The following is a 72,089-nucleotide window of genomic DNA, read 5'->3' as shown; positions in this document are numbered from 1 at the left end:
AGAGTTTTCATGACCAATTCTAGCTAGTACTTAACATTGAGTTTAAATGGTTTAAAATGTTTTCTAATTTGAACCTCAAAATAACTCTATGATAGAAACTATTTGGCCACCCCCATCCCATTTTACAAACGAGGAAACCACTCCTGAGAGATATTAAGTGACTGGCCCAAGTCACAAAGTATTAGAGGCAGGATTTGAACTCAGATCTTCCTCTCTCCTACTCTGCAAATTCCCCTTAGGGCTTTATTAATCATGACTATAGAATCAGTCTGAAGCAGGCTGCATTTCTACAAGCTAAAATTTTTCTACTCTTCCTACATTAGTAATCAAATTTAGAATTTAAGAGTTAAAAAAAAAAGAGCCATCAATGGATGGAATTGCTTGTTATATCTGGGAATGTGTTTCTCCCAGCCAAGTCACTTAAAGAACTTCCTGCTTCCATTTCTCCAATTGTAAACTGGATAATTATAGAACCTGTTTCAAACTGAGTGGTGGTGAAGATCCAATGAGATAATATATGTAAAGCATTTCGCATAGAACCTGGTATATAATTGGGGCTTAATAAATGCTCGTTTGATGTCTCTTCCTCATTAGGATATTCATGGAATCAAAATTGGAAAGTTGTACCATGAAAAAAGTCCAAATATAATCCCACTAGAGGGAGGAAGAAATAAGTGCAAGCATGGAGGTTATGGAAACACAGACCCCAAATACCTCTAGAGGGTCCTGTGGACCTTTGAAGGACTGAGTACCTCAGAAGTGTGCAGCATGTGATAATGTACAAGATTAGAGCAGGAACAGAGGTTAGAGATTCCTTCCCAATGCATGCTTGGGCAGCATGTGTCACCCCAGTCCTAAAGCCCACTGCTGTGGGACACTCTCTTCATCAATGGAGATGATGCAGTAGGGAACAGTGCTAGAGAGGGAGACAGATCTGGTCTTTTCAGTTTTCAAGCTCTCTGAATGGTGGAGGCTCTTCAGACTTAGGATGCCTCTAGCTACCAATTTCAAGAAAGAAGATGGAAAATGCTAACTCTACTTCATGTTGCTGAAGGCAGAATAAAACAGGGAAGAAGCCAATTTGATGGGAACTAGCAGTCTCCATAATGTCCTTATCCCTAGCTGGCTACACTAGAGATTCTGGGGAATCACCTCATTCCCAGCTAAAGTGAGAGCACCTTCACTCTGTATTGTCTGTTAATATATTTTCTCTAATTTCTGTTTTACTATTAACTAGGATTTCTGGTTGTTTTTTTTTTTTTGCTACTTATTATGTATGTTGATTGAGGAACTAGAATTTGGATGGAAAGGGGTGAATCCATGGATATAGAGCTTGGGGTCCTCCTCTTCCTCCCTCCCCACTATTGAACCAGAGATCAAAAGTTAGCTTGAACTCAAAACTCACATACCCTAGAGCATGACATTTAAGAATAATCAATACAATTAATAACAGAGCAATAACATTTAAGTCATAAGTAAGTCCAGAATAATATTTGAGTAATAATTATACAAGTAATAATATTTGAATAATAGTACAAGTAATAATAAAGTAATAATATTTAAGCAATAATAGTGAAATAATATTTAAGTCATAATTATACAAGTAAGATTAGAGTAATATTTGAGCAATAATTATACAAGTAATCATATTTGAATAATAATGAGTACAATTCATAATAGAGCAATAATTAAGTAAAAATCAATACAAGTAATAGTAGAGTAATAATATTTAAATCATAATTATGCAAGTAAGACTAGAGTAATATTTGAGTAATAATTATGCAAGTAATAATACTTGAATAATTAGTACAAGTAATAATAGAGAATAATATTTAAGCAATAATGCAAGCAATAATCGAGTAATAATATTTAAGTCATAATTATACAAATAAGACTAGAGTAATATTTGAGTAATGATTATACAAGTAATAATATTTGAATAATAATCAGTACAAGTAATAATGGAGTAATAATATTTAAGTCATACTTAATGTAAGTCATAATAGAGTAATAGCATCTTAATTATAATCAATACAAATAATAACAGTAATCATATTTAAGCAATAATGTGAGTAATAACAGAGTAATAATATTTAAGTCATAATTATACAAGTAAGACTAGAGAAATATTTGAGTAATAACTATACAAGTAATATTTGAATAATTATTAGTACAAATAATAAGAGAGTAATAATATTTAAGCCATAATTACACTAGTAAGAATAGAGTAAAACATTAGAGTAACAATTTTACGAGTAATAAAAGTGACAATATTTAAGTAATAATTAATATAAGTAATGACCAATTAATAATATTTCAGGAATAATTGATGTGATTAATAGTGATATTTAAATAATAATTAATAACATTTAATGACCATATTAAGATATCTTTTTAGCCCAGCACTCCTTCTCTCTGAAGAGAGAAGGGTGGCCAAAGTCCCGCTTTCCCCATGCCTTCTGCAAGTGTTTTCCCTCCAAGCTTCCCTTCAACATAACACTGTCTATGTGCTGTATGTAGTCATTTACCTATCCTTTCCCTAATTAGGATATAAACTCCTCAAGCATAGGAATTGCTTCATTGATTATCTTCATATTCCTAGCACCTAACACAGCAGATAACAAATATCTAATTAATCCGGGTTGGTCACTGGGGGCAGCTAGACAAGACGGCACAGTGGATAAAATGGATAGAGCCAGAAATCAGGAAGACTTATCTTCCTGAGTTCAAGTCTGGCCTCAGATGCTTACTGTGTGATCCTAGACAAGTCATTTAGCCCTGTAGGTTTCAGTTTTTTCACCAATAAAACAAGCTCAAGAAGGAAACGTCAACCATGCCAACATCTTTGCCGAGAAAACCTCAAATGAAGCAAAGAGTCAGACAACGGAAACAACTGATCAGGATGGCGCGGTGAGATGGATCGAACTAATTTCCCTCCAGGTCATGTGTTATAGCAAGCCTGGGCTCATTCTCCTTTCAATCAATGGACGTCTTCTCTTGGACTGTTTGAGGATCCAACATCCACCAAATTTGGGGGTGACGAGGTCCCTGTTGAACTCCAAACCTGGACACGTGCCTCTCAAGGGAGCTGTTCAGACGACTCTTTTTTATTTTTATCTTTCAAGACAAATAAACACAGAACAGAACAAGATAACCAGAGCTCTGAGATTCACTTTTTGGCTTGTTCAGGAAGGATCTGCACTCTTTGTTCACAGCTGTTGTGCAGCTGTGGTGGAGAATAGGCAAGCCAGATCGCTCCCATTCTTTATGTGAAGTCCATAGAGAGAGACAGGGGAAACATGTTTTAGAGGCAGGAAGGAAGAGAATTAGCTGGAAAGGATTTCTATTTTTTAAACTGAAGAATGCCCTCCTTTTCCATCACAGGATAAGGGGCTACCAAGAAGGGGGTTGCTTTGCTATGCCACAATGTTCATGCCATTCAAGCAGTAGGCCAGCAAAGCAGATTAACACAATTAACCAGAAACAGGCAGAGTAGTTCTAAATACCCTTTATAATCCCTATTACTTGTGTGTATGTTTGTGGGGGTGGGGAGAGAAAGACAAACATACAGACAGACAGAGAGGGAGAGAGAGAGACAGACAGACAGACAGAGACAGAGAGACAGAGAAACAGAGAGAGACAGAGACAGAGAGAGACACAGAGAGAGACAGAGAAAGAGAGGGAGAGAGACAGAGACAGAGAGAGAAAGAGAGAGACAGAGAGAGACATAGAGACAGAGAGAGAGACTGAGAGAAAGGAAAGGGGGAATGAGAGAGAGATGGAAAGAGAAAGATACACAGAGAGAGTTAGAGACAGAGAGAGAAAAAAAAGAGAGAGAGAGAAATAGAAAGACAGAGAGATAAGATTCAGAGACAAAGACCAGGGGAAAAATAAGACACAAAGAACAGAGACAGAGAAAGGCAGAGAGAGACAGAGAGAAAGAGAGAAAAATACAAAGAGAAAGAAACACAGAAAGATATAGAAAAAGTTAGAAGAGACAGTGACAAAAGAGAGAGATAGAGAGATAGAGACAGAGATAGAAAGACAGAAACAGAGAGAGGCAGAGTCAGAGGCAGCCTTCTTAATAGGATCCCACTGAAAACATTTTCTAAGTATTCCTCATCTAGAAACTAAAAGAGTTTAGTTTCCATCCCCTCTGAGGTCTCTCCCAGCTTTAAATCTACGATTCTCAGATTATTAACAGTTCTGTTTCTATTTTTCTTTAAAGACTTTGGTCATATGTCATTGTAAGGTTGAAGCCCTGATGTTCTGCTTTCTTTTTCTCTTGGTTCTCTTTCTATGCCACGTAAATGCTACTAATTTATGCAGCCTGTGTGCCAGATGTTTGGTGTGGCTGAGTGAAACCTGATGCAAACTCAGCATCATGACAATACACAGTGCGGTTGGACTGCAGAAACAACTTCTTTTTTTAATAGCAGGGCAGACACCTTGAATTCCCAATTGAAAAGTTACTTGGGCAATGTCCTATTTGATTTTTAGCTAAATTTTCCTAAAATCAGTCTACTGGCATTTTAGTCTGTATGTGTTATACTTTAATGATTGAATTTTAAAAAGCATTCATTAAACATTTACTGAGTGGTAAGCACTGTGCTAAGGAACAGAGATTCAACATATTTTTAAGAAGGAACCTATGCTTCTCTGTATTTATGAGAAGAAATTCAATCTGTTAAAACAAACTATTACCAAATTGCTAAAGTCCCAGGGAGCTTGTAAGCTTAATTCTTTTTTCACCATTGAGAAAGGGACTTTGATAATTCTAATTAATGCAAGTTGCTTTCAAAACACAAATTAAGACAGCATGAAAATCCACATAGTATGAATTTAGGGAGTAAAATATTATACAAAGCCATACAGTGTGTAATATAAGAGAGCACTGTCTGAGTCTACTTGGGAGCAATGACAAATAAGAGACTTGTCATATCAAATATTTTTCATCTTCCCTTTGCCAGACAGTAGCATCTCTTAGACTCTGCTCTATTTTCTATGTTTCCACATGTGAGAAAGGGGCTATGTTGTGTTTCACCTTTGTCCTTGGCTCTCCAGGCTATAAACTGTCATTTTTTTTAAACTAATAGTTTATTTGGAAGTCTTTTATAAAAGTACCTTCAGTCCTCACCTTCTCCTCTCACTCTCTTTTCCATCTATTCTTCCTTCAGGGTCTACCTCAGCTGTTTGCTAGAGATTTGGGCTATTCTAGCTATCCAAAATGAAACCAAAGAATGAGAATTTGGATAAGACATAAAATAGAGAAAGGAAAGACAAAATACAGTCTTAAAAAACGGATATTAAAAGATATCTCAAGTTGGAAACTCCAGATGAATATTTCATAGACAGAGGAAAAAATAAAGTCAGATCTTGTCTTGGGCAATGGATTTCAGGATGGAGCCAAAAATCTATTCACTAAAACCACATGGAAAAGTCAGGCTAAAAAAAATATCAGACTTCTTGCAAAGAAGAAAATGAATAGAACAAGTGATTTAATCACATTAGCCAATGTGAAACAAATTCAGTCAAGAGTACACTAGATATTAATTAGAGCAATATCAAGAAGCAAGAAAAGTAGAAAACTTTGGATTGAAATATGGGAATTTTTGCTATTTGTATGTACACATGAGACTCAAATTTAGGAGGCAGAAAATACTCTGGACTTTTGATATTGCACATCTGTCCTGTATTATTATCTCCTGTTTCTTGATTTAAACCATTTGGGTCTTCAAATACCTTCCCTTAGGAAAGATCTCCACAAGACAATGACATCTAAGATGGTCAATGGGTTGGAACTCAATGCAGCATTACTGAAGGGCTGAGTGGGAAGTGCTATTTAATAATGTGCACATTCCTTTTGTTGTTGTTGTTGTTGTTAAGTAATTTCAGTCATGTCTGACTCTTTATGACCCTGTTTGGTATTTTATTAGCAAAGATACTGTATGAGTTGCCATTTCCTTCTCCAGTTCATTTTTACAGATGAGGAACTAAAGCAAATAAGGTTAAATGATTTGGCTAAGATCACAGGTTTAATATCAAATTACCTTTCTAAAAATGAGCTAATAGACAAATTCAAATAATCTAGCATGCTGATAAACTAGGAAATGGAAAAGTAGGATATTCTCAGGTCTAAATACAGTTTTAAGTTATTTAAGCTTTAGGGACACTCTTATACAAAATAGATGTCACAAAATCAGGAATATAAGCTCATTACTGAGAGAGATTAAGTCCCTCAAATTACATCTAATTGCCTTTTATTCACATAAAAACTGAATGAAATTAACGATACATTTTATAAATCTACAGGAGTTTGTGGGTAGCAAGTTGGCCATGATGAATAGGTACAAGAAGAAATCAAGGGACCATAGAAATCTGAAGGTGAGAGAGAGAACAAATCAATTGAGTAGCCTCAGCTGCCACTGGCTAGCCTCAAGGTGATCTGGGTAAGGTAGAGTCTCAGAATCACTGTTATCTCAAACACAGGCTGGTTGATATTTACTATTATTGACCATCTATTCGGATAAGTATTCAAAACACAAACTTAGTGATTAGTTTATCCACATTGATGATGCAGACAGACAAACAGAATTTCACAAGTTTCTGGAGAATGATGATGGAGAGGAAGGCAGAATGGAGAGGGCTCAGTCTGAAATCATAAAAAGTGGGTTCAAATTCTAGATTTTTCCTTTTTCTGTCTACCCAAATGATCAAGAACTCCAAGAAGCCTTACATCAAGTCCAATACTGTCAATTTAAAAATGGAATAAATGGGGCCAAAAAAGTGAAAATGGCCAATAGCAGGCTCAAGCTGTGAATTCAAGGTGCTCTATCTTCAAATCCAATGGTTTTCCACTAATCTTATCCTCATCCTCACATTCAAACCCAATCAATCAAAAGTGTTAAAAGGAGTAAAGGCATAGAAGCTCAAATTGCTAACAGTAATTTTTTAAAGTAATAATCTGGGACTATTTAGACTACTAGACAAACAGAGATAAATATCACAACAGCCCTGTGAAACCTCAAATACTGTATTGTGCTGTTATTCAAAGATGTTCAATTTATATTATCAAGAAAAGGTCATACAGTGTTTAGTCTAGTCTGTTTAAGGAATTACACAATCCATTTTTCAACATGCTTTTTAAGTGGTTTGGTATTTAAAGAGATACTTTTAGAAGTCCAGAAAATTCACAGAAATGACTTGTCTTGGTTTTGAAAGCAAAGAGGTGCTAGCAACCAGCCCTCTGGGTGTGTTAGGGATATGTGTATGGGGAGAAGATATATCTAGGACATATTTTTTAGTTTAGTTTGTATTATTAAAGTTTTTTCTCTCTCTTTTTTTGGACAATCAACAAAGTAATCAACCAAGCCCTAATTTGTAATCATTTATTGATTTCTAAGGTTTACACTGAACACTTAGCAATTGGCTTTGGGAGCCAATTTGAACATCTTCAAACCTATCTCTGTTTGATGGAAACTTCAATATTGTCCAATATAACTCCTTTGTTTTCCAAATGGAAAATTGAAGGATGCTCAAAGTTGGTAAGTAAATCACATGGAAACACAGTCTGTTAGTGACAAAGAAAGGACTTGGAACTCAGTTTTTCTTAACTCATAGCCTCTGACTTTTCCTGTAAAATGGAAATAGTGAGAAAGTAGAGAGAAGGAAAGAGATAACCCACAATAGAATCAGGCAACCTCATAACCCCCAATTTGGCCTCAAAAATTTTTGACATTTTGAAGCAATGAAACTTTTGAATTCCTTCATCCATAAAACAGGAATAATAAACAACATCTCTAGAATTACATATTGATTCAAATTATACAATATTAAAAGCTGGAAAAGGACTTAGAGGTTATCTAACTCAACCATAGCAATTTACAGATGAGGATACTGAGGCAACTTACTCAATGTCACATGATTAGCAAAGGACAAAATCTTGTTTAAAAATAAAAAAGAAAGAATGAGCAGGTTAATTAATTTTTTAAACTATAGGAAGACCTATATGAAATAAGTAAACATGTGTAATGGCAGTATATTAAAATTAGCAAATATTTATTTTCACTTTTATTTCTATTCATGTAGGCTTTTAAAAACCATATTTGAAAAGTATAATACCAGGAGATGTTAAACAGGGACAGAAAAGGTAGGAGTAACTGATTAATCCTTCCTCTTCACTTAGCACTGAGAAGACCCTCATGAAAACTATCATTTTCTGTTTTTTCCTCCATATTTTAAAATGAATGTTGAGAAATTGGAGATCGTCTAGGGAAGACTGTCCAAAACGATTAGAGGAAAAGAAAGCAAACTCTTTTTGGAAGGATTAAAAGTGTTTGAGCTTGTTTATCCTGGAAAAGAGCAAGTTAAGTTGTGGGTGGACAGAATGGTATTTCTCTCTCTCTCTCTCTGAAAAGGACACAGCAAAAGGAAATAGAGTTGGAATCGAACAGAGGAGTATTTTCTTAGTCCTCTGAGAGGGGGGGAATAAAATCACTGGCTGTTAAGGTGGCACAAACACAAAAACAGCTTATGTAATGAGCTTCTGAAATCTCCATTCTTGGGGGGTTGCTTTTAAAAACCAATAGACATAAAAAATCTCAGTGATAAATAAAAGGCATTCTTCAACCCATAAATTGTCAAAGGATATGAGCAGGCAGTCTTCATATGAAGAAACCCAAACCATCGATAGTCACATAAAAATGCTCTAAGTTACTCTTGATTTGAGAAATGCAAATTAAAATAACTCTAAGGTACCACCTCGCACCTCTTAGATTGGCTAACATGACAGAAAAGGAAAGTGACCATTATTGGAGGGGAAATGGGAAAAACCAGACCCCTAATAAATACTCTGTTGTTGTGATCCAATCATTCTGGAAATCAATTTGGAACTATGGTCAAAGGACTCTAAAATCGTGTAAACTCTTTGACCCATCAATATCATCACTAGATCTATGCCAAAAAGATAAAAAGAAAAGGGAAAAGGATCTATTTGTACAAAAATATTTATTGTAGCTCTTTTTGTAATAGCAAAGAATTGAAAATTGAAGGGGGCAGCTGGGTGGCTCAGTGGATAGAAAGCCAAGCCCAGAGATGGTAGGTCCTAGCTTCAAATCTGGCCTCAAACTCCTCCCAGCTGGGTGACCCTGGGCAAGTCACATAACCTCCATTGCCTAGTGTGAATTTTAAAACTACTCCACCCTACTCAGACCTACTTTAGAAGATTTGATTTAGGTATCTCCTGATTGTAACAATGAAGACACTCTCTTAAACAGAATCAGGAATGTCTTGTAGTACTTTACATTACTCCAACCTACTTAGATATACTTAGGGGAAGATAAATTTGTAATCTCCTAATTGAACAATGAAGGTACTTAGTTCTCACTTTATAGTGAAGCTAGAACTTTAAGCTGTCTATTTTTAGACCTTTATACAAAAAAGATGTTAAGTAACTATAAAGGTTAAATTAATCAAAAAAAGGTCAATTAACTAATAAAAGGTGAACTTAACAAAAAAGTGTGAAGTAGTTCAAAAGATATAAACTAATCAAAGAAAGTGATAACTAAATGTGTGGGCAGTCCTGGAGAAAGCCTTTGATGTGATTGGTAGATGTGAAAATTTAGAGGTGGAGACACAAGGGTGAAAGGTCTATATATTTGGGTATTTTTTGTCTCTCAAGACCTCTTTCCCCGGAAAGTTGGATCTGGCTGATCACTTCCTGTGAGTAGCCTGGGTGCCAGTTCGATCCTGGAACTCAGCCTGGAGGAGCTCCCTCATACAGCTTCCTTGAGATGGTCTCCTGGTGAGTGATAACATGGACTTCCTTTTCCCTTGGACTCAGGGAGGCCCCTTTGGCCAAGGCTTTTAACTCCTGCATGGCTCAGCCTGAGCCAAAGCAGTTTAAATTAACTCTTTTTCCTCTCCCTCTCTCTTCTCCTTAAATTCTTCCCCTCTATATGAATTAAATTACTATAAATTTCCAGACTGATGTGGGGATTTTATTTGGTGACCATTTAAATCTAGATTTAAAGTCACAACTACAAATTCATCTTTACACTAGCCCTTATTGTTCTTCTGCCTTAGAACCAATACACAGTAATGATTCTAAGATGGAAAGGTCTGAGTTTAAAAAATAGAAAAGAAAAAGAAAAAAAAGAAAATTGAAGTGTTGTCCATCAACTGGGGAATTGCTGAACAAATTGTGGTATATTAGTGATGGTATACTAGTGTGATATAAGAAATGACAAGCAGGATGATTTCAGAAAAAATAGGGACAGATTTACATGAAGTTATGTGAAGTGAAGTGAGCAGAACCAAAAGAACATTGTATAGTAACTGCAATATTTGTTGATGAACAGTTTGTTCATGAATGATACAGTTATCAGTAGTGCAGTGATCCAAGAAAACTCATGATGAAAAATGTCATCTTCCTTCCAATAAAGAGCTGATGTGGAGTCTTAATAGGGACTTAATATTTCACCTTCTTTCTACTTCTTTTTTCCCTTTGAGATCTCTTCCAGAAGATAATTAATATGGTAAGATGCTTGTACATCTAATATATATGTATATATATATATATGTATATATATATATATATATATATATATATATATATATATATATGGGAAAGCGATGGATGGGAGGTAGTGAGGGAGAGAAGGTAGAAAAGAAGGAAAAGTTTTGGAACTCAAAACTTTAAAAAATGAATGATAAAAATTATTTTACACATAATTGGGAAACTATTTAAATTATTAAAAAAAAGGAAATCTAGGTGACTCAGTGGATAGAGTTCAGGGATTGGATATAGGAAGATCTAAATTCAAATTCAACATTGGATATGTAAAGCTATGTGAAACTGAATGAATCACTTAATCATTATGGGCTTCAATTTCCTCATCTGCAAAATGAAAGGTCAAGACTTGATGACCTCTGAGGTCCATTCCACCTTCTTTGATTCCAATATTTCTTTTAGATATTTGCTGGCTTGTGGACAGGGTAGTAGATCCAATAGATCAATTAGTCAGGTATGTTTCTCAGTCCATTTTCAGTAGAGCTCAAGGCTGGACAATGCAAGGAAATAAGAAGGAAATTCACCAGACTTTGCAGGACATTAATTTTTATTTCTTTTCTTTTTCTTTTGAACATGCGAGGAAATGATTACAAGAATCTTATATAATCCTGGTTTTGTGATATAGACAAATAATAAAGTTGGATGCTGTGAGTTGAACACATTTCACAGGATCCTAGCATTAGAAGGAATCTGAGATCCAGGGTTGGAGGTGGGAGGCCTTGGGTTCAAATATGGCTTCTGCCACTTCCTAGATATGTGACCCTGAGCAAGTCACTTATCCTTGATTGTCTGACCCCTACTGCTCTTCTGCCTTAGAACTAATACATGGTATTGATTTTAAGACAGAAGGTAAAATTAAAATTAAAAAATGGTATTGCAATAGTCCAGGTAAAAATGAAAGTGAGGAATGGAAGGAGGTGGGCTAGATTTAGTTTTAATCTGCAAAGGAACAGCCAACTTAAGTAAGCCTACATCAGAAGAAGGTATGGTCCTAAGAGACTCTGGTATATCTTCAGGTATTGCAAAAGTGTGATACTCTTTCCCCTCCTGGCTCTCTGAGAGAAGTATAGGGAGTAAATTTAAAGATTCCTCAGGTACTTCCAATGATAAGGAACCATCTGGGGAACAAGTTATTGTGGCTCTGAGTTTGCATAGAAGGTCTCTCCCCAGAAAATTTAAAGGGGAGTCAGGCATCAAGAGGAAGGAATGTTGTACTTCAAGGGGTTCTACAGAGACCATCCTAGGGGAAAGTTTTTTAACTCTTTGGGGTATGCCTGACACTCCCATTACATTCTCTGAGACAATGTAATTGCAATGTAAATCAGGTGTACTCTTTAATACAGAACTGGAAGCTCCAGTATCCAAAAGACAATCATAATAGATGTTATTCAACTTTAAAGTAACATGAGGCTCATTAGTATAGGGGGTCAGTGGATAGGGACAACTGGTAGTAAGACATCAGGGTCCCAAAAATCAAAGGTTGTATCCTCTGATTCCTGTGCCCCCCCCCGACACCTTCATAGTATTTGGGAAGTTCCTTGGGCACCCCCCTGAGGGGCATTAGCACCCCAAGTATTTTTTGGATGAGCTCCACTTAAGTTATATTGTTGTTGGGTTGAATTATCATTTCCCCAATTTCTATTCCTATTGTTATCATTCCTAAAATTGTGGTTTCTATTATCATTATTATAGTTATTTCTATAATTATTATTTCTGTAGTTGTTATTAAACTGCATATTATTTCTGATTAGCATTAATAAATTTCTACTCTCAATTTTTCCGTGGCCCTTCTTGTCACAGAAATTGAAGGTAATGGATCCATAGTTAGATTCTTGGAGAGGGGCAAGCGCCATTGATTATCATGCCGTTTTTCCTGTTTATCAACTTTATCTCTTAAATATTTCAATTCTTTTCTCATTGTTTTTATGTGATCATTAGTCTCTTCCTCTTTTTTTTGTTTCCTTTTGAAACATATACAGCAGTTTTTCTCAGATCATCAAGATCCATTTCAGGCCACCTTGGGCAATGAGTTCTAAAATAATCCCTGATCACTTTGCAAGTGTCATTGACAAAGTGTCTTCTAATTTATCTTATGTAATTTTCTTTAGAAAGGTCAAAATTTGAGTATCAACCCCCAAACTCAATTAGTCTATCCATGAATCTGAATGGTGTCTCATCATCATTTTGCTTAAGTTATTCAAATTCCATCCATCTGCTTTTCCTAGCTGGTCTCACCAGATTTTCTACTTTTCACTTAATTAAAAAAAAAAAAAAACTAGGGACATATGGGGGTTTGGGGGGGGGAAGGAAAGTAAACCTCCAGGAGCAGTACAAGACCAAACTTTCTCCAGGTTTTTCTCACAGCTAGTTAAGAGTAATCTAGCCAGCTAGTCTTGTCAGTGAGGGTCAGCCAATTGGGTTGTTTGTTCCCTAAGGGAAGGGAGATTTGGAAACAGCTTCCCCAGCTAAGACCTCAGGTTCCTGCCACTTAAGGTTAAAAACCGGCTGTGTTCAATTCAATTTAAGGAGAAAAGAAAAAATATGTTTTATACTCACCTGATCTCACAGCTGTGTTTTGAACTGCTGAGTTAGATGCTTAAAAGACTGATTTGAGGAGGTATTAAAGAGAGAAAGAGGAAAGAGATGTTTTACAGAGCTTTGAGGGTACTCATCACAACCTTCCTGGATTAGCTAGACTGTTAAGGTAAAATTTAGGGTTTCTGACAGAATATATTATATTAGTGGTCACCAGGGATTAAAATTCAATCCCAATGAAATACTCAAGTCAGTTTGGGATTTTATAGTGGTTTAATTACAATATAAGGAAGAAATTACAAAGAAGGAGAAGAGGGAAAGGGTATAAGATTTTCTCTGGCCTGGCCTAAGCCAAGAAGAGTTCAGAGGCCTCAGGCAAGGGGCCTTCTCAGAAGATTAAATATAACTTGGCTTCCAGCCATGAGGCCTCCTCCAAGGATAGTGCCATCAGCAGGTCAAGGAAAAGAGGAGTCAGCCTTCTCACTCACCAATGGAAACCACCTCACCTAAGCCACACTACAAAGCTCCTCCTAGTGACCACCACTGCCAAAGTCCACCAAAGCCGCGAGCACACCAAACGTGGCCAAAATCTTCCATCTCCTCCAAGCCCCACTCACAGGAACTGACGTGAAATATATAGCCAATTCTTTACATCACTTCCTGTGTCTCATATGTATAAATGGTGGCTTAAGCTTAGCTTAGGACAGCCCATGTTTCAGTCAGTTGTTTCTGATTTGTCACTTGCTAGCACATGCTGGTCATAGGCCATCCTCCCCACATTTAATCCTTAAGCAGGGGTGTATACATTCCTTTGTTGTTAACATTCTAAAGAATAAGCAAGGTGGAGTAAATCTAAAATTCACCCTTGTTATTTCCTCAATTCTATTTGGAGGCAGCTAGATTGCTAAGTGGTTAGAGCACTGAGTCTGGAGTCAGGAAGACCTGATTCAAATATAGCCTCAGACACTTACTATGAGATCTTGGACAAGTCACTTAATCCCTTTTGATTTAATCCAACAGAAAAGGAAATATCAAACCACTCCAGTATCCTTGGCAAGAAAACCCAGGGACAATACAGTCCATATGGTCATGAAGAGTCCAAGATGATTGAATAACAACAACAATCAATTCCACTTAACCTCACTTAAATGGGAACACAGCTGCTGTAAAAGGTGGGATTAACCCAGGATTGAGCTATTGTATTTTACTAAATTAAATACTCCCTCTCTTAATAGCAACCAGTCTTCTATTTATGATGACTCCAATGGAAGAATTTAAGTTCCTTGAGTAACTAAAGGCTCTTTCTTGAATGTGTATTCCTATCACTATTGTAGTACATGGTCCATAGAAAGTATTTAATATTAATTTCATTCATTTATTCATCTTTTGATTCCATGAAGTATTGTTGTCAGGTTGCTCACAGAGATTATAATTTTCAGAAGAGTCTTAGTGACTCAAGGAAGACAATGATTGATTATATTTATAAAACACCTTTTTTATTAGTAGCATTTAATTTTCCCTTAAAATGAATCAATATCTTTTCTTTAAATCTCTTCATTACTGAGTTTACTAACTGGATAAAAAAAAAAATAGTAGCCTAACCAGGGTGCCATAATGTCAGAGTTCAGGAAGCATTATAACTACACTCTCCCAAACTCCCTTTTAACAACTTTATTTTTTTCATTAAGTTTACTTATTTATTTAATTAATTTAGAATATTTTTCCATGGTTACATGATTCATGTTCTTTCCCTCCCCCCTCCCACCCCACACCCAAAGCCAACGAGCAATTCGACTGGGTTTTCACATGTGTCATTGATCCAGACTTATTTCAATATTATTAATATTTTCACTAGGGTGATTGTTTAAGAGTCCACATCTCCAATCATATCCCTATCAAATCATGTGATCGAGCAATTGTTTTTCTTCTGTGTTTCTACTCCCATAGTTCTTCCTCTGAGTATGGATAGCGTTCTTTCTCATAAGTCCCTCAGAATTGTCCTGGATCATTGCATTGTTACTAGTAGTGAAGTCCATTACATTTGATTATACCACAGTGTATCAGTCTCTGTGTATAATGTTCTCCTGGTTCTGCTCCTTTCACTCTGCATCAGTTCCTGGAGGTCATTCCAGTTCACATGGAATTCTTCAAGTTTATTAGTCCTTTCAGCACAATAGTATTCCATTACCACTAGATACCACAATTTTTTCACCCATTCTCCAATCAAAGGGCATCCCTTTTTAACAACTTTAAAATAATGCCTCAGATCAAATTCTGGAGAAACAGAGGTAACAAAAGTACAAAAGGGTAAGACAATCTTCCAGTTCAAGAGAATTTAAGAGTAGAGATCTGTGACACAGGGGTTGGAGTCCATGTGGATGCAACACCAATGGTACAATTTAGTGACAATAGCAGCAGCTGCAGCTTCAGGGGCTTTTAAGCAAAAGGTGGTAAGGGGATTGGGCAAATGGTCAGAAAGAGAATATGAGAAACTCCTGATTAGCATTGGGTACAGAACCAGATGTTGTTTGTCAACTATAGTTCCTATATCCACTTCTGGATCACAGTTCAAGAATGAAGAGAAGAACTTTTGGTCATGAGGGAACAGAGGCTCTGAGAAGCACTACCGATGTGTTTGTAAGAGATTGAGGCCCAATTAACATACCTCTCCCCAGATCATACTACTTTGGAAGAATACCAGACTTCCAGAGCCCAAGAACTAGTTCTGAAAACAGAGGTATGTAAAAGGGTAAAGCTTCAGATAGTTTCCCCCACCTCCAATCCCATTATAAACTTGGGAACAGTGTCAAACTTTAACAAAACTTCAGAATCAAGGAACAGGATGAAAAATGAATAGCAAAAAGAATCCAATCTAATCTAAATCTAATATAGTGACAGGGGATATCAAGAAACAAACACAGAAAACTATTATGTCAAAACACCTATAAGTAAAGCCTCAAAGGAAAAAAAAACTTTATGATTTGGGCATGAATTCCTGGAAAAAAACTGAAAAACAATGATTTCCAAAATCAAATGAGTGGTAGAGAAAAAAAGGGAAAATAAATTTTGCTGATGCAAAATATTATAAAAATCCAACTAACAATCAATGATTTTTTTAAATGCTAAAGGAAATAATATAATTAGTCAAGTGGTAAAAGAGTTACAAAACCCTACTGATGAAATTTGACAAATAAAAAAAGAACCTTTGGAAGTGAATTAAATGATTTTTTAAATAACAGAATTGGTCAAGTGGAAGCTAATACTTCCATGAGATATCAAGATAAAATTAAACAAATCTGAAAGAATTTTAAAGAAGAAAATGTGTAATAATCTCATTGAAAAACTAACTGATCTAAAATCAGATTTAAGAGAGATAAATTGGCATTTATTGGACTATTGAAAGCCATAATAAAAAATAAATTCCTACACATATTTCAAGGAATTAACAAGGGAAATGGCCTTGATATCATAGAATCAGAGGGTAAAATAGAAATGGAAAGAATACACCAAACACCCCCACAAAAGAAATCTCTAAATGAAAATTCCCAGAAATATTATAGCCAAATTTCAGAGCTCCCATGTCAAAGAGAAAATAATTCAATCAGAAAGAAAGAAACTATCAAAATGCCATGAAGTCAGTCACTATTTCCTTCTACACCAATGTTTGTTTTTAATCAGTCCCCCTTGTTCCCACCATTATTTTACTTCCCTTTCTACCCCTCTCCCTTCTTATTTCCCTCCTTATTTTCCCTGTAGTCTTTCTAAAATTACCCCACCACCCTCTCCCTCCCTTGTACTGCTTCCCTCCCCACCAGACCATTTATTACCCTTCTACTCCCCTATAAGGCGCAAATCTATTCTCTGCCCCAATGGATTGGATTGTTCTTCCTTCTTTGGGTCAATTTCAAAGCACGTAAGTGTTGAGTATTTCCTATCTCCAACCTCTTTACCCTTCCAGTGTATTGATATTCTCCCCCCTCCCATCATGAGCTTCTTTATGACATATGAATTTACCCCCATTATTTGTTTCTTTTCCTATTTCTTTTAGTATTAACCTCTCTTTTTTAGCTCAAGTTGTGTGTGTATATATATATATATATATATGTACATGTGTATGTATTTATGCATGCATATATCTATATACCTATTTATCTCTTGTCCTTTCATCCTATACAGCTTATCCCTGTTCCCTCTAAGTGTAATTCTTCTAGCTGCCGAGGTGATAACAACAGTTTTTAAGAGTTACCAATGACCTCTTTTCTTATACGGATACATATCATTTTAACTTATTAAGTCTCTTAAATTTAGTTTTGTTTTGTTTTCCATTTTTCCCTCTTTTTTTAATTACGTTTTGATGATTCTCTTGAGTTCTATGCTTGGACATCAAATTTTCTGTTCAAGTCTGGTCTTTTCTTTGCAAATTCATGGAATTCTATTTTGTTGAATGACCATACTTTCCCTTGTAAGAATATAGTCAGTTTTGATGGGTAGTTGATTCTTGGTTGTAGACCTACTTCCCTTGCTTTCGAGAATATCATATTCCATGCCTTCCAGTCCTTCAGTGTGGATGCAGCCAGATCCTGTGTTATCCTCACTGTGTTTCCATGGTATCTGAATGACTTCTTCTTTACAGCTTGTAATATCTTTTCTTTGGTTTGATAGTTCTTGAATTTGGCTATAACATTCCTGGGTGTTGTCAGTTGGGGATTAAGTACAGGAGGTGATCTGTGCATTCTTTCAATCTCCACTTTTCCCTCTTGTTCTAGAATATTGGGGCAGTTCTCTTGAATAAATTCCTGTAGTATTATGTCCAGGTTTTGTGAATGAGATGCTTCATATTTTGCTCAATTTTTTCATTCTTTTGGTTTTGTTTTATAGTGTCCTGCTGCCTTGTGAGGTCACTTAATTGCAATTGTTGTATTCTGGTTCTTAAATACTGGATTTCAGCCCTGGCTTTTTGGTCATCCTTTTTCTTTTGTCATGGTCTTCTGGTAGACCAATGATTCTTAAATTGTCTATCCTCAAAAGATTTTCTAACTCCTCTGTTTTGTGAATGAAATGCTTCATATTTTCCTCATTTTTTGCAATAATTTAGTTTTATTTTATTCCAAGCATATATGCTAAGTGGTTGGGATCCAAAAAAAGGTTTAGAAAAATGCCCTACTCTGAAGGAGTTTTGATTCTGATTAGGGGGACAATGAGATCCTTGGAAAAAAGTATATACACATATACTCACAGATACATACAGATATAAAAATACAGATATACATACAGATACATACATGCATATACAAATATATGCACATATATGTATATATAATATCTATGTAGAATAGATATCAGTGGCAATATACATGAAAAATATATAAACATATATATATATATATACACACATATACATGTTTAAAATAAATACAGAGTTGATAGAAGGCATTATTATAAGAGAAGCCATTAGCAGCTGCTAGGACTGAAATAGAATTTGAGCTGAAGTTAGCCTTGAACCCAGATCTTCATGGATGCAATTCCAGCTATTTTCCTCATTTTTTTCATTCTTTTGGTTTTGTTTTATAGTGCCCTGATGCCTTGTGAGGTCACTTAACTCTAGTTGTTGTATTCTGGTTTTTGAAAACTGGATGTCATCCCTGCTTTTTGGTCATCCTTCACTTTCTGGTCTGATTTTCTATGGAGGTCATCTTTCATCCTCTGTACCTCATCTTTCATCTCCTTTGCCTCATTCTTCATCTTCTTTGCCTCATCTTTCATCTCCTTTGCCTCATTTTCCAGCTGATTTTTGGCTTTCAAGATTAATTTTGGCTTTCAAGACACTGTTTTCTGTTTCCAGATATGACTTATCTTCTGTTAAAGTTGTTTTCAGCCTCTCTTAATTGTGTTTTGAATTGCATTTTGAGTTCTTCCAAAGCCTGTATCCAAATCGCTGGGATTTCTGATTTATCATTTGCTGATCACTACAGCTCTATTCTGTTCACTGTATAGAAGCTATCTATTATAATTTCTTTCTACTTTTTCTGTTATTTGCTCATATCCACAAATTCTTTGCTCCTCATATTTGTCTGTGCTCTTGCTCCTCTCATTTTTTTTTGTTTTGGGGGGCTTCTGTCAGTCTCCACTCTTAGAGCTTTGATAGAAGATCTCTCAATGCAGTCTCTGGGAGAGAGTTGTTGGGAGTTTGAGCTTCCCTGTCCTCTGGAGGATTTTGATTGGATTAAAGTCCAGCCAACAATGAGGGAGGGGTGTGGAGCATGGACTTGCCTGAGTTCTGAAGACTTTTGATGGGATTAAGTTCAGCTCAGTTGGGATGAGTGTGCTCTGAGGCCAAAAACTCCTGTAAGGCTGGAGCAAATATGAAGGATCTCCACAGCTCTGGCCAGGTTGCCAGCTCTATGTTCCCTCTCTAGCTCCTTTCCTGCCATCTGTGTTCAATGCTCAGAGCTTGGCACAGCCCTGTCCACAAGGTACAACTTCCAGACCAGCACCTTTGCATTCCCAGAAAGGGGGGGCGGTCCTGGGATCTTTCTTCTGCTTTCCCCTTAAATCTGAGTGTTCTCGGATTCCAGGTTTTGGGGGGTGTACCTTTTGAATTGAACCCAGCAGGAGGGTTCCTTGTCTCTGTCTTGTTGTTAGGTTTTATTTTAAGGCCCCTAGGAGCATTCATTTTGTGATCCGTAAGGAAGGGTATTCAGAGGTCTGAACTTCTGCTTCTTCTAAGCCACCATCTTGACTCTGCCCGACTGGCTGATGGTTTTAGATAAATAATGTTTATTATTTTTAGGAAAGACCCTTCTATTCCTATACTTTCTTGTGTTTTCAATAGGAATGTGTGTTCAATTTTGTCAAATGCTTTTTCTCTATCTGTTGAGATAATCATGTGATTTTTGTTGGTTTGCTTGTTGATATGGCCAATTATGTGGATTGTTTTCCTAAAAATGAACCATCCTTGCATTCATGGCATAAATCCCACCTGATTATATTGAATAACCCTCGTGATGACTTGCTGGAGTCTTTTTGCTAGTATCCTATTTAAGATTTTTGCATCTATGTCCATTAAGCTGATTGGTCTATAATTTTCTTTCTCTGTTTTTGACCTGCCTGGCTTTGAGATCAGCACCATATTTGTGTCATATAAGGAATTTGGTAGAACTCCCTCTTTGATTATTATGTCAAATAGTTTGTATAGTATTGGGATTAAATGTTCTTTGTATGTTTGATAGAATTCACTTGTGAATCTATCAGGCCCAGGGGATTTTTTTTAGGGAGTTCTTTGATGGCTTGTTCAATTTCTTTTTCTGATATGGGGTTATTTAAGAATTCTATTTCTTCTTCTTCTGTTAATCTAGGCAATTTATGTTTTTGTAGATATTCATCCATATCACCTAGATTGGTATATTTATTGACATATAAGTGGGAAAAATATTTTTTAATGATTGCCTTAATTTCTTCTTCATTGGAGTTGAGCTCTCCCTTTTCGTCTATGATAATGTGAATTTGGTTTGCTTCTTTTCTTTTTTATTAGATTGGCCAATACTTTGTCTATTTTTTTTTTCAGAATACCAGCTTCTAGTCTTATTGATTTGTTCAATAGTTCTTTCACTTTTGATTTTATTAATCTCTCCCTTAATTTTTAGGATCACTAATTTAGTTTTTTTCTGGGGGGTTTTAATTTGTTCGCTTTCAAGTTTTTTGATTTGCATGCCCAATTCATTGACCTTTGCCCTCCCTAATTTGCTAATATATGAACTCAAGGATATAAATTTTCCCCTGAGTACTGCTTTGGCTGCTTCCCATAGGTTTTGAAAAGATGTCTCATCATTGTCATTTTCTTCAATGAAATTATTAATTGTTTTTATGATTTGTTCTCTAGCTATCCAATTTTGGAGAATCATAGTAGTTAATTTGCAATTAATTTTTTAGTTTGCTCTCCATGTACCCTTACTGATCATTATTTTTATTGCCTTATTATCTGAAAAGGTTGCATTTATTATTAATGCTTTTCTGCATTTGTTTGCCATATTTTTATGACAGCCATTCTTTTGAATATACAATGTGCTGCTGAAAAGAAGGTGTATTCCTTTTTGTTCTATTTATTTTTCTCCATATATCTATTAACTCTAATTTTTCTATTATTTCATTCACATCTTTTACCTCATTCTTATTTAATTTTTGGTTTGATTTATCTAGTTTGGATAGAGGAAGGTTCAGGTCTCCTACTAGTATAGTTTTATTATCTATTTACTCCTTCAATTCCACTCATTTCTCCTTTAGAAATTTGGATGCTATACCATTTGGTGCATACATGTTGATTATAGATATTTCCTCATTGTCTATGCTCCCTTTTATCAGGATGTATTTACCTTTCCTACCCCTTTTGATCAGATCTATTTTTACTTTGGCTTTGTCAGATATCATGATTGAAACTCCTGTCTTCTTTCAATGAATTGAGGTCCAATAGGCCTTACTCCAATCTTTAATTCTAACCTTTTGAGTAACTACCCGTCTCAGCTGTGTTTCTTGTAGACAACATAAGGTAGGATTCTGGATTCTAATCCACTCTCCTATTTGTCTACATTTTATGGATGAGTTCATCCCATTCACGTTCAAAGTTATGATTGCCACTTATGCATTCCCCAGCATTTTGATATCCTCTCCTAGTTCTGTCCTTTCTTCTTTTGTTATATCCTTTTAAACCAGTGGTTTACTTTTAGTCAATCTCCCTAATCCCCTCCCTTAATATGCTTCACTTTCTGGCCCCTCCCTTTTTGTTCCCTTTCTGTTTTTTTAGGCTCTGTTAAGTTCCTTCCCCCTCTCTTTCCCTCTATTTTTGTACTCCCTCCCCCCTACCCCCCTTAGTTTTCCCTTCTCAATGGATCTAGATGCTCTTCCCTCTCAGAATTGATTTCACTGAGAGTAAGGTTTAAGTATTACCTATTAGCACTCTCTTTCTCTCCTTTTTTTTGTTTTTTGTTTGTTTGTTTGTTTTAGGTTTTATTTTATGCATTTAAAAGCATTCTGAGAAGGGTTCCAAAGGTTTTGCCAGCCTGCCAAAGGGAAATGTGATGTAAGAAAGATAAAATACACTGATTTAAGTCTTCATTCAGATTCTTTGTTCATTTCTTCTTATTCATTTCCCCTTTTATATAGCATAATGTATATTCCATTCTTATGGTTCTGCTTTTTTCAGTTGACATTATTTCATAAAGGTTCCATAGTTTGAAAGCTAGAAAGGAGCTCAGAGATCATTTAGTCCAAATTCTTCATTATACACATGAGGAAACTGAGGCCAGAGAGGTTAAATGACTGATTCAAGGTCTCACAGGTAACAGAACTGGGACCCAGATCCTTTGACCCCACCTCCCAAATTCAGTGATCTCTTACACTATAGTATGCTGGTCACACCAGATTCTTTCTCTCCTTCTTATAAGAGTATTCTTCCCCTCACCTTCCCATGTGTATCTTTGTGTGATAAATATTATCGTATTTATTTTATTTCTTCAAGTATCTCTTGGTGCCATCTTAGATTCCCCACACCATTTTTTTTACATATCATCTTCTAGCCCTTAATGTCCCAATCTCTTCCTGTGAGTGATTCTTCTAATTACTATAATAATGAATACAGTTTCTGAGAGTTACAAATAACATTTCCCCATATATATATATAATTTGATCTAATTGTAGCCTTTAAAGAAGAGAGTTTGAATAAAAAACATTCTTCCCCTTTTCCCTCTCTTTCTTATTTACCTTTTCATGTTTCTCTTCATCTCTGTGTTTGGATATCAAACTTTCCAATTAGTTCTGGTCTTTTCTTTACAAATACTTGAAAATTTTCTATTATGTTGAATGCCCATACTTTTGCCTTGAAGTATATAGTCAGTTTTGATGGATAGGCAATTCTTCGTTGAAGACCCAGTTCTCTTGCCTTTCTGAAAATCATGTTCCAGGCCTTGCGGTCCTTTAGTGTGGAAGTTTCCTAGTCTTGTGTGATCCTGATTGGTACAACTTGGTGTCTGACTTATCTCTTTTTGGCTTCTTGTAGAATTTTCTCCTTAGCTTGAAAGCTTTGGAATTTGGCAATTACATTCCTGGGAGTTGTCTTTTGGGGATTTAGTGTAGAGGGTGTTCTATGTACTCTTTCAATATCTATTTTTCTCCCTTGTTCAAGAACATCAGGGCGATTTTCATGGATGATTTCTTGTAGTATGATATCAAGATTCCTTCTCATTTCTGGATTTTCAGGTAGACCAATGATTCTCAAATTGTCTCTCCTTCCTCTGCTTTCCTGACCTGTCATCTTGTCAGTGAGATATTTTAAGTTTTCTTCTATATTGTCAGTCTTTTGATTTTGCTTCATTAATTCTTTCTGTTTTGCAAGATCATTGTCTTCCAGTTGCTCAATTCTGGTCCTTAAGACCTGGTTTTCTGCTTTAATTTTTTGATTTTCTGCTATAATTTTTTTTATTTTCTCTTTGAACTATTCCTCACTTTTCTTGCCAGAAGGCTTCCATCTTTTTGAAAAGCTACAATTTAAATTCTTCCAGAGCTTGTGGAAAATTTCCATTTTTAGAAGGTTTTAGTTTTGTTTGAATTTCCTCTTCTTCTTCTTCTGTAGCCTGGGTTTTTCCTCTGTAAAAATTTTTGAGGGTCAATGCCTTTTTTTTTTCTTACAGGGTGTTTGTTGTTCCTGTGCACAATTTGCCATCACTGTGGAGGTTTTTCTTCCCTTTTTTGTCAGAAAGCTGAGTGATATGGGCAGGCTCTTTGTCTATGGAGTTAAGGAGCAAGGATTTTGCATGAGGCAAGCTCTCTAATCTCCATAGCCTCCGATGTTCACTGCTCTTCTCTGTGCTACCTTTCCTCGAGAGCCCACGGTCTGTGCTCCCCAGCCTGCCTGAGTTTCATGTGTAGCTGCTCTCAGAGGTAGGTCTTTGGTGGTCTTAGTCAGCTCCCAAGGAACTAGAGGTGCCCCTTGCTTTCTCTAGAGGTGCCCCTCGCTCACTCGCTGATTCTGGAGCATGCTGGCTCTGACTCTGGCTCTGGAGGTGGGGTGGGGGAGGGTAGATCAGCTCATGTTTTGGTGGGAACTTTTCCACTCCCTTGTACTGTGGAAATACCCAAATCCCATGTACTTTCAATGCTGTGCCCTACTGTAGAATCCCTTCATTCTTATGAATTTGGGTTTTTTGGTCTATTGAGGTAGTCTATATTGGTGGATGCTGAGGAGAGGAAGCATCCTGTGTCTAGACTGTGGCCATGATTACCCAGAAGTAGCAGCTGCTATTTTAAAGGAACAAGGGCTTGGAACATTCCAGTAAATAAAGGAACTAGGATAACAACCAAGTATCATCTCTCTAGCAAAACAGAGTCTAATTCTTTAATGGGAAGAAAATGAATATTTAAGGAAAGAAAGAACTTTCATGCATTCCTGATTAAAAGAACCAAGATGAATAGAAATTTTTACTACCAAGTACAAGATATAAGAAAAGCATAACAAAATAAAAATGGCAGAGAAGGCATAAGGGATTCAACATGGTTAAAAAGCTTACATTTCTATTTTGAGAGATGATATATGCCTCTTAACAATTTTAGAATTATTAGGAAGTTTAGAAGGACTCCATGTAGAGAGAAGGCAGAAGAATGAGTCAATTATATTGGGATGATCTTAAAAAAATGAGATATCTGTGAAAGAGGTGTACTCTTGGATAAGGGTTAAGGAAAAGGAGGAATTGGGAGAATAATATCATATGAAAGAGGTGTGCAAGGAAGAACTTTTATAATAGATGGGAAAGTGGTGTTGGTAGGAGCAAAACTTGATCCTCACTTTCACCTGAATTGGAATGTACACACACAATTGGGTATAGAAATAGATCTTTTTTCCAATAGGAAAGTAGGAAAGGAAAGAGATAAGAGAAAGGATGGGTTAAATAAAAATGAAGGCAGTGGTCAGAGATAAAGTAGATTTCTGAGAAATGAAAGGATACAAAGAAATGGAGAACTTAAGCAGAAGGAAATAGGATAAAGGGAAATGTACAATTAGTACTTATAACTATGAATGTGAAAGGAATGAATTCTCCCATAAATTGGAGTAGGTAGCAGAATGGATTAGAAACTAGAATTCAGCAATATGCTGTTTATAAGAAACACACTTAAAACAGAAAGACACACAGAATCAGTGTAAAGGCCTAAAGTGTGATCTATTATACTTCAGCTGAAGATAAAAAATAAATAAGACTCGTGAGGCAATCATGATCTCAAACAAAGTGAAAGTGGAAATAATTAAAAGAGATAAATAGGGAAGCTACATCTTGTTAAAAGGTACCATAGACAATGAAATAAAATACTAAATGTATACACACACACACACACACACACACACACACACACACACACACACACATATATATATATATATATATATATATATATATATATATATATATATACCAAATGGATTAGCAAATAAATCCTTAAAGGAAAAGTTGATAAATTATAGGAGGAAATATTAAAACTATACCAATGAGGGACTTCGACTTTCTCCTCTTAGAACTAGAAAAATCTAATCAAAATAAAATAATCAAGAAGATAAAGAGGTAAATTGAATTTTAAAAGTTTGAAATCCTCAATTAAACATCAAAATAGAAATCCTAAAAGTCAAAGGAGAAATTAATAAAATTAAATGCATGAATAATCTAGTCAAAGTGATCATATTTTAAGGCTGTCAAGTCATACAACATTATGAGACAGATAATGGAAGAAGTCTGGTTCTTGTTTTACAAAAGAGGAAACTGAGACACAAGGATCTTCTGACTTGCCCATAAGAAAGCCAGTAAAAAACAAAATTCAAACCAGACTGATAAAAATAAAATGGTATAAAAAGGACATTGATAAGCTTGAGAGTGTCAAACCAAAGGAACAACCAAGGTGGCTAAAGGAATTGGGACATTTACTCTTGAGAAGAGAACATGCAGGTAACACAGGAGTTGTCCTCAAATATTTGAAGTGCTATTTTCATGGAGGCAGGCTGAGGCTTGTTCTGATGGGCCTCCAAGGGCAGATTTGAGAAAATGGGCAAAAATTGCAAAGACAAGAAATTAACCTTAAGGAAAGGCCAAATTTCCTAATAATGAAAATTCTAGAGGTCTTTAAGTAGAAATTATATGATCATTGACCATATGTTATTCAAGGAATGTGGGAGATGTTGCCCTATTTATAGGTAGCAGAGAAGTACCTAGTATGTAGGGAGATGTTGAAGATCATAGAAAAAATGAGGATGATGTTGGAAGAAAATGCTAGAGAAGTTGAGTGTAGAGAGTGGATACTGGGTATTTGGCATGTGAAACTAAAGTCAACCTCGTCATCAGAAACCACAGTGAAAGAGGAAAGAGTGGGTAATATGAGAAAGATTCAAGATAAGGAGGAAGGGGAAGAGGGAAATGTGTGTTAATGGTCTCAATTTTTCTATTATTAAAAATTGAGGTGAGGTGCTTTCCAAAAATTAGTCAGTCTCCACTAATGGGATCAAGACACCAGGTCATTCAGTTCATTAGATCCAGAATCCTACTGATGGTAGAGGATCCATCAAGCATGAACATATTGCCTTAATGAGCCTCTAAAATTATTCTTTCCCCTATATGGCTTAGACTAGATACACCCTGAGGTCCCTTCCCAAAATGTACAATTTTGTGATAAGACGCTTCAAGGCAGATATTAATATTTTATTTAAAACCACTAAACTAAAAATGTAAATGTCACCCAAGACAAAAATTAAAACTCAGGTTGTTTTTTTAGTCTTAATTTTTATTTAATTAATTAATTTAGAATGTTTTTCCATGGTTACATGATTCATGTTCCTTCTCTCCCCTCCTCCCGTAGTCAATGAGCAATTCCACTGGATTTTACATGTGTCATTGATCCAGATCTATTTCCAAATTATTAATATTTGCACTAGGGTGATCTTTTAGTCTACATCCCCAGTCATATCCCCATTGACCCATGTGATCAAGCAGTTGTTTTTTCTTCTGTGTTTCTATTCCCACAGTTCTTTCACAACTCAGGTTTAAATGAAAGACAAGAGGGAGAAAGGTGGACTGAATGAGAAAAGGAGGTGACAACTCAAAGAAAAAAATATATATATTATAGGGACAGAGGCAAGAGTCAAGATAATCCCTGAGGATAAAGACCTACAAAGGTGCCTATGGAGAAACCACCTGTATTGGAGAGAGCACAGAGGGAGTCTAGAGGAAAATCTCTGTACTTTGCTTGTGTGAATGGCCTTGACAGTGCTAATTATCATAACATCCCCTTGAAAGATGTGACTGGAGTCACTGTAGTATAGCAGAAGATCCCAATGAAAGAAGAGAGGATAAATCTTTGAAAGAAGGGAGACATAAAGATGTGATCCAAAAGATGGTAACCCCATTGATAAAGGACCAAGAAGACCAAGGAGACACTGAAAGAACTTGCTGGGGGAGTTTACAGAGAGAAAAAATCCCCCTACCCACAGAAATCCTAGCAACAAAACCCAGTGCAGCCATGTCTGGGCTCTTGAGAGAAGAGACTTGCCTGAGATTATATAGATATTTGTAAAGAATTAAACTTAATTACTTGGACTTTAAATTTAGTCTGTTTGCCTGTTTGGGAAGAATATGCCTCCATTTTACAGACAGCCATCAAGCTTACTGAAATCTTAAAACAATAACAAAAAATTAGAACAAATAATAAAGAACACATCAAACTGTCATAAAATTACTCTGTTGTATGTGTAAAATGAACTAACTTTAGAATGGAGAATCTGGTTCATGTTTGAAATCTCAAGCCTACCATTGTATGATTCATCTGATCTCTTGCTGACTTTTCTGGTTCTAATTATATTATGTTTTATTGATATGGAATCTAAATGCCTTAGAACACTGGATAAAGGTATATTATTACTGTTATTATTAACAATTTATTTCTTTAATAAATTCAAAGTCTATAAAAACCATTAGCTATTAAGATTCAAGAAGGAACTCTTTCACCTTGGGAAATGTTTCTAAGTGAATTAAAATTTCCTAGTTTGTGTTTATAAACATAAGAAAAATATTTTTTTTTTCCTAAAGAGAATCCATTCATTGACCAAATCTATGCCACAATTGTCAATCCTATGCTTTATGTAGAGGAAGTATATGTTTAACCATTCCTTATATTCCTTAATTTTGGTTATTTATTGCATATAAAACTATAAAAGAAGGACAACCAATAGCTAAATATTTAGGCATTGAAAAGCTTTCCCCTGAAATAAATGTTTATTTGAGGAACTTAATAAATGTATCAAGTTATTTTTTTTGTTTCATTTGTCATAAATACTATCTAAGGTGAAAACCAACTTCATTTCTAAACTTTAAATAGCATACTAGAAGTTAGTGATATTAGTAGAATATTTACAAAAGGCTTCATAACCTATTAAATATTGACTGTCTTAGTTTTAGAGAAGATAAACTAATTCAGTGGGTTTTAAAAAGTAGGGAAGCTCTTCTCAAGTTTAGCTTTTCCAAACAACAAATTGAGTGTTACAACTTTCACCTCCCACAGACCCAACATTCACTTCCATTGGTCAAGGGCAAATACCACTGGCTCTGTATCCTCAGTCGCTTCATGCCATTTCAGAGAGACAGAGCCAAAGGTAAGTTTTTGAACTTGCTTTCCTCTTTGGTTAGTGCCTTAGTTGTGTGTTTTCTTTTTCCCCCTAAGATGACAACATTCTTCATTCTATTTATTTTCAAATATCATGGAGCTGACTGGTCAATTGATGCAGTTTAATATTATTAGTGACTTTTTATTTTTCTTGGATATTTCTAAAGCATGACTTTGCCTAGAAATAAATACATATTTCTAGGCAAAGTCACATATATATAAAAATGCATGGCAAAGTGTTTCATCTTCCAGCAATACCTGTTGCCAAAATAATTAGAATAGTTTCTGATATATTCTAGATGAAATGAGGATCCAGGCTCATGACATATCTTTTGGAGATATTGACAACTGCCTCTGATATTTATTGATTAGAGAGTTGATGAGAAGTAGAGTGGGAGGGAGGAAAGAATAGAGAATATAAGTTGTGAAAAGGGATGCTTTTTTTTTGTTGGGTTTTAGACTTTTTTTAAAATTAATGAAGCATCATGGTTCTCTGAGAGTTTCTTTCCTAAGCTGTATGCATTCTGGAAACTTCAAAAATTCCAGCAAATTTGAATACAATTATATTAGACATTTCTTAAGGAATAAGACAATTACAAATTTTTAATTGAAGAAGAACAAAAATAATTCATAGAAATATTGAAAGAAAAATTTTAAAAAAGGAGTACTGAAAACAGATTGGGAGGAGGTGATCCTTAACATTTTTCTAAAGAGTTATACACAATACCTTATTGTTGGTCCCCTTAGGAAGTGAGCCAAAGACCAAGCCAGCACTGAAATGGAGCCATGTGCACTCGACAGAAATACAGAATATAAAATATAAAGTGAAAAAAAAAACAAAAAAAAATTGTTAAGTACTGGCAAGAGAATATTTTCACTAGCTAATAAAACTGCTGCCTGAAATTTATGGACATGTAAATCAGAAATCAGGTAAAACAATGGTGGGGACCATGGTGGAATGGCTCCCACGTTAATATGGTAGAACATATTTTTTAAAGAGTTTACAAATGAAATCATGTTTCTCAAGAAGGATTTCATACACTAACTGCAAATCCTGTTTGGGAATCAATGAATTCTACTAACACCTCTAGCAAAGGCAAAGAAAACAGATTCTTGGTTTATCCAGCAAGAGGAAAAAAAAAAGTTTATTTGAAGAAAGCATAGGAGGGTTGAAAAATGAGCCCCTTGTACTGCTCCCCATTCCCAGAGGATTTTATATCCCTCTGCGTAAAACAACTTCATAAAGACTTTCTTTCAAGGCCTTCTGGGGGTCAGTATATCTGTCTGTGCATTCAGACTTAGAAAGAGCATTGACTCATGGATTCCATTTTATGTGTATGGATATGTCCATAAACTGTCACAGGTAATATTTATTTTAAATAGAACTTAAAAATAATCAAAGTGCATATTATTTAAAGCATCAAGAAAGGTATTGCTCTGATTGTTTTTTTTAATAAATAAACTTAAATTTGGTATGTCATTATATAAGGCATATTTGCTTTGATGAGTTCTGAATGCTCTGTCCTTGAGAAAGGAAAGTCAATATTTGTATGGCATGGATGCTTAACAAATATAAATGTATATGTACAGATAGGCATGTTACTATATATATGCATGTATGTATGTATCTCTCTGTGTGTATATAAATATAGATATAAGTTGAGAGAAAGTGGGAGGGAAAGAGACAGAGACAGAGGGAGGGAAAGAGGGGGAGGGAAAGAGAGAGGGGAAGAGAGAGGGAGAGAGAGAAAGAAGAAGAGAGAGAGGGTGAGAGGGGAGAGTGGGAAGGAGAGAGAGAGGAAGAGAGAAAGGGAGAGAGGAGAGAAAAACAGAGAGAGGGGAAGAAAGAGGAGAGAGGGAGAGAGGGAAAGAAGGAGAGAGAAAGAGAAAGAGAGGGGAAGAGAGGGAGAGAGAGAGAGAGAGAGAGAGAGAGAAAGAGAAAGAGAGAGAGAGAGAGAGAGAGAGAAGAGAGAGAGAGATCTTTATGTATATATCTTTAGCATTTGGGAAGACTAACTTAAATAAAGAAATTTAAACATGTAGATTTTTTCTTAGTGATGGCAAGCTTTGAAAACAGTAGGGTCCTAAAATAGGGAAAGGGATAAGATGGTGATTTGGCCAAAAAATTATACAGTAATAATGATAGTGATACATTGCTTTGCTAAGTAGAGGAGATTTATTTTTGAAATATAAGTCTTAATCTCAAGTTTTTTCATGGGAACAATTCCAAGTACGACCTTTGGAAATGTGTGCTACCTTTTTACTGTGAGACGGAAAAATGCAAACCTTGGATCTCTATCAAAGTTCAGATAGAATACTCCACTCCAAAGCCAAAAGGAAAAATGCTTTTCTCTCTTTAACCTTGATCTGCTTAAGAAACTTTTAAAACCTATTTTCTAAAAAATAATCCATGGGAAACAGGTACTGGATTTGGAGACAGAAAACCAAGGTTTCCATCTTGGATCTGTCATTGATTGCCTTGGACAACTTACTTGACCTCTGTAGGCCTTGGTTTCACCATCTGTAAAAGAAAGTGGTTTTAGTTCAATGACTTTTAAGATCCCTTCAAGCTTGAAATCTATGATTCTATGACTTAATGATATTAAAAAGCATAAAAGCATAAATTATAGTCAGCCTCCAGCATTAAAGTTACAAACTTTTCTGTACCTGCTTTCCTCATTTGTGAAATATGTTCAGTTTTATAATCTCTCTCATAAAAACCTGGAGAAAGTTTTTATGAGATGTTGGTGGCTTAGCTCTAGATAATCTATTTATCAAATTTACAGAATAGGTTGTGCCATGAATAGAGTACTAAAGTTGAAATTAGGAAAACTGAAGTTCAAATCCTACCTTTGACACGTGATAGCTATTTGTCACTTAACCTTCGTGGTGCCTCTGTTTTCTGCTTTGTAAAATGAGGGAATTGGAATCAATGGACTAGGATCTTCTAGTCTTAAAATATTTATTTAGTCTTTCTGCGTTTCTTTATCTGTTAAGTGAGGAGTTGGGATTCAGTGGCTTCAAATGTTTTTACTATCTTTAAAGCTAGGCTTCTGGTCAGTTGTTTCAGTTATGATCAGCTCTTGGTGACTCCATTTGGAGTATTTTTGGCGAAAATACTAAGGTGGTTTGCCATTTCCTTCTCTAGCTAATTTTATAGCTGAGGGAATTGGGGAAAACAGGATTAAGTGCCTGGTTCAGATTCACAGCTACTAAATGTCTGAGGCCAGATTTGAACTCAGGAAGATGAGTTTATTGACTCTAAGTTCAACACTAACTAGCTGTCCCCTTCTGTGATGCTAAGTTCCTTAATTCCCTTTGCCTCAGTTTCCTTATCTGTAAAAAGAGGGAGTTAATCTTCCTGGCTTCTAAGGTTTCTTCTACCTAGGATCTTGTGATACAAAGCTCATAACTAATTTTCTGGAAAAAAAGAAAATAACCTTATCAAGATGGGTTGGAATGGGGTGCTTATTTTAATATATGGAAATTTTATTTAATAAACATTTATTTATATACAAACATAGTTATGCAATTAGGGCCTTATATTCAATTAAAAATAATGAAATAAAATGAAATGGGAGAAATATGCCCAGACATCTGTTCATGTGGAAACAGATCTAAGATTCTTGTGAAATGCAAGCTCAAATATGCATCCACGGAATAAATGGTTCCTAGAGATGTTCCTTGTATGAGGTGGGTTTAGAGTAAGGGACCAGAACATCTCTCTATATTTCAGGCTAGTCAGTCCACTTTGGGAATATTGTTCTAGGAATGGCATTATCAATATTCTGAGGAGTAAGACCAGAAAAGTGAAATGACTTCTGAGTCTTGAAGGAAGTTAATTTCTAAGGGGTGAAATTAAAAGAATGAATTCTAGACAATTCTAGAATTCAAGTGAAAAGTCATGGAGGTGAAAAAATGGTTTGCCCCACCAAAAGCATTTGTCCCTCACTTGATATTCCTATTTTGTAGACAAGGAATTTCAAATTTTATTTTTAACTATGTATTGATGAGTGCTTTTTTTTTATTTACTCAAGATTAAACAATGAAAATTTTAGCAAGAATTTTCCTGGGACTTTTTGTCTTTGATGTTGCTTTGGCTGCACCTACCCTTGGATCTATTAATTATGACTCTGAAAGCTACGACATGACACTGGAAGACCTAGATAATTTCTACAACTATGAAAATCTACGTATTGATCAATCGGAGGTAAGTGACTGCATTCTCACTATAGAATATTTTAAGGCACTTCTGGGTAGTAAATGAAATGGCTTAGATCAGTTTATCTAAAATTTTTGTTTTAACCATGGTTGTATACATTCTCTTCTTTTTGTGATCATATGGATTTACCCTATTCTCTTTGTACTAGAATCATTTCATATTTGTGTTTCCTCCTCCCCTGTCCATCATTGCATATTATTCACGCTTTCCAAGGGAACATGAAACATGAGGGCAGTGTTCTTTGAATCAGGATTTTAGAGCCTGAAAGGTCTTTAACAGAAGTGTGCTACTATAAATGTTTAACAACCAGATCTCCAAAAAGAAGAGGCAAATATACTTTCAAGTTCTACCTGATTTATTAACATTGCCCCCATGATTTTCTTAGGTCTAAACAATCAAGAAAACAATAAATCAAGACCTGATTTATACTATTTACTGGTTTCTTAAGTGTAATTCTCACATTAAATATTTATTTGTTGGCTCTCCTGAAATAGTTCCATCTAGTTCGAGATCACCCTTTGATCTCAAATTTAATATAGTGCAATTGCATCTTTAGGGAAATAGAGGCCAACATAGAAGAATCTCCTTGTCTAAAGTCACACAGATACAATTCTTTCCCTTTCTTCATTCCCCAAATGATTTTGGGGTCCCAAGTAGCTTTCATTAAACAAGTGAATATTGTTTTTCTAACCTCTAAATTTTTACCCAAGCCTATTTTCTATTTCTAGTTGGAATGAAGATTAAACTTGAAAAATTTAAGGACAAATTACATGAATAGAGGAGGGAAAATATATTTGGGGACCAAACAGGAGAAAAGAAAAAAATGAAATGAAGACTATATGACATAAAAGGATTTGGAGGTCAATCTGATGCTAAAGACAAGGTTTGATGCGGTAGAGCCTGAAAGAGTTAATTAATATACTCTCAAAAGAGTAATTTAGAGAACAAAGTCATTAAACCCTCATATGATTCAGATATTGTCATTTAATAATGAGATTGGATGGTTTTTAAGTAGTCAACAGATAGTAATTTTTTGACTCTGGGTAGGGGGATATGTGACTTATTTGAACTGTAACTCATGTATGATTTTCATAAGAATAAATTGATTGAATGATAATTTTCAAACACTTACTATGTTACAAACACTGTTTCTCCACCTTCTTTTTTCTTCTTTCTGTTCTTCCTCCTCTACTTCTAAAATACATAAAGAATAAACTACCCTGAAGTGAGATCAATTTAACTTAGTGTTTTTGAAGCACCCACTATGTGCCAGGTTATGTACTAAACATTGAGAATATGAAGAAAGCTAAAAAGTAGCCCCTTCTCCCCACCCTTAAGAAGTTCACAATCTAATCAGAAGACACAAGAACTATTTACAAACTAGATTGACACTAGGTTATTTGGAGATCATCTAAGAAAGAAGGAACTAGCATTCAAGGGGACCAGTGAAGTCAATTGGCTCAGTGGATAGAGAATCAGACCTGGATCTCTTCTTGGACACTTCCCAGCTAGATGACCCTGGACAAATCACTTAATCCCCACTGCCTAGCCTTTACCTTTTTTCTGCCTTTGAACCAATACACAATATTCATTAAAAAAAAGAATGGGCAAGGAAGACAATGGCCCTAAATAGCAGAGAACATTGGGAGAAAGGCATTTATGTTATATACATATATATATATATATATATATAATCAATAAACTTAAAAGTATATATAAATAAATAAAATATATACATAAATATGTATACATAAATATATAATGTATAAAATACAAATATATATATATATATGTATATATAGGTATATTAAAATGTATATGTATATATGGAGAGAGAGAGAGAGAGAAAGAGAGGTCAAAAAGTTAGAGAGAGACAAGGTTATAAAGGAGAAGATAAGGAGCCAATGGTTTTTATTGACAAGAGTGGACCGACATGGGATGAAACTTGAATCAGAGAGATCAAGAAGAAGGCTTTTGCAATAATACAGGTGTGAGGTGATGAATGGTGGCATTGTCCGAGGATAGAAGGGCTGGCATAAAGACATCTTCCTTAGTACAACAGATTGGATATGAGAATGAGAATGGGAGAAAGTAAAAAGTCAAGAAATGAGCCTGGGTGATTGGGAGAATGATAGTGTCCTCATCGGTAATAAGCATGTTGGGAAAGAGAGGAGAGCTTGAAAGATGGGGGGAAGATAATGAGTTTACTGTTGGACTTGTTGAGTTGAAGATGTTTATGTGACATGAAGTTCATCTTCCTATGTTCATAATGTTCCTATGTTCATATGTTCCTAAGTTCATCCTTCCTATGAGTGTTGTTTGGAGAATGGAATTCAAAGTAGATAATTATATAAAGGTTAGGAAAAGAAAATAATAAGTCAAGACATTGTGTGTTTAATTATAAGTTCCATATTTGCATAGCCAAAAAATTCTGCTCATTCAAAGGTAAGTAATCCAACTATGATTGTCTATCATGGTACTCATGCTTAGGTTTCTGCCATCTGCCATTCTAGAAGCAAGTACGGAGGCCATAGTTGAGATTGAAGGGAAGGTGGGAATAGTTTGGTCAATAGCACACCCTGAGTTCCTATTTAACCTTGGACAAATAATTCCCTTTCTCTAGGTTTTATTTTGCTTATTGGTAAAATATGGAAACAGGTAAATATGGTGCCTATTATTTTATATGTATTTTTAAAATTTTATTATTTTTCTTATGTTCAGAATAAATAAATACCAAAAAGGAAACAATATTTTAAAGGAAATTAATTCAAAGCTAAAATTAACTTATTCGACTATCTTAATGTCCACTTTATTATTGTTTCCTTTTTAAAATAAAATTGCCTGCTTACTTAACCTTTTGGAGCATTTGTAAGTCATTATAAAGAGCACTGTAAAATTAATATATTACTTCGAACTCTAACTTTTGAAGAGGTAACCTATGAATGAGGTACTTTTCTAAAGATCTTAATCTCCAATGACAGAATCCAAACCACCAGTAGGTAAGATATTTTGGAGGAAGGAATGTCTTCCTTGAGCTCTTCAAATCACACATAAAGAACCTTAACTCGTGTTATTTCTAAAGGTCTGGTACTCTTTTATATAAAAGCCTAACATATAAACTTAATGTAGAACATGTTCTGGGGCTGCTTGCCTGACTCACTTTTATTGTCAAATCAGCTCCCCAAAGCAAGGTTAACCCTTTACAAAGTACTAGGGGTCCCTGAGGAGTTGGGAGGGAGGGAGTATTATTTTTAATACCACAGCTCATGAGACCCAATTGGTATACTCCATCTTACTTACTCTCAGGTTTATCAGTTAACATCAATTAGCTAGAATTAATTAGCTTTAGAAAATGATATCACTAAGGGGCATATATATTTATTACATAAAAACACATTTATTATATAAAATATAAATATAACACATTATATACTAAATATCATATATATATGTATATGTATTCAAGCTTAAAAATCCCATGTAGCAAATGGTAAACTCACATCTCTTGGTGACTAGACGACTTTTTCTTCTCATTATAGGAGACTCATGCAGTTCTTCCTGGGTATGCCACAATAAGTAAAAGTGACATAGATGTACATACACATATATTTGTATCCATAATGAATTAATATAAGTATCTTTATTATATATGATAGAATAAATAAACCCACTTATATAACAAATATAATATATATGTTTTATATTGTAAATAATAAATATATTTATTGTATAGTGTATATCAAATGTAATATATTAATTAGAAATTACATATGTAAATACATTCAAGCTTTAAAAAGCCAATGTAGGAAAGGGTTAGCTCACATCTCTTGAATACTAGAAGATCTTTCTTCTCCCCATGGCAAACTCATGCAGTTCTTCCTAGGAGTGATGTAGCTTTCTTCTGGGCTCCATCTACTGTTTCTAGTTTTACCTTGGTGACCAATGGACACAGCTATTCCTCGGACAGTGTTACCATGCCCATGAGACATCCAAGTCCTCTGACCCTCTGAAGTTCACAAGGTTGTCCTCTGGTCAAGGGGCGGGGAGGAAACAGAGCCTCTCCTGTCCTGTCCTCTCCTCTCCTTTCCACTTCTACCCTCTCCTCTCCTCTCCTGTCCTCTTCCCTGCTCTTTTCTCTTCTCTCTCTCCTAATTATTTCCCCTCAGACCCTACTGTTTCTCTTTGGCTGTCCACCTTTGGGATAATAACTGCTTCTAATCAGAGAATTATATTATAATTATATTAGATATATATTAGAATTCTCATTATATTAGAATTATATTAATTATAGAAGACATAGAATATATGACATCATCCATTAGTTTAATACTTTTAATTGAATGTATGATGAAGAAATATTTCACCCAATACAATATCAGAGCTAGAACATCTTTGGTAATTTAAATGGAGCAGAATAATCTATCAGTTCAGGCAATCCTTATTCTCATGCTAAAAATGTATTCATATTTGGATTTGGACTTCTTTGCAAAATTTACATCTGTATTTCATTAATTGCATTTGTGATAACCCATCATCTGTGTTTCTCCTTCTATGATGTTTAATTTTCACTCCTGTTAGGAGTCACCAACTTGGGAATTTTTTAAAAAATAGGTCACATTTCCATCCTACTTTCCAATTTACAAAATGTGCTTTCCCCCATAATAATCCTATGAGGTTGGTAGTGTGATTTTATACTCATTTTTGAGATAAGGACTCTGAGTAACAGAGATACTGTGTGACTTATCCTTAGCTAATGACAAAATATTGGTTCATTTCTTACATGTGTGAGCACATACACATATATTTTAAATCTCTACCAACATATTATACAGGATACCATCTCTGGGAAAATAATCCCAGTTCATAGTGCAGCTGGTTGGGATATTATTTTCAATCTAAGGAACAAACACCCACTTTTCTATTCATTAGAGAGAGAAACATTCAGTCAGGAGGGAAAAAGAATTGTGCAGATGGTGTTTAATTACGTTTTCTACTTTATTTCTTTTACATGTTCTTTTTTTCTTAAAATTTTAACTCAAATTTTTGATTAAAAGCAATTCTATCCTTTGTTAAAAATCTAAAACAGGTAAAAGTACTTTGTACAATGTTACTACGTTAACAATGAATGTTGATAATTAATAATAAGTCATTTTTAATATTTTAATGTGTACAATGTGATTCACAAAAAATTATCTCCTTTCTACCTCATAACAAGCCTGTGAAATGTATCATTATCTCTATCTTATTGATGAGGAAAATGAGGCAGAGGAGGAGTCATCTCCTGTGTTCCAGGCATTGTACTAGGTGACAGAGATGTAAAAATATAATCGAAATACTCCCTAAACCTCCAGGAACTTGTCAGGAGAAGACATACACACTTTTTTTTTTAAACCCATATCTTCTTGACTTAAAGTTAACACTAAGTATCTATTCCAAGACAGAAGAAGAATAAGGACTAAGCAACTGGGGTTAAGTGACTTGCCCAGTGTCACACAACTAGGAAGTATATGAGGTCAAATTTGAACCCCAAACCTAACCATCTCTAGGTCTGGTGCTCTATCCACTGAGCAACCTAACTGCCCCATGCGAGAGAGGCTAAGTAAAAATATAAATATAAATAAAATATATATTTTAATTGATAATAGCCAATAGAAAATAACATTTTAAAGTTTGCAAAATATCTTACATATGTAATCTCATTTGATCCTTAAAATAACCAATGGTGGTAGGTATTATTATTTTCCCATTTTACAGATAAGGAAACTGAGGCTTAGAGAAATTAAGTGACTTGCCTCAAAGTCAGAAAGCTAATAAATATTTGAAGTAATAAAATCTGAAAATAGCTCTCCCTTGAATCCAATTCCTATGCTATGTCACTATGCCACAAAGACACACTAATATCATCTAATCTCATATAAGATTTAATAAAAATCCATTTATTATAAGCATCTTTTTTTTTGTTTGAGGTCTTTAGTCTTTTCTCCTAGGGACAGCAAGGTGGCACAGTGGATAGAGTGCCAGGTACGGAGTCAAATCTAGCCTCAGATGCTTACTAGTTATGACACCTTGGACAAGTCACATTAACTCTGTTTGCCTCAGTTTCCTCATCGGTCAGATGACTGGAGAAGAAAATAGCAAACCACTTCCAGTACCTTTGCCAAGAAAACCCCAAATGGGTCACTGAGAGTCAGACATGGCTGAAACTTAAAGTCTTTTCTACTAGCAGCAGCACTTGTTTTTTATTCATCCTAATAACAGTTTATATAATTTTCCACAGAAACTTCCAGTGTGTTTTCTCCCCTATTAGAATGTGTCCTTGAAAGCAGAGATTACCTCAATTTTCTCCTAGAATATCCCAGTATTTTGCTCTGAGCAAGCATTCAACACATGACTGAAAAAGTCACTCGTTAATTCATTGATTCATACCACCTGACATTTTTTACCATTTATTTTTCTCACAACTTCTTCATTAGAGAAATGATCCTGGTATCATCACCTCATTTTTCTCTGATAAAAAAAAGAGAAGAGTGACTTGCCCACCGCTAGTAAATGGCATGATATAATTCAACAAATATGTATGAACCACCTACTATGTTCTAGGCAGTGGGTGCTAGACCTATTAAGACAAAAAGAAAAAGAAAAGAAAAACTTCTGGTTTACTGGAATGATACAAAATGAACAAGGAACCACAGCTCAAGGAAAATCGAGAACACAGTTAATGTTGGAGCCAGCATTAGAACAACTGCTTTATTACTCCAACTTCATCTTGTCTTTCCACTATCCCATACCTGCCCCTTGAGACAATGAATCAAACTCAAGAGGTTTTTACAATTGGCATAAGAAGCAAGAACTCATTTTTCGACTGCCCCTGCCTCCCGGAGAAGGTCTGATAGGCGAGGTGAGATAATGTTTCGATACCACAGCTGAGTCCACACTGGACACCCTTTGTCTGAAGTCTGAGCTGTTCTACAGCCTTTGCCAAATGCATTTTTTGACCTCAGCTGCTTCCAAGATAAACTAGAAAATGAGATCCAGCTTTCCCTGCCACGTGACTGCATTCACATTCCTTTAGATAACTAATCAGGATCACTTAGCGTGCATATGAGGACAGAGGCTAGTGCTGGCTAGAATTTCATTGACCTCACCTAAGTAATGCCAATTGGTTTAATCTAAAGAACAAGAAAGCCCATCTCTGGGTCTGGCTGTCCATCCACCGTTCCACGCAGATGCCCTGCCACTTTCCCTTCTCAATGTTCTAGGCAACACGCTAAGGCTGAAATTGCTCTGAGTCTGTAAGTTGCAGTGCAGATGCCAACCTAGGGTGGGAGAGGAAATTCCCTCTCCTAGGAATTCTCTATTATAATGAAACAAGAGGCCTAAGTGCTCAACTCCCCATCTCTATCTTTGGCATGCCAGGATGAGCAGCTTAGACTACTAGCTTTGGAAGTTCACTCACAGCCAGCAACAGGATGCAAATTAAGATGGTTAAAAGGATGAGGACTCTTGACTTGAGTTCAAATTTTGGTTCTTCTACATAATATCTGTGTGACTTTGGGAAAGTAATTCTCCCCAATTTTGGGCAAAATGTTCACTGTTTTCCTCTATAACATGAGGGAAACTGAACTGGATGATTTCCAAGATCCTGGTTAGTACTAAAACTCAGAAGATCTATCATAGGGGAAAATAAATTTGAAATGTACTACTACCAGAGAAAGAAATGTGAGAAAGAAAAGAGACATGATTCTGAAGTCTCATGTCCTAGGTTTAAATCCTATCTCTAATGTCTAATGCCCATGTGACCTTAGGCAAGTCATTTACCTCTCTTGCCTCAGTTTCTTCATCTGTAAAATGGAGGTGATAATAAAAGTATCTCCTTCATGAGGTTGTCATGAGGATGTATGAGTAAACCACTTTCTCAGTCTAAGAATGTGATAGAAATGGTAGCTATTTTTATGGACATCTCACCCTGCCAATGTAGATCAGAATCTTCTACAATGACTTATATAGGATACTTATCCCTAGTCACAAAGAAATTACAGGTCTTGCTTAGGAACCAATAGGTATCAGCAGCAAGACCTTCCTGGCTTGAGGCAAGCTTTCCAAATTCACTGTTATGCTGAATTTATCCTCTATCTATCCATCCATCCATCCATCCATCTATCAACTGTCTATACACCATTAGACTGTTACCAATCTGTTCATCCCTGCATCAAACTATCAATCTATCCATCCATCCATCCATCAAATTATTTGTCAATCTGTCCATCAAACTCTCTATCTTTTGTTTTCTATTCATCCAACTGTTTATGTCTGTCAATCTGTCCATACATCAAACAAATTATTTTATATGCATATATGTGTGCATAAATGTGTGCATATACTTAATGTTACTAATCCAATTGTCAAAAGTTTTGGCTGATATGTATACCTAATTACATATTCTACTTAGATTACAATAAAGTCATAAGATATACACATATGTCCATCATAACCCTTTAAAATTTTGTTTCCATTATTTTAACCTTATCATTTATATGCAAAAATTGAGGACCTTGTAATTCATCTCATGAACTTACTTTGAGGGCAGACATAGCTCATTTCACCTCTTACTTCACACACACAGACTCATATCTAGAAATGTGATGGATTATTTAATTATTATTATGTTGTTGTTGTTATTGAGTCATTTCAGCTATGTCTAACTCTTTGTGACCCAATTTAGGGTTTTCTTGGCCAATATATTCAAGTGATTTGCCATGTTCTTTTATAGCCCATTTCACAGATGAACAATTGGAAGCAATGTAGTTAAGTGACTTGCCTGGGGTCTCTTAGCTAGTAAGTGTCTAAGCCCAGATTTGAATTTTTTAATTCAAGTGTTTCTGATTCCAGACCTGGCACTCTATCCATTATGCCACCTAGTTTGGATAATTATATTTTATTGAGGAGACAGAAAGAAAGAGAGCTAAAGAGACAAAGACAGAAATGAGAAAAAGAGACAGAGATAGATAATATATTTTTCTATCCTGTATCTCTATGATTAACTATATCTGTATATATTGGTATCCAGATCTACATGTAAGAGGCAACATGACTAAGAAGTTGGACTTCAAATCAGAAATACAAATTATAGAGCAGGCTCTAACCTTCACTGGTAGCATTTAATTCAGTTTCCACTTCATTGAGAAGACTGAGGCCACCTAAGATGAATTCTCTCAAATCTACTAATCTTCGACTATTCCATATTTTTTCAGCATTCTCATTCATCCTCTCCTCCTTCTTCTTAGTAGTGTCCTCTTAATTCTGAGGAAGTGTCATCCATGTTCTTTGCTACAGGGAATGCCTCAACTTGTCCCTTCAATAACATGCCCTGTTACAGTCTTCATCATCTGGAACTCATGCTTCTCTGCCTTCCCATCTCTCCACAAACATGGTTAGTGATATTAAAGTTTAAAAAAAGAAAAGACTTTCTTTGGTTCCCATCTTGCTACTGTCCCATGGGCAGCCTTCTCTCCTCCAGGTCATGACTAAACATCTGGAAAATGTTGCCTACACTTGATGCTTCTACTTCCTTACCACTCCATCAGTCATCAGCCTCTTGACATCTGGCTTCCATCTTCACCACTCGACAGAAACTGTTTTCTTGAAAGCTACCAGTTACCTTCTAATCTCTAAATTCAATGGTGCCTTTTTCAATCCTTGAACTCCCATTAACTTCTCTATAGTATTTAATGTTTTGCCACTTTCTCATTCTGGATGCTTTCTTCTCCCTTAGTTTCACAGTACTTACATAATCTAGTCTTCTCATCTTTTTTTTTTCCCCTGAAAAATTTTGTTTCTTTCAATGGCTTTAGGTACTTTTCTGAACTCAATAAGTGAATGTTCCCAAGCCTCTGTCTTGGGTTCTCTTATCTGTTAAGACTCTCTCCCTTGGTGATGTCACTTATATTAACTGTGTTTCCTAATCTGTATCCTCAGGTTTGACCTTGCTGGTTTCCAACTGCCTACAGAATCTCTATAACTGAACCTTCCCTGAATCCAGTGAATGCAACACATTCACAGCATAATTAGCTGTTTAGTTCTTTACAAACCTGCTCTTGATTTGGACTTCCAGGTTTTGTTTTTGGCAGTAGTATTATTAATTTCCTATTTTCCCATGTTCAAAACTTTCAGAGGTTCTTGAACTCTTTCTTCTCCCTCATATTTCACGTCAAATCAGTTAAGTTCTACCCTACTCAATGTTCTTTCTCATATAGTCCACTGCTTCTTCTTCCCTTTTCTATCAATTCATTACATGCCCTTACAAAGATTTCTTTGCAAAGGCTCCCCCTGAAGGAATGGGAGGATGAGAACCATGGCCAAGTGGAAGAAGCAGGCACCATGGACTGCTTAGAGATTGGTTAGACATCAAAAAAGCCAAGGTATTCAATGCATACTAAGCCATCACCAGTTGTTCTGACTTTGGTCTTGCCACTTGACCTCAATGACTGACAGCAAGAGTGAGGTCGATGACTTTGTGAAACTTTGAACTTAAATCTATGAGCTAGTCAAAAAACATCACCAGTGATGGCACTTTGGTCCTCTTTGAGTATGAAGAACAAGCAATCAACCAACATGCCTTTATCAATTGCCTTGGCTATGGCAGTTGTCTCTGAATAGATCTTGCAGTATCAGTTTCCCTTCACTCTTAAATCTATTCCATCCTTCACAACCAGAATTTTAAAAATATTTAGATCTAGTCCCATTTCTCTTTTTGCTCAAAACTCTTTACTATTATCCTATTGCTAACTGAACAAAGCTCAAATCACATAGCCAGATATTTAAGGCTCACTAAAACTGGACACTACACTTCTCCATTTTTGCATCTTCCCCTCCAACTTGGACCTTCTGTGTATACACTACACTCCATCTAACTAGATGATTTATCATTCTTGGATCATACCTTTTGCACATCGTATCTTCTATTTCCCTCATCTTTGCTTTAGCTCATACTTTCTTTTCTTTTTTTTTAAACATTATTTTATTTAGTCATTTCCAAACATTATTCATTGGAAACAAAGATCATTTTCTTTTCCTCCCCATCCCCCCTCCCACCACCTCTCCCATAGCTGACGATTGAATCCACTGGGTATCACATGTGTTCTTGACTCGAACCCATTTCCATGTTGTTGGTATCTGCACTAGAGTGTTCATTTAGAGTCTCTCCTCAGTCATATCCCCTCCACCCCTGTAGTCAAGCAATTGCTTTTCCTCGGTGTTTTTACTCCTCTGCTTGTGGATAGTGTTTTTTATATCCCTGCAGATTGTTCAGGGACATTAAGCTCATAATTTCTAAAGCCAATCAAATATGTAAAAATTTAGTAGATCTCACTGAACCTGGAACTAACTTCTTGGTATTCCCAAGATTATTAAGATGTTTGGATTCCATCTTGAGATGAACTTGCTCTAGCAATGCTGATAATATGATGGGAATAACTAAAAAGAGATGAGTGAGGAAAAAAATTCCCTGACTCTCTACAGTGTTAGGACAAATATCAGGGCAGGAATTACAGTATAGTGTATGAGAAAGAACCTGAGTTTGGAATCAGACAACTAGCATTGGCTCCCAGCTCTGATACTACTTGTGTGACTGTGGGCAAGTTGCCTACCCTCTCTGAGCCTTGCTTACTTCATCTATAAAATGGAGACAATAAAGCTTCACTCTCTATTGCACTGGATTGTCATGTGCAAAACATTTGACAAAGTGTTATAAAAAGGTGGTCCATCTTAAGTGTGAGATACAGAGTGCTCTAAAATGGCCTTGTAATTTGATCCTGCCTCCATAAGGACTACATCCTCAGTGTACTTTCTAGTAGCCAATGTCCTGCTTGCCATGCTCTTGTGAATTTCCTCTAGAGAGGACATCAGATTTTCTGATTCTGAGCACTCTCAGAAGCATTAATAATATTCAGTGTGATGCTTCTCCTTTGTTTATCCCATAGAATTAAGGGGAAAAAACAAGCTATGCTAATCATAAAGTGAAGTGTTTAGAAGACATATCTATTTCCCAAAGATGCATTTGGCAAAGTGCATATACATATTAATTCCGTGAATTACTGCATTAAATGTTATTTACTGGTGCTATAATTGTCTCACTGCAATCAGAGAGCTTGGGCTGTATCTGAGACATCTAATCAGGAATGAAAATATGATACATATTTCGATACTCTCTAATGTGTAACTTGTTTGCTCAAAGGAACTAAAATAACAACAGCAAAAGACGCAGGATCTGAATTACTTTTCTCCCTTTCCTAAATAAATAAACACAAAATAGATAAACAGTTAAATAATTAAATATCTGAATCAATAAATGAATCAACAAAAAGCAGCATAGAAAGATGAATGGATGATAGATATAAATAAGTAAATAGATATTGAGAGAAAGATGGCTAGGTAGATGGAATAAGATAGCTATGTAATAGATGGCTAGACATAGATATTAGAAATATAAATGGATAGATAGATATAGATAGATGGATAGATAAAAAGAAAGATAGATGGATAGATAGAAACATATTGATAGATATGGATAGGTAGATGCATGAAGGGGTAGAAAGATATAAGAGAAAAGGGAGAAAGAGAAGAGAGAGGAAGGTAGATTGCTAGATGAATTAATTAATAGAGAAAGAACTATAGATAATCAGAAAGTAAATGTCCTTGAATTTATTCCACATGAAGATTAGTTGAAGAAAGTGAGAACATACAGACAAGAGAGGAGAAGACTTCCTAAGTGGGACATCAGAGGGACCTTCTAGTATTCAAAAGTCTTCCACCAAAAGGAGTAATGAAAACTTCTTTTATTTGACCCCAAAATTCAGAACAAGGAGAAAATAGTTGAAGTTTCAAAAAGTGAATTCAAATTTGTCAGGATTATAATCAAGAGTTTGAAAGGGCCATAGAAGTCATCTAGTTCAATGTTCTAATCTTGTAGATGAGGAAACATAGTCTCTGAGAAATTACATGATTTGTCAAAAGCTGCACAGTTAAGGTTACACAGAGGTGACAGCTGAGAGGAAAGAAAAAAGTTCCTCAGCATTAGGGCTATCTAAATGTGATGAGTCTCCCTCTGCTTTTCCCTGAGCATCTTCAAAAAGCGTTCAATAATCATTTCTCAGACAGGTTGTAAAGGAGATTTTTTTTTTTTCCAGGAAAGAGTGCCTGGGGTGTCTTCCAACTCTAAGATTCTGACATTCTTTGGAAAAGACTAGTTAGAGTAAGGAAAGACCTGGGTTCCAATTCTACCATAGACACTATCTGTGGGCCTCTGGGAACATCATTTAATCACCTTAAGCCTCAGTGTCTTTATTTGTAAAATGAGAGAGTGAGCTTAATGGTCTCCAAAATCCTTTCCAGCTCTAAATTTATCATCTTATGATCCTTTGAAACAAATGAATTGTTGTTATCATTTAATATTTTTTTATTAAATCCTTACCTTCTGTCTTAGAATGGAGACTAAGTATTGGTTCTAGTGCAGAAGAGTGGTAAAAGATAAACAACTGGGTTTAAGTGACTTGTCCAGGGTCACGCAAGGAAGTGTCTGAGGCCAAATTTGAACCCAGATTCTCCTGATTCCAGATCTGACTCTTTATCTCTATCATTTTCTTAGGTCTAGACTACCAACAGAACAACAAATTCAAGCCCTGGTTTATATTGTTTGCCATTTTCCAAAGTGTAGATGTTAATGCTAAAAATTTAATACTCAGCTCTAGTGAGTTAGCGACATCTCTGGCAGGAACCTTGGAGCCCATTTTGTCTATCCAGCTCATTATATAGATGTGATTCCAGCCCACATGCTTTGACTACATTTCTAGTCCTCCACATTCTACCCCATGCCACTTCAGCTGTTGCTAAATAACTTAAGCTTGAACCTAAAGAGACTAAAGTTTCAAAAATAAGCAATAAGGCAGAAATCGAAATCAATCCTTTTAATTCTCAAATAAATTGTTTCAAAATGCATGGTTTTCTGAGTAATGATAGTCTAAAATACTGTGGTATTAAAATAACTCCATTTCCAAGAGTTTTTTTCCTTAATTATTTAACATCTAGATTTTATAATTCAGTGAACATATATACTTAGTTGTTGAAAAATCCATGCCTAAAGCTATTTTTTTCCTGATTCCATCTGATAAGTGAGGTCATACAGCTTTTGCACCAAACCAGTGAAAAGACAATTTTCCATAGTCAGGATGTGTAAATATTTTTTTTCCCCTTACAGTCCTAGAGACCCAAGCCAGTGACTCAGGAATGTGCTTCTCCCTTTAGGCTCCATCCATTCCAGAGCACATCTGTCTCAATTTCCGTTGTTGCCTTTCCCTCCTTTTGGTTTCTCCCCAACTCTTATTCCTTTTTAATCTGACTCACAGACCCCCACAGATGGAAACAGTCTGTTTCTATGTAGAAAGGGAGTTCATTCACTTTCAGTTGTAGCCTAGTTCTTTTTTTATATAGTCTTTAAAGGCCATACAATAAAGCCTCACTTGCTGTCTGATTCTGCCTCTGCGGTGCTTTTGACTTGAAATAAACAGCAACACAAATGATGCCACCAACCATTTCTATAAAACTCTTTGTGAGACTTTATCCCTTCTGATCTGGTTAATGAATGACGTACAAAGTCTCCTATAAGTCTTAATGGAGTCTTGAAGTAACAAAAAAAAAAAAACTTTAAAAGGCTATGAAAAGCTTAAAACTACACTTAACTTTTGGGATGACAGGTATTTCAGATATAAAGAACATAGCAAAACTCAAAAGTTCTATGTAAATGTTGTCTATCGTCATCATCATCACCTAGGATATTTCTAAAGCATTTTGCCTGTTTAAATTACTAGATAAATACTAGATAGCTGGTCTTAATAGTAGTAGCCATAGTAATAGTAGTAGTAGTAGTAGTAGTAGTAGTAGTAGTAGAAGTAGTAGTAGTAGTAGTAGTAGTAGTAGTAGTAGTAGTAGTAGAAGTAGTAGTAGTAGTAGTAGTAGTAGTAGTAGTAGTAGTAGTAGTAGTAGTAGTAGTAGTAGAAGTAGTAGTAGTAGTAGTAGTAGTAGTAGTAGTAGTAGTAGTAGTAGTAGTGGTAGTAGTAGTAGTAGCAGTAGTAGTGGTAGTAGTGGTAGTAGTGGTAGTAGTGGTGGTAGTGGTGGTAGTGGTAGTAGTAATAGTGGTGGTGGTGGCAGTAGTAGTAGTGGTCGTAGTATAATAGTCATAGTATATTCCTTAATATCCTAGGATTGGCAATTTACAGAAGTAATTCATGAGAACTTTCTGAAATAGTATTCATTATGTATTTTTTCCATTTCAGAATTTTTGTTTAATATGTTTATTCTGGCCTTGTGATTTTGTTATTATGGGGGATATCACATTACCTTCAAGGTATTCCCAGTGAGGAAATCCCTCTGCCAGTGCAGACCACCCTGAATTCTTAATTTGTGGTCTGGAGGTGACTGGGATTCTAGAAGGCTAATATGTATCATTGAGAGGATGTGACCCTAGTTTTCCAAATACCAAAACAAGTTCTATCTTTTATATCTAAAAATAATGATGCTTCTCAAGATTAATTTGAGATATTAAAAATAAAACAGTTCTCTGTAAAATAAAAACTATTGAATATAGCAGACTTTAATTTATCAGAAAGTAAAAGCGAACGATGGAAAGTCAGAGAGAAGATCATATTAATAAGTACTCTTAGAGATGGGAGGGGAAGGAAGCAAAATAAAATATTTCAAAGGATTCTGTTTCATAGGTGTGGATGCTCCCTCCAAAACTATACCATGCCTTAGTAAGTGAATGAATGAATGAAATAGTAATTATTATGTGTTTACTCTTTGCAAAGCTTTGTCCTAAATTCTGGGAGTATAACACAGAAAAGACAGTTCCTCTTCTCAGGGAATTCGTTTTCTAATAAGGAAAGCAGCAAGTCAAGTGGAAATATCCAGTGATCCTTAGCATGCACAATGGATGGATAAAAGCATATTGGTTTCTGATGGTGCCAATGACTTTTTTGGTTAAGAACTTTTTTTTCTGCATCTTCAAATGCTTTGACTAAGAAAGTGGGGGCTACAGCACCTACAAAAGTAGGATGAGGTTACATATATGCAAAGGTTGATCCCCTGGATGAAGTCTATCAGGATTAGGTTTGAAGCAGGATTGGAGGATGTTGAGTTAGTTAGTGTTTGGTGGTGGTGTCAGGGATGGTACATCTCTTCTCCCTAAAAAATTGTTCTTCCCAATGAGGACTGTGAAAGCTAAGCTGAAAATAGAATTGGTAGACTGGATGAAATTGCAGCTCATCTGCTTCTCAGATCCTGGGCAAATCAAGCATGTATTAAAAATTTATTATGACCTGGACACTATGCCAAGAACTGGGGATACCAAAATATAACTCCTCTTTATCTAATGGAGATAGCCAGTATATAACTAATTATGCAAGGTAATTATAGAATAGATAGAAAATTGCTCTTGAAAGGGAAGACATTCACAGTTGGGGAAATTGGTTTTTGTAAGCTGATGTGGCTGAAATCATCATTTACTAGCCAACTTGGTGATAGAGTCTAACTCTATCCAAATTTGGTCAGCTTGGTCTTCAAGCTAATAGAATATAATCTCTTGCCAAACTCCTACACAAAACCTTTCCAGTTTGGTATGTGCTAATGGAGCTTGGCCTTCACTGGTACAGCCTTCAAAATGACAAATTCTAGTCATTTCTAAACCATGACAAGTCATCAGAGGAGGGCCTCAATAGAGAAATACAGCTCATGTTCTATAATAGCTAGTTTGGCCTTAGGCTATATTCTAAGAGACATAGTGTCCACAGTGAAGGAGGTGATCCTCTTCCTCATTCCACCCTGATTAGATCACACAGTGGTAGTACTGTATTCACTTCTGAGCTCCATGTTGTAAAGAAAACATTGATAATTTGAGCATATAAAGAAGGAAGCCAAGATGGTGAGGAAATAGAGACTTGTGCCCTATGAAAGTAAGTTAGAGGAACTGAGGGTATTAAGTTCAAAGAAGAAAAGTCTTAAAGAGTACAGGATAATTACCTGAAAGTTAAGGTTTTTAAAATAGATTAACTTTGTCCTGAGCTCCCCATAGAGGCAGCTAGGTGGTTCAATAGATAAAGTGCTGAGTCTGGACTCAGGAAAACCTGAATTCAAATTTGCAGGTAGACACTTACTATCTTTGAGATAATAGGCAAGTCACTTCTGTTTGCTTCAGTTTCTTCATATGTAAAATGAGAATAATAATGGTACCCACTTCCCATGGATATTGGGAGGATCGAATGAGATAACATTTGTAAAGTACACTTAGCATAGTGCAAGGTTCACAGAAGGGAACAAGGTAGGTGCTTAATAAATGCTTGTTTTTTTCTTCCTCCCTCCCTCCTCTCTCCCTCCTCCTTCCCTCCCTCCCTCCCTCCCTCCCTCCCTTCCTACCTTCCTTCCTTCCTTCCTTCCTTCCTTCCTTCCTTCCTTCCTTCCTTCCTTCCTTCCTTCCTCCCTCCCTCCTTTCTTTTCTCCCTCACTGCCTCTCAGAGAAGGTCTGATAGGCAAGGTGAGATAATGTTTCGATATCACAGCTGAGTCCACACTGGACACCCTTTGTCTGAAGCCTGAGCTTTTTTTCACTCAATGTGGATTTATCCTCAACTTTGTTTTTGACCAGAATTCTGATTTCCTTATTTATGGAACTTCTGATGAAGAAATTCTTTTAATTTTGTAGATGAACACTTCTTTTGGATTTTTGTTCTCTTAGAACAGAGGTCCCCAAACTACGGTCCAAGGGCCACATGCAGCCCCCTGAGGCCATTTATCAGCCCCCACCACATTTCCAGAAGGGGCACCTCTTTCATTGGTGGTCAGTGAGAGGAGCACTGTATGTGACAGCACTGCAAAGTGCAGCATCGATCCCATACAGTACTACTTCCAGTGACATAATACTTTGGGTGGCGCCTTGATCTGAGAGTAACTGAACAAGAAAGAGCCGCTGCGCAAAGGATTATGTGGCTGCACAGTGGAATCAGCATGGTGAGCTACGATCTGGGGAAGGGGATTCCTCACTGTATATGTTGCTGCCCTGTATAGTGGTGGCAGTGCTGGACCTGTGGAAGGTGTGACAGACCCATCACAGCCAGTGCTGCAGCCTCCGCTATCCCAGACAGCCGTATACAGATTTGTTCATAGTTTGTTTGCTTGTTTTTTTAATAGTCCGGCTCTCCAACAGTCTGAGGGACAGTGAACTGGCTCCCTGTGTAAAAAGTTTGGGGACTCCTGCTTTAGCATGAGAGGTTAAGTACCTACTACATGCCTTGCAAAGGGGATCCAAAAAGAGGCAAAAGCCAGTCCCTGCCCTCAAGCAACTTACACTATGTAACCAAGGAGACAAAACAAATATATGTAAACTGTATACAGGATAAACAGGAAACAATTAACAGAGGGAAGGCACTGGAATTAAGAGGGGATGGGGAAGGCATCCTTTAGAAGGTGAGAGTTAATTGGGGACTTAAAGGAAACCAAGAGGTCAGTAGTCAGAGCAGAAGAGGGGGTCAGCCAGAGAAAATGCCCAGAACTGAGGCATGGAGTTTATTATTATTATTAAAGATATACAAGCTTTACAATGGGAAAAAGATCTAAGGATATTCCAACAGGTCAGGCTGCTCTTTATACCATGGATCATGTGCCTAAAAATATGATGCATCTGTGGTGTAATGGTGGATCTGGAATCAAAGTTCTTAGCTTCAAATATTCCCTCCACAACTTTGCCATCCTTGTGACTTTATAAATAATTTAAAATCTTTCAACCCCAATATTATCATTTATAAAATGAGGAAAGGTAGACTGATGATCTCTTCCAGTTCTAAATTCTATGATCTCACCTTTGGTACTTAAAGGGTGGAAGAGGAGGTATAAATCACCTTTATCTATCAGAGCATAATAGACTTGGAAATTTTAAGTCAACTCAGAAATATATAAATCCTATGATAATAATAACAGCTATATTTCTATATTTCTTTAGTGTTTGCAAAGTGCCTTCTGGGGGCTACCTAGGAGGCAGATATTATCTTGATCTCCATTTTACAAATGATGCAACTGAGGAGGACAGGAATTAAATGATTTGCCCAAGGACACACAACTAGTCAGTGTCCTGGGCAGGATTTAAATTCTAACTTTCCTCATTCCAAATCCCATACTATCCACTGTACTACCTAGCTGCCTAAAGCCTCTTGTTTAACAGATGAAGAAACTGGAATCTAAAGGGAATATTTATTTTATAAAATTCTTTTTTTTTTTCAAATGGACTTGGCTCCTTGGTGGCATAATGAAGAGAATAAAGAAGAAGCCAAGAAGACCCGAGGTGAAATTCTGCTCTTGATACTTACTAGATTGCTGATTGAGCAAATCACTCTCACCTTCCTCATCTGTAAAATGGGGATAATAATAGAGCTATTGGGGGAAGTCAAATAAGATAACACATGTAACATCCATTGCCAACCTTAAAAAACTATATAAATAATATTTTGTTGTTATTATTATTTATTTATTATTACTATCTATTATTATTCTTTCCTTACAAAGACACTGCTTACAGAGAAGTTTTAGGCAAGAAGAAAAGGTAATGCCTGTCCTCTAATCCTAATCCTCAAAAAAATTTTTTTAAATGTTATTGGTTAGCAAGAAATAGAAGGGATGGATCAAGGAAAGCCATATACTGCAAAGAGTTGATGAGGAGCAGAATCTCACATTTATATAATGATTAATAGTTATTCAGTACCTTATATGCATTGTTTACTTGAGTTTCAAAATAGAATTCATAACTAGTATTATTATTCTAGATATTATTATTCTCTTTTTATGAATAGGCACACTTAGGTTAAGTGATTTAGTCATGGTTAAACAGTAAATAAATGTCAGAGGAGAGATTTGAACCAGGTCTTCTGAAGGCAAGCCTTGAATTCTATTTACCACTCCGTGCTGTCTCTCAGATAAAATACCTTAAGAGTTATAAAGCACTTTCCACATAATATCCCTGTGACCTCTGAAGTAGAAATTAAGAACATAATAATTGTCATTTAAAAAATGAAAAACCCTTAGCTTCTTCGTATCTACAGCAGCAAGAGCTAGGCAATCAGGGTCACACAGCTAGGAAGTATCTGAGGTCAAATTTGAACTCAGAACCCCATTAAAGGTCTGGAGCTCCTATCCACAGAGCTATTTAGTAGCCCCACAATTAACATTTAAATTGCATTCTTAAGTTTGCAAATTGCTTTGCAACCAATGTAAAAATCTCATTTGAGCTTCTAAACTACCCTGTGAGCTATTGAGCACAAACTTTATTGTTCCCATTTTACAGATGAAGAAATTTTAACTCAGTGACTTGTTTAGAGTTTCCTAGATAATACAAGTCAGAATCAGGTTTTAGCATAAGGTTTCCCTGATTCCAGGTCCAGGGCTCTTTACATCACATTAGAGTACTTTTCATTGATGGGACAGCTAGAAGGAAATAAATATTTTTTAATGGAGAAAATATTAAGGTTTGAGAATAAAAAATTGGGGAAAATATTAGCTTGATTCTGTGATTCCACAAGCCAATGATTTCTTGGATAGGACAGAATTACCTGGAATCCTCGACCAAGGGTGACCTCTTGTGGCTTCAACTGAGACATGGAAGTCCATGATCTTGATAATACTGAATGATGGAGAAGGAAAGCATTGAACCCTCTGTTTTCCCTCAGATTGAAATTGTGACTGTGATGCCTTCTGGAAATAGAGAGCTTCCTAGCCCACCACCACTGTCCCTGGAGCCAGAGGAAGAAGAATCCACTGCAAAATTGATTGATGGCTCCTCTCCAAATGGGCAAGAATTCATCGGTGTCCTCGGTCCTCAAACCAATGAAGGTTGGTATACTCAGAGTCAAGTTCTAGATTATATAGCTTTGGCACCTTTTGATGTCAGAGGTCTCAAGATGTTGGCTTTTTTCCTAAAAGAAAGAAAAATAGAGTAAGAGTTTTAGAGTAGAGTAAAAGAGAAGCAGGAGATAAGCATGAGATTTCTTTTTCAAATAGATAATTTCACCCCAAAGTGTTATTTTCTGCTTAATCCAAATGATTGGATGAAATAAAATCTAGATGGTATGAGAAGCATGATTCAGTAGAACACCAGCAGTGATGTCAGAGGAACTAGATTCAAATATTGTTTCTGTTACTTAATCAGATGACGTCTCCAGATTTATGACTTTCAATAGAATTATTTAATTTATACTTAATATCCCTCATTATTTATCAATTGATTCATTTTTTGTTTGTTAATAAATTCATTTTTGAAATCCTTTCATTCATTTATCTAGTCTTTCATTTATTAGTTTATCTATTGAGCTACCTATCTAATTATTCCATTCCAAAAATCCATTTATTTTCTTGTTCATCCATTCTTTTACTTATTGTTCATTCATTCACTAATTGATTGTCTGGACCTTGTGATTTTATAAGTATAAGGAATTTCCAACGAGGAGCCACCATCTTCCACTGCAGCTCAGTAAATATACTGCAGCTTAAAGAACTGAGAGGTTGGTTAAGTGACGTGCCAATGGCAGACCACTTATACAAGTCAGAGCCCCAGCCCCTCTATTTCCTTTGCCAGGGTTGCCTCTCCCTTTTTATTATGAGACTCTATATTTAGATCTTTGAGAGGGAATGAACACTTTCAATTAGTTTTATCCTATGCCAGGACTAATAACAACAGGTAGCATTTACATAATGCTATAAGGTTGCAAAGCTTTTGAATAATTTTCTTGTTCTCATTGTATATTCATAACAACTCTAGGAGGTAAGGGTTCTTATCTCCATTTGACAGATGAAAATATTAAGGCAATCTGAGGTTAAGCAACTTGTTCAAAGTCATACAACTAGGAGTATCTAAGGCTTCAATTGAACTCAGGTCTTCCTAACTCCAGCCTAGTACTACATCTACTGTACCAGGTAGCTACCTTCAGCCTAGATCTGAGACTTCCAAAAATATGCTAAATAATTTTATTTAGTACTAATAAGGTATCTTATTTAAACCTTAAAAAAACTATGAAATATATATTTTTTTCAGATCTGAGATTTCATTGTCATGAAGATATCATTACCCCAATGCACATAAGCAATTTCTAGTGTTAGAAAGTTACCTTGAAAGGAGAGAGAAGGTAAATAATTTTCCCAGAGCAACAGAACCTTAAATGACAGAGAAAGGATTTAAGCTCAGGACTTTAATAACTAAGCTTGGCTCTTTATTCTACTGTATTATACATTTTCTCATGAACTTAATACTACAAGTTGTGGTTATTGCTGTTTAACAATTTCAAGAAAAGTGTTATTTCAGTTGCTTTATTTGTCTTTCCCAAAAAACACAATTAATACCTTCCTCATAGGGATTAGAGATATAAGTAAAGAGAAGAGGAAGGAAATAAATATTCATTTAGCAACTACTATGCACCAGTCACATACAATACAAATATTATCTCATTTGAAATAAAAGATTTGGCATGCAAAATATTTTGCCAATTTTCAGCATCACATTAATATCAGTGGTTATGTTATTCATCATTATCAATAGAATCATCATGGGACATTAATGCACTGCTGGTGGAGTTGTGAATTGATCCAACCATTCTGGAGGGCAATTTGGAACTATGCCCAAAGGGCACTAAAAGACTGTCTGCCCTTTGATCCAGCCATAGCACTGCTGGGTTTTACCCCAAAGAGATAGTAAGGAAAAAGACTTGTACAAAAATATTCATAGCTGCGCTCTTTGTGGTGGCAAAAAATTGGAAAACGAGGGGATGCCCATCAATTGGGGAATGGCTGAACAATCTGTGGTATATGTTGGTGATGGAATACTATTGTGCTAAAAGGAATAATAAAGTGGAGGAATTCCATGGGAACTGGAACAACCTCCAGGAAGTGATGCAGAGTGAGAGGAGCAGAACCAGGAGAACACTGTACACAGAGACTGACACACTGTGGCACAATCTAATGTAATTGACTTCTCTATTAGCAGCAATGCAATGATCAGAACAATTCTGTGGGATTTACAAGAAAGAACACTATCCACATTCAGAGAGAGAACTGTGTGAGCAGAAATACAGAAGAAAAACAATTGCTTGATTACATGGGTCGAGGGGATATGATTGGGGATGTAGACTAAAAGATCACCCTGGTGCAAATACTAATAATATGGTAATAGGTCTTGATCAATGACACATGTAAAACCCAGTGAAATTGCTTGTTGGCTATAGGAGGGGGAATAGGAGGAAGGGAGGGAAAGAACATGATTCATGTAACTATGGAAATATTCTAAATTAACTAAGTAAATAAATAAACTTAAAAATAAAATAAAATCATCATTACAAAAGTATGCTACTCATATGAAAATGACATTTCAGTATAAAGTAGAAAATATTATTGATTTTCAAGGTTTTAAAAATTTCTTCGGAGATCAGCTAGCAATGTAAATGGGACATTTCCTAGCTGTGTGATCATAGCAAGTCACAACTGTGACAAGTGAAAGATTAAATGACTGAGGAAACAAAGGTTCAAGCTTCTGAGTGCATTGATTAAGCAATGCATGTCGATTGCCCAAAGAATCAGGGTCCAAAGCCTTCTTCAGCTTTGGAACTGGTTTTCAAATATAGGGAGTGATTTTGATACACTAAAACAATCAATCAAATAAAACCAAATAATTAAAAGGAAACAATTGACCAGGATATGTTAGGTAATCTGATTTCTAATTGCAGGAAAGATTGGGAACTTTCTAAGCTGAGAGAGGGAAAGCAAACTATTGCAATTTTCTGAAATCAAAAAGAGGTGTCCCACTCACCCCGAGTATCTGTGGACACTCAAAGGAACATGGAAACAATAACTGGTCAGTATACAGCCAGTTTTAAGAAAAGTCATATAGTTTACTTAAGATAGATAATTGGAGAAAAAACTCCTGGAATCAATCCTAGGATCTGTTTCTGGACAGTAATAGTTAAGAGCCTCTAAACCAGCAGAGATGTTCTTGTTTCCCAGCCCCATCATGCTAGGATCAAGCAATGCAGTAAGGTTTTTTCAGTGTGTTTTTCCCCTCCAGTTCCCACAATTGAATAAAATTTTCTCATATGATAGAAGTTGGACTCGACTCATGACTGGATAGAAAGGAAATCGAGCTACATCCAAAATCATTCATTCACTCATTGACTGACTGTAGAGACCTTGTTATTTCATTAGTTCATGGAATTCCCAGTAAGAAACCACCATCTTTCAATGGAGCCCAAATAGAGTCAAGGTCATTTACTCAATCCCCACCATTAAATCACTTGCTGACCTAATTCCCTCACACCTTCTTGAAGGCTAAATTACCTAATCTATAAAATGAGGGGGTTAGGCTGGATGTACTCAGGCCTCTCTTTTATCTCTAGTTCTATATGCTATGAATTTAGTCATTGTCATGGATTTAGAATTGGAAGGGACCATAAAGGTCATCAGTTCCAACCCCTATATTTTACCAATGAGGAAATGGAGACACAAATATGCTAAGTGACTTATTTAGGGTCAAAGCTACTATATATACTATTTGAATGATGAAATGATTCCCAAAGAACTCAGGAAAAGCTTTGTAAATTTGTCAAGATTTGTCAATCAACATTATTTAGCATTTTGCACTAGAATAATATGTTTCATATAAATAACATGCTAGATAATAATGTTTGAAATAGTGATGATAATACCAATCATAGGTATCTAGATGGTGACTCAACCTTTTCAAAGCACTATTATCATACTTGAACTTCACAACAATCCTATCAAATGCCATATCTATGATTTTATTGGTCACAGAATCCAAGAGCAGAAAGGTTAGAGGGCATCAAGGCAAACCTTCTCCTACCTCCTATTTTACAGATAAGGAAATTGAACCCCAGAGAAGTTTGGTGATTGAATTTACCCAACTTGTTAAATTCTGAAATGAGATTCAAACTCACATCTGAAATCCAGTGATCTATCAACTATACTAGAATGAGTTTAGTTCCTTTTCTCATCTACAAGTATCTGATCACAGATTTTGCCTTAGGAAGGGGTCTGAGAAGTTATTTTCTCTATCCCCATATTTTATAGCTGAGGAAACTAAGACTCAGAGAAATGTCTAGCATCTTCAAGGAAGTATAGTAGAATTAGAAGTCAAACTGACTCTTGATTACATTTTGATGGAAAATACAGCAATTTTGCCTCTGCATTATGTAGGGAGGGAAAATAGAAAGCAATAATAATGTATCTGAATTTACAATGCAACTTCTCCATACAATTATTATTTAAATAAATTAACATATACTTTAAAATATAAGAAAATAGACTTAATTTAAAAAATTATGATGACAAGGAGCAAGTATCACTTGAAATGACTGGGAGAAATGAGCAGGATTAAAATTTCAGGTCTGCTTTGATTAATTGGTCTAAGCTTCTTTGGTTTCTTTTTGCTTAGAATAATTTTCTTCCCTGAAATTAGCATTTTACATTTTCCTATATAGTCATAGAATATTGATATATAATATAATCATAATCTACATACTCAAGGTTTCAGGGCTGGAAGGGGTCTTAGAGGTCCCTTGATTCAGAGAGGTTTATTATCTTGCCCAAGTCCAAATGGATAATAAATCATAGAACTACTATTTGATACTAGATTTTCTAACCTAATTCAGAGTTTTTTCTAATATGACCCAAGAATACATTTGTGGCTTCATTACACAGCCAATTATATTGACTTTTATCTTTTTTAAAAAGCATATTCAGAAATGGACATAAAGTTCTGGTCAATTATCTACAATGACAAAAGGTTATAAAGCAAAAAATGATAATATTTTACTAATCAAAATAGAATTTTAAACTAAAAATGGATTTTAAAACAATAAATTTATTAACTAAGACAAACTAAAAATTTAAAAATTTGAAATTAGACATGGCTGTTACATTATTTCTTGCTTTTTTAGGATAGAAATCTGGCAAAATAACAATAGCATCAATAGTATTTTAAAATACATTTAATTAGTCACTTGATCCTGACAACACTGGGAAGGAGGTGCTATTACTATTCCCCTTTACAGATGAGGAAACTAAGAATTAATAAATGATTTGTCCAGGATTAGCCAGTGATTAGTGTTGTGTTTCAGTCACATCTGACTTCCCATGACCCATTTGGGGTTTTCTTTGGCAAACATACTGGATTGGTTTGGCATTTCTTACTCCAGCTCATTTTAAAAATGAGGAAACTGAGGCAAACAGGGTTTCCTGGCCCCAGTTCCAACATTTTAACCATTGGCCTAGCTGTTTGTATCAAATAAACTGTGATACTCTTGAAGTCAGACGAATAGTGACTACTTTAACCTTCAATTTTCTCATTTTAAAAATGAAAAGTTTGGACAAGATCAATAGTTCTCAGTTTCATTTGGGGACCTTTTTTAGGGATTCCTGAGTTTAAAACTATTTTCATCATAACATTAAGATGTTATAATTTCCAATACAGTAAATATCATAAACTATAACCCATATAAACATGAGTATTTTAGTGAACCTTTAGTATTTTTAGACATGTAAGGAGTCCTGCTTTCAAACAGTATAAGAAACATTAGATTAGATGACCTCCTTGTGGTTCAAATATCCTTTAATGCTGATTATTTTTCATTTACATAGTAGGTATTATTGAAAGATAAAAACCTACCAAAATGTGGGGCTATTTGTATATAGTTACAATATGTATATCCAATACTTTCTTAGAACTTTTTTTAAAAAAAAATTTATCTTTCCCAATTACATTTAAAAACAATGAAATTCTAAAAATTACTTTCCTTAATGTATTTCTCTTTTCAGACTTTCCCACCTGCCTCCTATGCACTTGTATGAGCACCACTGTCTACTGTGATGACCATGAACTTGATGCTGTCCCTCCTCTGCCCAAGAACACAGCGTATTTCTATTCCCGATTTAATAGAATAAAAAAGATCAACAAAAATGACTTTGCACATCTAAGTATGCTCTGAAATTTATATTAATAGAGTTGTCTAGGTCAATCGAAGGGATAATGACTTGTACGGGCTATAAAGTCAGTATGTCTCAGAGTTGGGATCAGAACCCAAGTCTTTCAGATATTAAGGGCAAATATCTACCCACAATTATACCACACTGCCTTTCTTTGATGGCATAAAATAAATATTTCCTTATTGTAAATGGAAATTTAAATGCTAAGATATCAAGTTAGATTTTGTTAGTTATTTCTTGATTATTTAAATCAATTTATTGTTAAGTAGACAATGCTAAAAATAATTAAAGGGAATTATTTTAGTGGGTTGGAAATCCTTTAACTTAATTTTGTTTTGTTTATTATAATTTATTTATAATTTAATTAATGATATATATAAATAATATAGCATATTCTATGAGATACAAAGTATATACATAATGATATATCCATATGAAATGAATGTTATAATGCATAATGTAATTTATACATATATTGTGTATTATTTTGTTCACTTGTTTCAGTCACATCTGTGTCTCTGTGACCCTATTTGGGATTATCTTGGCAGAGATACTGGAGTGGTTTGTCATTTCCTCCTTCCAACTCATTTTAAAATGAGGAAATTGAAGAAAGCAGAGTTAAATGACTTGCCCAGGGTCACACATAAGTATCTGAGGCCATATTTGAATTCAGGAAGATGAGCCTTCCTAATTCCAGGTCTGGCACTCTATCCACTGTATCATCTAGATGCCCCAAAATACATATTATAAAAAATATATATTATAATATATGTATATAATTAAATATATGACTGACTTCTAGATGCCAGATTGCCATGGTCAGACATGAGTTGGTGACATTTCTTCAAAAATCTTTGATTTTTGGATACATTTGTAATCTCTTTAATATGGGATAGTTTTTGTATCCATGTCTACCCACCTCTAGAGCTCTTGGCAAGGTCCTTCGGTGAATCTTTCACTCACTATGCTAGATGCCAAGTGCCTTCCTGTATCTTTTTTTCCTTTTTTTGTTTAATTTTGATTTTTCAAACTAAAAATATGATATCTTTGTAGTTATGAAACATTTGTTGAGATTTATTTTATTGCAAATGTTACTGTCAAGAAATATATCAGGAAAAACAACTACTGAGAAAATATCCTTTAAAGAGCAGTGTCCATGGATATTCATGGAGCACATGTAAAAGAATAAATGGGCCATGTTTTAAAAATATAACAGACCCATTCATTTGATGAAGTTAAATGTTCTTGTAATTATGTAAATCTACATGATATGTGGAGGAAGCCTGGATATTACAGGAAATTGTGAAGCATTGAATAATAGCTCATTAGAGAGAGAGGGCTAAATTCACTAACTGTCCATCTCCAAGAACAATGATCATCTCTTGATTTCTTCTTTGCTATTGTAGGAGGGAAAAAAAAGAATATGCATGGATATTTTCTGTTCACTTTCTTTTTTAGGTGATTTAAAAAGGATTGATTTGACATCAAATTTAATATCTGAGATTGATGAAGATGCTTTCAGAGAACTTCCCCAGCTTCGGGAACTTGTCCTTCGTGACAACAGAATCAGACAGCTCCCAGAGTTACCAGCTACACTGACCTTCATTGATATCAGCAATAATAGGCTGGGCAGAAAAGGAATAAAACAAGAAGCATTTAAAGTGAGCTTAGGATTTCTCTGTGTGTGTCTCTCTTTGTTTCAGTCTCTCTCTTCTTCTTCCTTCTCCTCTCTTTCTTTCCTCATCCATCTTTCTCCTTCCTCTTTCCCTCACTCTATTCTCTTCTTCTTTCCACCTCTTTTTCATACTTTATCTAGCTTTAAAAATGTTTTGAGATAACCAAAACAACTTGCAGATGTTTTGTTTTGATTTTTTTTTCCTAAGAAAGCTGAACTACTTGTCTCCCTCAATTCAAGAAAAATAAACAATCAAAGAAGGGGGTCTTCCTAAAAGTCATTGGAAACAATTGTGATTATCATCAAGAAGCATTTATCTTCTCCAACATACAGGCAATGCTGACCTCATTTGAAATGTGTAATGACTATAAAAAAGCTACTTAACCTTTGCTATACTTGTTCATTACCAATCAAAATCTAAGACATGTTTGTGTTCCCACTATATATACATTATTTTGTTTTTATGCTTCTTTAAGAGCTGCATGAGGAATGGGAGTAAAAGTTAAATTATAATAGCTCTTATTTTTCAACAAATTCTTGTCTTTGGTTTTTAAATAGGATATGTATGATCTTCATCATCTTTACATTACGGATAATAACTTGGACCACATTCCACTCCCACTGCCTGCAAACCTCCGAGCTCTCCATCTCCAGGTAGCCTTTTAGAAAGGAAAAAAGAGGGGACAAAGAATAATGTCCCATTTCAGAAAGAAAACAGATGGCAAAGAGACTGGCTTATTTTATTGTCAAATATATTCATCTTCCCAATATAATTTTGTAGAAGGAAATGTCATTTTTTAAATTTGAGTTCTGAATCAGAAGACTTTTGTTCATATTCTGTCTCTATAATTCACTATCTCTGTTATTATGCCAGTTATTTAACTTCAGGATCCTAATTTGTAAAGTGAAAGGGAGGTGTTTGAACAAAAGTCCTCTTCAACTCTAAATCTATGATTCTATGTTCTCTTTTCATTCTGAAAATAAGAAATTATTACAACAATTTTTCTGGCCACCTATTAATTTCCTGTAACACTTTAAAGTCTTAGTAATTTGTCCCTCTACATTATCCATTGTTGATTTGACATGTTTTTCTTAAAGAAAACATTCAAGACAACTACTTAAGAACCCTGTAAGATAGTGGAGTGGGGAGAGATGTTTACTTTTAATAGCAGGAAGGGAAAAAAAAGCATCACAGGGATCCTAACTCTAGAAATGGAAGAGGATCTCAGAGGCTGTCTAATCTAGCCCCACTATTTTACATAGGAGGAAACTGAGACCCAGAAAAGGTAAATAACTTTGACCAAGACCACACACTGAGATTATTCGAACTTACAATTCCATTTTGTTATTTAACTTATGGGGGAAAATATTTTTTCAAGATTCCATATCAAGTTTTGTATAAGAATTCATATTTGTTCTTTTTACTTTTTGAGAAGAGGGCAGGAAACAGCCCCAAACTATTTTTTAAAGGAATTTTTGCCTCCTCTCAAAATTAATATTATGGTAAGATTTGGGGTTGTCCTTTCACTTTTTTCTTTAGGAAGAATCACTAGAAACAAATTTTCCAAAATGTTGGCCGACCTGACATCTTCTAAATAAAGATCTGTTTTTCCCCAAGTGAATAACAGGCATGTTCATTGAAAATAAATGTTTTAGCTTGAGTTGTGATCAAATAAGGGCGCTAGCTGGTGCAGTGGATAGAGCACTGCACTTAGAGTCAGGAAGACTCATCTTCATGAGTTCAAATCTGGCCTGAGACATTTAAAATCTGTGTTACCTTGGGCAAGTCATTGACCCTGTTGGACTCAGTTTCCTCATTTGTAAAATGAGCTGGAGAAAGAAATGGCAAACCATTCCAGTGTCTTTGTCAAGAAAACCCCAAATGGGGCCATAGAGAGTCAGACATGATTATAACAACTAAATAATAAGAAGAAATGATTAAATAAATTCCTGCTTTTTTTTGAGAATGGGAATTTTTAACCTATGGGATAAGTCACACTCCCTTCATAATTATTTCAGAGCATGTATATTAGATATCTGGAAGTGAGACTCCATTTATACCCAAAGTAACAAAAAGTGGACACATTTAAAATTGCATAGCAGTAATATCCTACAGAACCACAAGATGGCATTGATATGTAGGGAAATTCTGTCTGTATGTCATAGAATTATTGTTTTATATCCAGAGGGCACCTTAGAGGACATTTCACCCAGCTTCCTTATTGTACAATTGAGGAAATTGAGGCCCAAAGATGCTGTAGAGGTAAATACTTTGAGGTTAGAATTTGAACACTCCTGCTGACCCATTTCTAGTATTCTCTTGTTCTTTATTGTCTCACTGTTTAGTAGAGGGTTAGGTTGTTGGTGCTTGGAGAAATTATCTAGATTTTCTTCCTTCCATTTAGCAGATGAGAAAATTAAAGTCCAGGGAGTTTGAGTGATTTGCCCAAATTCATATGAATAATGGAAATAATAATAGCACTTACCTCCTGGGGTTTTTGTGAAGACAAAATGAAAGAACTGGTTAAATGACTTGCCAGGATCATACAGCTAATAAACATTTTGAACTCATAGACAAAATTCTATACACAGTGGACTTGACTAGATTCCCTCCTCAACTTTTGAAGAAAATACTCCTCCATATATATTAATTTTACCTTCATAAGAACTAGTAGAATGTGAAATTAAAGAAAGATCATTGAGTCCCTAGATGAACCCATACCATTGCTCTTTTAATTCCAACAGATTAGATCTAGAAAACAGAAAAATAACAAAACAAACAAAAAAAACCCATAAGTTTATATGCATGAAGTTCATTTTAGACAGCAAGGGAAAAAAAGGACCTGCTTCTATTTCCTTCAAGGATCCTTAAAAGGAAGGAAGGATTTTGTCTCTCTCAGTTTCAGGCTCCATTGAAACTGGACTTTTGTCAGATTTACTTGGTGTTCAGGGTGCTCTCTGCAGAAACACCATTAATTCAATTTGAGGTGCACCATGGTATAATGGACAGAGAGGTGGCAAGACCTGAATTAAAGCCCAACAAAGACTAGCTATGTCGTTTCTCCATGTCCAAGGAAACTCTGGAAGACTAATGTTATTTATATAGTAGGTGCTGATCTTTAGAGGTAGGAGTTCTTAAAAACAATAGCTAGCATTTATATTGCATTTCGATGTTTATATATCATTTTTATATGTTATCTCCTTTTATTCTCACATCAATCCTAGGAGGTGTCCCCATCTTATAGCTTAAGAAAATGAGGCTAAAAGTTTCAATGATCTTCCCAGGATCATATAGTTAGTATATATCTAATGCAGGATTTAAAAAATTAGGTCTTCCTACTCCACTTTCAACATTCTATCCTCTGTACCACCTAGCTACCTGTTCTTCCCTACCCTGGTGAAATCGTAGATATGTTTTATAAGAAAAAATGTTTTAAGTGATTGTCCACTATTTCCTTATTGCCAAGCAACCTTTAAGATTTATGACTTCATAAATAATAGCTCAAAGTCACAGAGTGATTCTCAAGGAAATGGAGGTGGTGAAGTAGAGCTTTACATTTAGTTAATTTCAAAGAAAACTAGAAAGTTTTGATATGATTTATGGTGGCTATATGTGGACTAGAGTCAGCATGGTATTGTGAGTAGAAAGCAGGCTGTTGAGCTCTAGGTTCAAATCCTCTCTCTCTGAAATATAACCAGTTATCCAAACCTGAGGATTTAAATCATTTTAGCTACTACTATCCCCTGGCAACTCTAAGGTTCTACGTTGCAGAGAAGGCAAATAACTTTATTAACAGAGGAAGTCCATTATTTGGTAGTTTCAGATGCCAATGAAATCCCAGATCTGCATAGCTTTTAAAAATTTATTAAATACAAGAAACTGTGCTACTTCTTCAATGGGCTAACTTGATTTTGGTACTGAAGAAAGAGAAGTAGAAGATCAATCTCATGCCCATCAGAGAGAGGCCAAATAACAACCCTTTAAATGCTGGGGAACCATAAGTTGCCAACAATAACCCCAGAATCATCCTTCACTATTGTATCTTAATTTTACCTCAATATCCCTGAATATCTATTATAAATAGTACTACCAGGATTTATTTAAATGTCACATTGCTTATCATCTGCACCAGTGACAAAGACTACTTAAAATGATCTAGCTGGCTTCTTCCTGTCCTATGGTGAATTAATCAATGAAGAAGTGTTAAATTGGCTCCTACCTTGGTCCCAGCACAAGAGATTGATACAAAAGAATTACACATCATCCTACTCTTGAGAATCTGGGGGACCCAAAACTAAAATATATGAAACTATCATCTTAAGCTACCCTATTAGATCCTTTCAGATCATTACCACAAACATGGTTTTCCCTATTTCATAAAAAAAAAATTCCCATTGGTCATGCCCCCTTTTCCTTCTTATACTAATTAAATACCATGACTATTTTCCCAGTCTCCACATAATATTTGTAGACAGAAGACACAATATTTGCTTTCTGGACCAATTTCTTGATTTTAAAATGAGGAAACTGAGGCCATGGATAGTTAAGTGATTTACTCAAGTGCATATATGTAATGAGAGTAAATGATATAAGGAAGAGGTGTGAAATAGGTTTAGGGTTATTTGTTAATGATGATGAGAGGGAGGCCATGGAATAGAGTAAGGGAAGGAAGGGCAAAGATGAGATGATTATGAGGTCTGTAGAAATATCAGGTAATGTGGTTCAAAGTTGGTTCAATGACCAAAGTTGGTGCAACAACCAAAGTGACTGCCTAGAAGCTGTATGGAACAAAGACACCCTTTGAGCTTTGTTGTTGTTGAGTCATTTTTAGTCATGTCTTACTCTCTATGACCCCACTTTATTGGCAAAGATACTGAACTGATTTACCATTTAGTTCTCCAGCTGATTTTACAGATAAGGAAATGGAGGCAAACAGGGTGAAATGACTTGCCCAGTGTCTCACATCTAGTAAGTGTCTGATGCCAGGTTTGAACTAAGGAAGATGATTCTTCCTGAATCCAAGGCCCATAGTCTATCCACTGTATTATCTAACTTCCCTTTTGAGATTTGAGGGTGGGGGTAAAAATAGGAGCATGTATTAGATTGGGAAAGATGGGAGAAAAAATACATGATTGTACTAGCTGGAGCATTGATCTTGGAATAGCATACATGACTTCACATCTGGCCTCAGACATTTATGAGTTTGTGTGATCTTATTTTGAGCATTTAAACTCTCCAAGCCTCCATTCCATTAGTGATAAAAAGGAACCAATATCAATTGTATTATCTCCTTTACAGGATATTGGGGGAAAGTCCTTTATAAATCTTAAAGTCATCACTTACGATTTCTTATGCACAAATGAAATTAAGGCCCAAAACTGAGTTGATAACATGGTTGTTTGTATACCCTTTGTAGAATAACAACATTCTGGAGATGCACGAAGATACTTTCTGCAATGTTAAAAATCTGACCTATGTACGCAAGGCTCTGGAGGACATTCGGCTGGATGGGAACCCCATCAATTTGAGTAAAACTCCTCAGGCATACATGTGTCTACCTCGCCTGCCAATTGGAAGCCTGGTCTAAGCCAAATTCGGGGTTTGGGCAATGCCTTGTGCTAACAGCAAAAGAATCGTGATGAATGTGCTAGCACAGAAAAAAACCATGCATTATTTACAGATTTGCATTTGGAAATTTGTTATACGTTAAAATAAACCACAAACAGATGAAGGGAAAAAATTAAATATAGGATATCACCATAGAAATACATAATGCAATACCAAACTTCCAAATTGAGCAAATTTAAATAGAAAATATATAACATTTTTATATGTAAGAAGTACCCACATTTAATTTACAATAGGTATGATTTAAAGCTAATTATTCCACAAATTAAGATTTATTATAAATAAGTCAGCCACATATACTTTCAGTATTTATCCAAGGTTTGATACTATAATCAGATTTTTTAATGAAATTATTATGATGTCTTCCCTAAATCATTAGATTTTGGATTATTGTGAAGAAATAAAATTATTAGAAAATTATCTTGATTTGGACAATATTGATTATTATGGTGACTTTCCACAACCACTGACTCTTTTACCATACCCTATTGTTCCCCAGACAGGGAAATCCAGCATACAAGCATTTTCTCTGTCTTCTATGCCTAGAATTATATTTTTCTCCCTCTTTGCCTATTAAGCTCCTTAATTTAAGTCTCTCCCCAAACCCCTTCTTTCACTAGCCTATTGTTCTCCCTCTGCTTAGTATTTCCTATTTATCCTATACAAAACTTGCTCTGTATATATTTGTTTGCATGTTGTATTTCCCATTAGATTTTAAACTCCTTGAGGGCTAGGGTCACTTTTTACCTCTTTTTGTACTCCTAATACTTAGCATAGTGCCTGACACACAGTAGGCCCTTAATAAATGTTTATCAATGGGCTGACTGAGCTAGGTGACACAGTGAATACCAAGCTCTGAGAAATGAGGAAAATTTGTGTTCCAACCCAATATCTTACTAATTGGGGTTGTCTAGGGCCTAGATGAATCATCTAACCTTTCTTAGCCTTATTTTTCTTCAAATGTAAAATGGGAATCATAACAGCACCTACCTTTCATAACTGTTATGAGGATGAAATGATACATTTCTAAGTCATTTTGCAAATCTTAAAGCTCTATAGAAATGCTAGTTATCAAACCAAATAAACAGTATCATAGACGAAAAGGGGGACCTCACCTCCAATGAAGAAAAAATTAAGGCAATCATTAAAAACTATTTTGCCCAATTATATGGCAATAAATATACCAACCTAGGTGATATGGATGAATATTTACAAAAATACATATTACCTAGACTAACAGAAGAAATAGAATTCTTAAATAATCCCATATCAGAAAAAGAAATCAAAAGGCCATCAAAGAACTCCCTAAGAAAAAATCCCCAGAGCCTGATGGATTCACCTGTGAATTCTATCAAACATTCAAAGAACAACTAACCCTAATACTATACAAACTATTTAACATAATAAGCCAAGAAGGGGTTCTACCAAATTCCTTTTATGACACAAACATGGTACTGGTCCTGAAGCCAGGCAGGTCAAAAACAGAGAAAGAAAACTATAGACCAATCTCCCTAATGAATAAAGATGCAAAAATCTTAAATAGGATACTAGCAAAAAGACTCCAGCAAGTGATCAGGAGGGTTATTCAATGTGATCAGGGAGGATTCATACCAGGAATGCAGGGCTGGTTCAATATCAGGAAAACCATCCACGTTATTGACCATATCAACAAGCAAACTGACAAAAATCACAGGATTATCTCAGTAGATGCAGAAAAAGCCTTTGACAAAATACAGCACTCATTCCTATTGAAAAACACTAGAAAGTATAGGAATAGAAGGGTTGTTCCTAAAAATAATAAACAGTATCTATCTAAAACCATCAGCTAATATCATCTGCAATGGGGATAAACTAGATCATCCCCAATAAGATCAGAAGCAAAACAAGGATGTCCATTATCACTTCTATTATGTAACATTGTACTAGAAACATTAGCAGTTGCAATTAGAGAAGAAAAAGAAATTGAAGGTATTAAAATTGGCAATAAGGAGACCAAGCTATCGCTCTTTGTGGATGATGTGATGGTCTACTTAAAGAATCCTAGAGAATTAACTAAAAGGCTAGTGGAAATAATTGACAACTTTAGCAAAGTTGCAGGATACAAAATAAACCTATGTATGTCATTGGCATTTCTATATATTTTCAACTATCCCAGCAGCAAGAGTTAGAAAGAGAAATTCTATTTAGAATCACCCTAGACAATATAAAATACTTAGGAATCTATCTGCCGAGACAAACACAGGAACTATATGAATACAACTACAAAACACTCTCCACACAACTAAAACTAGATCTGAGCAATTGGAAAAACATTGATTGCTCAAGGATGAGACGAGCTAACATAATAAAAATGACCATCCTAACCAAACTTATCTATTTATTTAGTGCCATACCCATTGAACTACCAAAAAACTTTTTTACTGAATTAGAAAAAAAAAAACCAAAACAAAGTTCATTTAGAAGAACAAAAGATCAAGGATATCCAGGGAAATAATGAAAAAAATTACAAAGGAAGGTGGCCTTGCAGTACCAGATCTCAAACTATACTATAAAGCAGTGGTCATCAAAACAATTTGGTACTGGTTAAGAGAAAGGAGGGAGGATCAGTGGAATAGACTTGGGGTAAGTGACCTCAGCAAAACAGTCTATGACAAGCCCAAAGATCCCAGCTTTTGGGACAAAAATTCAGTATTCGACAAAAACTACTGGGAAAATTGGAAGACAGTGTAGGAGACATTAGGTTTAGATCAACATCTCACACCCTACACCAAGATAAACTCAGAATGGGTGAATGATTTGAACATAAAGAAGGAAACTATAAGTAAATTGGGTGAACACAGAATAGTATACATGTCAGACCTTTGGGAAGGGAAAGATTTTAAAACCAAGCAAGATGTAGAAAGAGGCACAAATAAAATAAATAAATAATTTTGACTACATCAAATTAAAAAGGTTTCGTACAAACAAAACCAATGTAACCATAATCAGAAAGGAAATAGCAAACTGGGAAATAATCTTCATAAGAAAAACCTCTGACAAAGGCCTAATTACTCAAATTTACAAAGAGCTAAATCAATTGTACAAAAAATCAAGCCATTCTCCAATCGATAAATGGGTAAGTGACAGGAATGGGTAATTTTCCGTTAAAGAAATCAAAACTATTAATAAGCACATGAAAATGTGTTCTAAATCTCTTATAATCAGAGAGATGCAAATCAAAACAACTCTGAGGTATCAGCTCACACCTAGCAGATTGGCTAACATGACAGCAAAGGAAATTAATGAATGCTGGAGGGGATGTGGCAAAGTAGGGACATTAATTCATTGCTGGTGGAGTTGTGAATTGATCCAACCATTCTGGAGGGCAATTTGGAACTATGCCCCAAGGGTGATAAAAGACTGTCTGCCCTTTGATCTAGCCATAGCACTGCTGGGTTTGTACCCCAAAGAGATAATAAGGAAAAAGACTTGTACAAGAATATTCATAGCTGTGCTCTTTGTGGTGGCTAAAAATTGGAAAATGAGGGGATGCCCTTCAATTGGGGAATGGCTGAACAAATTGTGGTCTATGTTGGTGATGGAATACTATTATACTAAAAGGAATAATAAAGTGGAGGAATTCCATGGGAACTGGAACAACCTCCAGGAAGTGATTCAGAGCGAAAGGAGCAGAACCAGGAAAACATTGTAAATAGAGACTGATACACTGTGGTACAATCGAATGTAATGGACTTCTCCATTAGTGGCAATGCAATGACCCTGAACAACCTGGAGGAATCTATGAGAAAGACCACTATCCACATCCAGGGGAAAAACTGTGGGAGTAAAAACACCAAAGAAAAACAACTGCTAGAAAACATGGGTTGAAGGGGATATGAATGGTAATATAGGCTCTAAATGAACATCCCAGTGCAAGTACCAACAACATGGAAATGGGTTCTGATCAAAGATACATGCAATACCCAGTGGAATTGCCAGCTATGGGAGGGATTGAGGGAGGGGAGGGAGGAATAGAAAATGATTTTTGTAACCAAGGAATAATGTTTGAAATTGATAAAAAAAAATTATGTAAAACAAAAGAAATGCTAGTTATCATTATTATTATTATTTTAGAAAAGACTAGTCTCCTGTAAGGAAAATTTAGGGTCGTGACCTAATCTAAGTTTGATTTTTGTTCACCAGGGGATATCCCAAATAAAATACCCAAGTCAGTTTGGAAATGTATGGTGGTTTAATCAATATGGAGGGAAGACATCAAGGAGAAGAGGGAGGGAAAGAGTATAGTTTTTCACCCTCCTGGCCTGTGCCAGGGGGAGTTCAAAGTCCTCTGCCACAAGGTTTCTGAAGAAGATTAGAGGCTTGTGGATAGTGTTTGGAAGGTAAAGGAGGGAAATTCAGCCTAAACTCCGCGAGAGAACTCAGAGAAGATGCCTCACCTGAACTAGGTTACGAGGCTTCCTCCAGTATGGTATCAAGGGAAACTCACTGCTAAACCAGACAATAGTTGCCACCATGCCAAGATGCCAATACACTCAGCAAGCTTCCACCAGCCACCTCTCCGCTGCAAAATAGAACCGAGAGGAAGTGACGCAAAACATATAGACGGTTTTACATCACTTTCCTGCATCTCACCTGCACCAATGGTAGCTTAAGCTTGCCTTAGGACAGCCCAGGGGTCTGTTAGCTGTTTCTGAATTGTCATTTG

General features: G+C 35.5%; 1 protein-coding gene across 3 annotated transcripts; it reads left to right on the top strand.

Moving 5' to 3' along the window:
- Nucleotides 1–28,546: 28,546 nt before the first annotated feature.
- Nucleotides 28,547–67,802, top strand: EPYC (epiphycan). 3 transcript variants are annotated; one of them, XM_003341963.4, is made up of 7 exons: nucleotides 28,547–28,775; nucleotides 32,824–32,996; nucleotides 53,765–53,927; nucleotides 59,913–60,071; nucleotides 61,539–61,741; nucleotides 62,314–62,409; nucleotides 67,173–67,802. In XM_003341963.4, the coding sequence occupies exons 2-7, from the start codon at nucleotides 32,832–32,834 to the stop codon at nucleotides 67,341–67,343; spliced, it is 957 nt and encodes a 318-aa protein (XP_003342011.2). In that variant the 5' UTR covers nucleotides 28,547–28,775; nucleotides 32,824–32,831; the 3' UTR covers nucleotides 67,344–67,802. The 3 variants fall into 3 exon arrangements, with proteins under 3 accessions (XP_003342011.2, XP_056654622.1, XP_056654623.1); XM_056798644.1 differs by lacking the exon at nucleotides 28,547–28,775 and adding an exon at nucleotides 30,061–30,149; XM_056798645.1 differs by lacking the exons at nucleotides 28,547–28,775; nucleotides 32,824–32,996 and adding an exon at nucleotides 50,025–50,373.
- Nucleotides 67,803–72,089: the final 4,287 nt, after the last annotated feature.

The sequence above is a fragment of the Monodelphis domestica genome, chromosome 5, assembly GCF_027887165.1.
Source record: "Monodelphis domestica isolate mMonDom1 chromosome 5, mMonDom1.pri, whole genome shotgun sequence".
In the NCBI taxonomy this organism is placed as follows: Eukaryota; Metazoa; Chordata; class Mammalia; order Didelphimorphia; family Didelphidae; genus Monodelphis; species Monodelphis domestica.
The sequence above is the reverse complement of the archived record's forward strand: the minus strand, read 5'-3'. Positions and strand labels throughout refer to the sequence as shown.

Bases quoted from the DNA above. Each gene is read 5' to 3' on its own strand.
- EPYC (XM_003341963.4), top strand. From the start codon at position 32,832: ATGAAAATTTTAGCAAGAATTTTCCTGGGACTTTTTGTCTTTGATGTT. The intron at 60,072-61,538 runs GTATGCTCTGAA...TTTCTTTTTTAG, and splicing joins AAATGACTTTGCACATCTAA to GTGATTTAAAAAGGATTGAT. The intron at 61,742-62,313 runs GTGAGCTTAGGA...GTTTTTAAATAG, and splicing joins TAAAACAAGAAGCATTTAAA to GATATGTATGATCTTCATCA.